Here is a 61,503-nt window from a genome sequence, read left to right as displayed (position 1 = left end):
TGCTACTTAAAATGAAGAAATGCTATTTACTTAATTCACTTGACATTTTGTGCAACGTGTTTGGTGTCAGTAATGCTTGATCATACCTGTTTTCGGCTGGTGTTGAAAGCCAAAATCCCCACAAAGAAGCAAGAATTAAAGATTGCAGAAGGTCCAGTTTTTACTTGTTTGTTTGTTTATTTATTGAAGACAAAGAAGCCAGAATATCATTATCAGATCATCATCATAGCATTTTTGCTGATGCCTGTGGCCTCTAGAGGTTGCAGAGGATCGGTTTGAACTATTAAATATGAAGATTTAGGTTTTTCCCATTACATCTGTCACAAATATGTATGTGCAATGTGTATAAACCAGTTGCAATTACTACATTTACAGATTCATCCAAGCCAGATGTAAACACCCTTACAATAAAGATGAGTCAACTTCATAGTTATTGCTTTATTTCAAATCCAACATTCTATATAAGGTGACACATACAAACCACACGACTACTTAAACTTACATGTAAAACATGCCATATTTGTTTTTATGCAGCATTTTAAAAACAAAATTGCAAACTTTTACCCTGACAGACACAATCAGCCTGAAAACCTTTGTTTTGGGAGACAGATGGTGATGCTTCATTTAAAAGGACTCTTCGGCCTTTACAGCTGATGACACCAATATTTTCATGCATCCCTATTGATTACAGCTGCTGTTAAAATGAAGCAGTGATATTTTTGATAATAATCATAATTGCTGTCAACACAGCTATTCATTTACAGACTGAAAGGCAAAAGAAAGATGCCTACGGCCTCTAGAGATGTCAAGGGATTTGTTAAAAAAATGGTGCATAGGATGATTGAGTGTTTTCTGATGACAGCTGATACAACGATGCATAAGACCAGTTACAACTGCTAAATTTACAGAATTCATTTGACACAGGCAGGCAGTAAACACCCTTCAGCCAAAGGTGAGAGTCCACCCTTTGACTTTATTGTTATTGCTTTATTTCAGAGACGATGAACTTGAGTACAGAGTCAACACAACACCACATGGTTATTCCAGATTTGTCTATTACATAACAATGATGAGACAACACTGAATTGTAACTGTGTGCAGGGTTTGAAAATATGTTACTTTGACGCCACCCAGTGTTTTAGCACGCAGCATGCATGTCTGGTCATCCTGTTGGCAGGATTTGTCTTCCCTTGGGCTTCTACAGGTTCTTGAATCACTTTCAGTGCTTACAAGTCTTTAAAAGAAGATTGTGCAGGAACAGATTCACAAGTGCACAACATGTGAATGTGATAAATGTCTGGTAGTAGCTACAAGACTGCATTCGAAATGAGTTCTATCCCTGACTAGCTGTGAATGATTTCAACTTTAACTACGTTACACTACCATAAAAGAACAACAAAAATAGATTTCACAAGATTAAGTCAAGCCTAATTCCACTCATTTAAAACAAAAGAAGCAAAACAAAGTGTGCACATATCTGTACTATTGAATGCTGCAAAATAGAGCTAACCATATTGTTCATTATCTTGTACCTTGTGGTCAGAAGTGTGAACGTACACAGAGAGGCCTGCAAAATGTTCTCACCAAAATCACCAAATAACAAAAAGATTTGCTGTGACAGCACAATAGACGTAATCTTTAACTTTAATTCATTTGCCAAAGATAAGGCCTTTATTCACCTTTATTACTGGTAAATAAATCAATTTACTGTAGTGTACTGTAATATTAACCAAATAATTAATAGGGTATCACTAAAAGTAAAAAAAAACACAGCAATGAAAATCATTTATAATATCTACTGTGTGAATACATTTTGTAACTTCAGTGATATCGTGATGCATTTCTGGCATTTCAGATTGCTGTTATAATAAATAAACAGCAACATTTCCAAAACTATTTATTAATGTTGTGAGCAAAGTGATGCATTTGCACATTATAAAATGCAGCAATAACATTTTGACTCTGCCTCTTTTCAAATCCAGACTCAAAACTCATCTGTTTAAGACTATTTATTCTGTCTAATTGCCTCTTTCTTTATGTATGTTTTTTTTTTTTTTTGTATGTTTTTATCTGTTCAGTTGTATTTGTTTTTCCTGTAAAGTGACCTTGGGTGTCAAAAAAGGTCCTTACAAATAAAATATATTATGTTAATTATTTTTTAAAATACAGTTTCTCCTGCTTTTGTAAACATCGACTGAAAATGTCCATATACAAAACAAAATAGTATACACTTAACATACCTCCACTATATTTATATATTATGCTGTGTATAAATACAGCTCCTCTCCCATAGTCAACTCTTCAGAAACACAGTTAGTGATGTAAAAAATCCAGTACCACTATGACAGGCTCATTGCTCTGCTTTATAAGTTACTTATTTAGGATTTACAACAGATGATGCCACGACTGTGAATCATTTTGTGACATTACAAACAGATTCATGTGTGGTGTTTTTTTTTTTTTTTTTTTTTTTTTTTGCTTTGACATAAATTTCATCACATTGAAAACTCCTGGCATGTAAATGCAGGAAACACTGCTGCAATAAAGCCATTTAAAAGTTGCACAAAAAGTCGATTGCACTGTTTCTGTCGGTGTATTTGCAGAGGAAAAGTCCATCCCGACGACTGGTCTATTAGTGGCGCAGTGAGTGGAAGTGAGGGCAGAGCGTTGGATTGTGGGTATCTGGTGTTTCCTGATAGATTCTGACAGTTAGTCAGTTGTTGTGGTAAAGTTTTGACAAAGTGTGAGACGCTTTCTGCCGAGTGTTTTTTTTTTTTTTTTTTTTACACCTTCTCTGACATATTCCGAAACTGGAGCTAAACTGCCTGCGTTTCGTCTGTCACCGAGCCGCAGCCAGTAAAACTGTAATTAACTGAAGTTCTTGATAACGGAGGGAGAAGTTTCGGAATGAGTCTGAACGAGCATTCCCTGCAGGCTCTGTCCTGGAGAAAACTCTACTTGAGTCGAGCCAAACTCAAAGCCACCAGCCGCACTTCTGCTCTGCTGTCCGGCTTCGCTATGGTGAGTTAGTTTTGGCTTCAGTCACACGGTGTGAATGGAGGCGAACTTAGGCCGTGAACCGCAGTATGTGACGCAGATTATCGTGTCCACAGGCCGAGTCCAAACTGTCACCGCACGGTCCCAGGGACGGCAGTTGAGCGCTAATATTTACCGTTAAGAGACATTTTCTGTCCGTAAACACGGTTTAATTAACCAAATACACAAAAAACAGAAAGGTCATAATACGAGAAACAAACTTTCCTTAACTCTTCTTAGGTTATGTGTGACTTTGGACAACATTTCCAGTTAGTCTGTCGGAGCTGCAGAGTGTTTGTAACGTCCAAAGTGAAAAGAAACAACCTTTAGACGGATTGGCCTGCTCACCCCCATATCCAGGGTTATCCTCCGCCATAAAAAGTAGACCGCAGGCCAGCCAGTACCAATATCTTCCAAATCTGTAATAAATTATAACAGATAGTGGATCCAAATGTTTGATCTCTTTCTGAAATGTAAATATCTCCTTTAATTGCTTGCATGATATTGCATTTTTGCTATATTCGATATGCTTATTTTGGTCAATTGCAGACACTGATATGTGGACATACTTGTGGACCTAATTGCACAAAAACAGACTCACGCACACTGTCTAACTTGCAATGACAAATGTATTAGAGCTGTTAGTCCAACGTTTTGATTGTGATCACAGTAGAACCAATGTTATTGTAAAATGTCTATGCACCTTAGGTAGTTTAATACAACTGTTTTCCTACAACCTGTCAAATTCACTTTAAATCATGGTGCCTTGAAATGTGTAAATGTTGCATATTGAATTTTAATTACATTTAGTATTTCTATAGAATTTAGAAGTGTTTTTTGTAGTATTGTACAGCAAATTTTTCAGAGTATATATGAACCTTTTAGTACTAACCTGCCTGTGCTGTCTTTTTGTTATTCATGTTGTTGTATGTAAGCTGCTGAACACTTGAATTTCCCCCAGGATTAATAAAGTATCTATCTATCTATCTATCTATCTATCTATCTATCTATCTATCTATCTATCTATCTATCTATCTATCTAGACCTTTATCAAGCAAATAATCATTATTTGGACTATTTGTTATAAATAGTCAGTTTTTGGACTAATGGTTATAAATAGTACTGTTTGGACTATTTGTTATAAATAGTCGGTATTTGGACTAATTGTTGTAAATAGTCCGTCTTTGGATGAAGGTCTAGCACCAAAACGTTGCACTAATAGCACTAACAAATTTATCATTTCAAGTGAGACAGTGTACAGGAGTCTGTTTTTGTGCCTGTTGGATATGCTCGTCCCTGCCTCATGTAATAGATGTGCGAAGAGTTCCTTTGGGTTGCACCTAATTGCAGACAGCATCAAGTGTCTCCTGTACTGAAATTATATTATCTTGCCTACTCTTATCATGATCACCCACTGGCCATTGCAGATATAAAATATGATGTGTTTATGTACGATAACTCTCTGAAACATCGGACACTAAACAATGATATTATCAGTGTCATTTTCAGTGTTAATTCCTCCATTATATGTTCACTATCAGTTTTAGCGCTGTGTAATGTTTCAATTTCATATTGTTTATAACTTTTCTGTTCCAGTTTTATTTTTAGTTGACTTATTATATTCACCACCCGTGAAATAAAGTAAACAAGCTTACGTTCCAGACCTCCCGCGATAGATGAAAATCCGCAAAGTAGCGACCATATTTATGTTATTATTTATATATTTTAAGGCTTTATAAACCCTCCCCACACACTGCACAACACTGCAGAGCAACACTGTGCGCGGCAATCAGACTATGTGAAATGGACAAGAGGAGATGCTGAATGCTGCTACACACTGAGACAGAGGAGACTGATGCGCTATACGCTACACATTTTATTTCGATTAAATATTCTTAATTATTGTTTTATATATATTTTTATATTGTTTTCAGTTTTTTAGGCCAGAATATGCTTATTTTTACCGCAAAAATAATTACAATAATGTAGCGATCTCAGAGCTGGTTGCTATGACTGAACTGTTGTGCTGCAATGCACCATGGGAGTTCAGGGTGTTGGGGGTTTAAATGTCATTATTGGGGTTTATGTTAGTGTTCCAGTGTTATTAGTGTTTGTGTTTCTGTAGTTTTGTCAGCCTATTTAGTTTGGTTAAGTGTTGTGTTGTCAGGACCGTGAGTGTGAAGTGTAGTGTGTTTGATGACTTCCTGCCACAGTTTCAGGTCTGCTGCTTTCTGTGTGTCAAAATAAAAGCATCTGCCAGTTGCATAGTACATGAAAGGTAGATATCCTTTATCCAGTGTTGTTTTTCAACAGCTTGCTACAATAAGAAGTATTTAAAAATACCTATATACAACAAAATTCGCGATACAGTGGAAAATTTGCGATACCAAGTGGAATTTAAGAATCCGTGATACAGTGAGACATTGAAAAGTGAGCCCTGATATGGCGAGGGACCACTGTAGTTGCAATTATTTGTAGGACAGTTTATCTCAGACTAACATGTCCTGATTGTGACAGCCATACTAAGTACCATTTTTAATTCCAGAACCTCTGAAACACAATGAAACGTATGACTTTGTCTCATGATTTACATTCTAGTACTTCAGTTCAGTACCAGTCATATGCCACTGCTCTGTTTTTCACTTAAACTCACTGTGAGGAACTCATTGAGGAGCTGTAGCAGATTCTGCTTACTGCACTTGGATGCTGCTGCTAAAAACTGATTTGGCAGACGAGCAACAGAACATGCATAATAACACAGATGAAAAAACTTGCAGCTGCCCACTTCTCTTTCAGCGCTGATACTGATGCATCATGTCAGATTGGTGCATCCAGTAATAACAGCTTATACATACAGATAAACAGTGTTGCAAATATTAATTGTTTTCCTGTCTGATTTCCCAGGTTGCCATGGTGGAGGTGCAGCTGGAGCCAGATCATAAGTATCCTCCGGGGCTGCTGATTGCCTTCAGTGCTTGTACCACAGTCCTGGTTGCAGTGCACCTCTTTGCTCTCATGATCAGCACATGTATCCTCCCTAATCTAGAGGCCGTCAGCAACGTTCACAACCTCAACTCTGTCAACGAGTCTCCCCATGAGCGCATGCACCGCCACATAGAGCTGGCCTGGGCTTTCTCCACCGTCATCGGCACCCTCCTCTTCCTGACTGAGGTGATGCTCTTGTGTTGGGTGAAGTTCTTACCCCTCAAAAGCACCACGGGAGACGGCAGCATAAGTCCTGGCGAGGCTGCAGCCATAGCATCCACGTGCATTATGGTGCCATTTGGAATAGTTTTTATCGTGTTTGCCGTCCACTTTTACCGCACGCTCGTCAGTCATAAAACGGACCGGCAGATCAGAGAGCTGGAGCAGGTCATTCGGCTCCAGAACCAGCTTGACCATCGGGCAGAGAATGACGACCTGAAGGCCGCCGTCCACTTTCCCTGATTATATCCAGTAGCAGAGACATTCAGCACTGCTTCCATTGGGAAATCTTATATAAAACCTTTATTTTTTATGTCTATGAAATGTGCTCAGATGCGTTACCTTTGAAGTTGCAAGCTTTGTGTGTTGAGTGTTGCATGATACCGAGTCCACTTTTAGATTATACACGTTGTCAAACTTCTACAAGTTATGCATTAGTTTTCCTGTCAGGCAAAAAGATTTGCTCTCGGCTGCACTTTTTTGTGACTTGGATAAGAACATATCTTCGTCATAACATAATGTATTCTAGGGTTGAAATTTCAAGGTGACTTCACATGGGCTCTTACGGATACTTTGACTATCCATTTTTTAAGGCAAATACTGGTTTTAGAGACAAATCTACCACATAGGAGAGGATAATAAGCTGCTGTTTAGGTGTAAATGACAGTAAAAAATAATATCAAACATGTCTTGTAAAATTGTCCATAAGAGGAGGATAGACATCAGATCAATCCAATGGAAATGTTTGAATGTGGACAGAACTTCATTTTTTCTGTGGTAAAGCTTATCACTTGTTCCGTCCTCTGCGGTGTTCCATGTAAACTGTTTACACTTTCTTCTGTGCTGCTGACGGAGGTATATTTTATAATATGCCCCTACAGTAGCATCCACCTTGGCTTTATTATGTTTTATTTGAATTTTTCTCATTTGCCTGGTGCTAAATTAGGCTTGGTTTATGTGTACTTTTTGTTTAAACATAGTTACCAATTGGTTTAAGTTCAGCCAAATATGCCAAAGATCTTTTGAATACTAATAATAAGTATGCACAGGAAACATTAGTTTTTTTTAGCTAAAACATTTAAAAATCTTAAATCAGTATTTGTGCGCAATCTGAGGCAACAGAGCACTTTAAAGTAAATGCTGGACAGGAGTGCTTTAAATCAAAATGTGTTAATGTAGTACACATGTTTCTATAGGGAGGGTTTGCTGGGAATCCAAATGCAAGTAATTAAGGCAGCATGTTGAGTCTGTGTCTGTTTTCAAGACTCATTTTTCCTCCTTAAAAGGAGTCTTAAATGAATCCCACGTAGATAATTTCAAAATGTTTTCAATTTCACCTCACGTTTGAAGTTAAGAAATACTGTATACCCTGTAAAATGGTTACTGATTTACAAAAGAAGTGCCGACTGTATTGCTACAAAGCATGAACACGTTGGAAATGTTTGTAAGTTTGTATGTTTTGTACTTTTCATAGTTTACAAGCTCGAGCATGTTCACACATTAGGTTACAGCTTTTTTAAAGTGTGGATATGGGTTGTGTTTTCATTGTCCTGTGGCACATTGCTTAATAATTTTACTTGGGATTTGTCATTTTCTTTATTGACTATACTGTAACATTGGTACATAATAGTGTTATTACAACATTATGCATTATATCCCTGAATTTGGTCAACTTTTGGTCAATATTTGGCATTTTTATAAAGTGACTTTGAATTAACTGAATGCTTATTTCAAGGTATTACTGTGTCATTATTGCAGCGTCAATTAAATGAAAGTAGGTTAATTCATGTAAACTATGTACTCGCTGAGACAACTCTGATGGGAAGTACCACATGTGCCTTTTTTAAAAACACAACAGAGCAAGTGAAGGCATGTTGCTTTGGTTAATTGTTGTGGTTTATTTATTTAACCAAGTATATGTTACTGTATATAGAGAGGTTGCAATGCTTTTATCTATGCAGAGCTTTAAAGTGAATTTTCAGTAAATACTGTACTGTAAGTTTTGCTTATGTGTTGTTAGTGACTCACGAAAAGAGTCAGTATTTTTTTGTTGCGAGTTTGAGAATAAAAAAAAAAAAATTCATGATTTGTGAGATGTGTTGTCAGCTTTTATTAGTGTAAAATGCCAGGAAATACAGACAGTAGTACACACTATAATCTTACATGAAGTGCATCTCAAATTAGGACAATGAAAGGAAAACTCCACAGGAAACACATGGACATGGAGTTTGAGTGCAGCTCACACTACCAGTCAGTCAAAGTCATGAGCTGCATCACAATAAGGCACATGGACTCCCACTCTTTGTGACTCTGGCCTTCACTCTCTTCACCATTAGCGCTTGTTTTGTTGCTTCTCTGAATACATCATCCACATTTTCATTGCATTTGGCAGAGCACTCTAAGTACGCCACTGCACTGATTTTTCTTCTGGCCTCTTCACCCTGTCAGAATAGAGTTTTATTCCCAAAAATGAAATGTTAAATACAGAAAGGTGTCACTTTTTGTTTGGTTTTGGTTACACATCACCAGCCAGTTAAAAGAGATGATTTTACTGAATACCTGAGTATACATGATGGCGTTCTGGCCCAATGACCAGAGTTTCTCTTCCAGGAATTTGTCTGAGCGAAGGTCTGTTTTGCACCCAACAAGAATAATGGGCACCCCAGCACAGAAGTGCTGCACCTCAGGGTACCACTGAAAGACATGCAAATATTGTGGTATTTTTGAGTAGCACTAACTGCAAAATGATTGTAATGTACAGGTGGTGATGCATAGTCACATTTTGAGAAACTTAAACAACAAACATTGAGACAATATATAAATACCTTCTGGAAGACATTATTAAAGCTTGAAGGACTCATGACATCGTAGCAGATCAGCACCACGTCAGCAGTAGGGTAGCACAAGGTCCGCAAGCGATCATACTCCTCATCAGCTGATATTGACATAACCAACATAAGCAGTTGAAATTAAACACTGCAATATTTTCCCGTTTTGTGCTTTGTAATAAATTATAATGAAACTAAACCAACAAAATCAAAAACAATTTGTTGACATGAAAACAAGAAAAACTATCTCAGGTCATTTTAACCATCACAGTGTTAGGATCATTCTGGCTATTCAAGAGGAATGAAGACAAGAAGCCACGTGATTGGGTTTCTCTCATGCTGTCAGGACTGACAGGACACACCCTCCACATTCTTGACCTACCTGCTCAACAGGTGACTTTCAAAATGTATATAAAGAATGAGACCTTACCTGCACAGTCCCAAATGTTTAGTTGAAACTGTTGTCCTTCAAACACTGTATTGGCAACAGCAGACTCAATTACAGTAGGCGTCCAAGACTGAAAATATATGATTTTTGTTGTGATAATTATTTACTTCTAATGTTCATTTGAATAATAGTATTTTATTTTATTTAGTTTTTGCATTAATTGAATTTTAAACAGTATTCATCTATTTAAGATGAAATAACATAAAATACTGCAGCAACAATAGTCATGTGTAACTGACTCACAAAGTGTCTTACTTACCTCTGGAAAGACTCCTGTGGTGTAAGTTGTGATCAGTGAGCTTCTCCCACAGAGCCCGTCTCCAACAGCAACAACGCTGAATTCTTTTTGCTCACTTGTGCTTCCTCTGCTGGCTCCTAATCCTTTCTGGGCCATGTTTTCTGAAAAGACAAATAGGGAAGAATGCTTCCAGTGACAGCTGGTTGTGGCAGTGTACATACACTGCAGAGAGATAAACAGAAACTGTGACTGTAGAAAAAGAAACCCCACATACCCACATATGATGATTTAGTGTTTTCCGATAACAGCTGGTACAACTATGTATGTACAATGTATAAGATCAGTTACAATTGCTAAATTTTCATTTGACACAGGCAGGCAGTAAAAACCCTTCAGCCAAAGGTGAGAGTCCACCCTCTGACTTTATTGTTATTGCTTTGCTTCAGAGACGATGAACTTGAGTACAGAGTCAACACAACACTACATGGTTATTCCAGATTTGTCTATTACATAACTATGATGAGACAACACTGAATTGTAACTGTGTGCAGGGTTTGAAAATATGTTACTTTGACGCCACCCAGTGTTTTAGCACGCAGCATGCATGTTTGATCATCCTGTTGGCTGGATTTGTCTTCCCTTGGGCTTCTACAGGTTCTTGAATCATTTTCAGTGCTTACAAGTCTTTAAAAGAAGATTGTGCAGGAACAGATTCACAAGTGCACAACATGTGAATGTGATAAATGTCTGGGAGCACCATAATGAATGGAGCAGTAGCAACAAGATAAATGAAATCTATAAAATAAATTAAATAAAGCAAATTCTATCCCTGACTAGCTGTGAATGACTTAAACTTTAACTATGTTACACTACCATAAAAGAACAACAAAAATAGATTTCACAAGAATAAGTCAAGCCTAATTCCACTCATTTAAAACAAAAGAAGCAAAACAAAGTGTGCACGTATCTGTACTATCGAGTGCTGCAAGATATAGCTAACCATATTGTTTACGTGCTGTGGCAGCACAATAGACATAATCTTCAACTTCAATTCAATTGCCAAAGATTAGGCCTTTGTTCACCTTGATTGTTGGTAAATAAATCAATTTACTGTAGTGTATTGTATTCACCAAATAATCAATAGGATATCATTAAAAAATAAAAATAATACAGCAATGAAAATCATTTATGATTTCTACTGTGTGAGTACATTTTGTAACTTCGATGATATCATGATGTATTTCTGAAATTTAAGATTGCTGTTATAATAAATAAACTGTGACATTTCCAAAGCTATTTATTAATATTGTGAGCAAAGTGATGGATTTACACATTATAAAATGCAGCAATAACAATCTAATACATTTCCTCCTGCTTTTGTAACCCTCGTCTGAAAATCTCCATATACAAAACGCAGTAGTATACATTTAACATACCTCCATTATACTTGTAAGGGATGTAAAAAATACATTACCACTATGACAGGCTCATTGCTCTGCTTTATAAGTCACTTATTTAGGATTTACAAGAGATGATGCCACTACTGTGAATCATTTCGTGACATTACAAACAGATTCATGTGTATTTTTTGCTTTGACAGAAATTGCATCATATTGAAAACTCCTGGCATGTAAATGCAGGAAACACTGCTGCAATGAAGCCACATAAAAGTTGCACAAAAAAATCGGTTGCACTGTCTGTTTGCGTGCTGAGCAGATTCTACGGTGATGTCCGTGTGTAAAACTGTATTTGTGTAAAATGTCAGGAAATACAGACAGTAGTACACACTATAATCTTACATGAAGTGCATCTCAAATTAGGACAATGAAAGGAAAACCCCACAGGAAACACATGGACATGGAGTTTGAGTGCAGCTCACACTACCAGTCAGTCAAAGTCATGAGCTGCATCACGATGAGGCACATGGACTCCCACTCTTTGTGACTCTGGCCTTCACTCTCTTCACCATTAGCGCTTGTTTTGTTGCTTCTCTGAATACATCATCCACTTTTTCATGGCATTTGGCAGAGCACTCTAAGTACGCCACTGCACTGATTTTTCTTCTGGCCTCTTCACCCTGTCAGAATAGAGTTTTATTCCCAAAAATGAAATGTTAAATACAGAAAGGTGTCACTTTTTGTTTGGTTTCGGTTACACATCACCAGCCAGTTAAAGAGATGACTTTATTGAATACCTGAGTATACATGATGGCGTTCTGGCCCAATGACCAGAGTTTCTCTTCCAGGAATTTGTCTGAGCGAAGGTCTGTTTTGCACCCAACAAGAATAATGGGCACCCGAGCACAGAAGTGCTGCACCTCAGGGTACCACTGAAAGACATGCAAATATTGTGGTATTTTTGAGTAGCACTAACTGCAAAATGATTGTAATGTACAGCTGATAATGCATAATCCCATTTTGAGAAATTTAAACAACAAGCATTGAAGAGACAACATATACATACCCTATGGAAGACATTTTCAAAAGTGGCAGGACTCATGACATCGTAGCAGATCAGCACCACGTCAACATTACGGTAGCTCATGGGCCGCAAGCGATCAAAGTCCTCAGTGCCTGATATTGACATAATCAAAATAAGCAGTTGAAATTACACACTGCAATATTTTACAATTTTGTGCTTTGTAATAAATCAAAATGAACTAAACCAACAAAACCAAAAACAATTTGTTGAAATAAAAACAAGAAAAAATATTTCAGGTCATTTTAAACATTAGGATGTTAGGATTAAGACAAGAAGCCACGTGATTGGGTTTCTCTCATGCTGTCAGGACTGACAGGACACACCCTCCACATTCTTGACCTACCTGCTCAACGAGGTGACTTTCAAAATGTATGTAAAGAATGAGATCTTACCTGAACAGTCCGAAATGTTTAGTTGAAACTGTTGTCCATCAAACACTGTATTGGCAACAGTAGACTCTAATACAGTTGGCAGACAATACTGAAAATATATGATTTTTATTGTCTTAATTATCATTTGAATAATATTTTTATTTTCTTCAGTTTTTGCATTAATTGAATTTTAAACAGTATTCATCTATTTAAGACGAAATAACATAAAATACTACAGCAACAATAGTCATGTGTAACTGAGTCACAAAGTGTCTTACTTACCTCTGGAAAGACTCCTGTGGTGTAAGTTGTGATCAGCGCAGTTTTCCCACAGGCAGCATCTCCAACAGCAACAATGTTGAATTCTTTTTGCTCACTTGTGCATCCTCTGCTGGCTCCTAATCCTTTCTGGGCCATGTTTTCTGAAAAGACAAATAGGGAAGAATGCTTCCAGTGACAGCTGGTTGTGGCAGTGTACATACACTGTAGAGAGATAACCCAGACATAAACAGAAACTGTGATTGTAGAAAAAGAAACTCAAGGAAGGCTGGATTACTTCTAAGTCATGTGTACAGCATAATTGAGGCAGCAATATAAATAGATTGAGGAGGAAATGATTCCTGAGACAGTCATACCTTAAAACATACCGAGAAACAGTCACACCTTCTCTTAAAGAACTGCTCCACCTTCAGTCTGAAGTGTTTAAATGTGTTCAAAAAAATTGAATTGGCTGCAACGTTCTCTTACATATGTAAATATTACAGCTATATTAAACCCTAATGTGTATCAAATTTGATAAATTACACATTATTATTATCATTATTTAAATTATCGATAATATTAGATAGAGATGATCTTAGATAATACATTCATATCTTTAGCTTTGAGTATGGCTGTTGCATCATTTCGATAAGTGGAGGCCAATCCATGTGTGAAAATGACGTCTCATGCTCCCTGATCCACTCATTCACAATGTGAGCCCCATGAATATTGGTATTGTCATCTTGGAACATGCCCATGCCATCAGGGAAGAAAAACTCCATTGATGGAAAGACCTAGTCATTCAGTACATTCAGGTAGTCAGCTGACCTCATTCTTTGGGAACATAACGTTGCTGAACCTGACCAACCCCAGATCATAAACCTAACCCCCACAGGCTGGTAGGCACTAGCCATGATGAGTGAATCACTTCATCTGCCTCTCTTCTTACCCTGATGTCCCTGTCACTTTGGAACAGGGTAAATCTGGACTCATCAGACCACATGACCGACCACATTTGTTCCTTGAAGATGATGTTTTAATAATGTGTTGGACATTTCTTAACACGATTTTAGTAATTTCAGAAATCTCCTTAGTTGTTTTCTTTGCTTGATGCAGGCCAATAATTTGACCTTTCTGAAACAGATTAACATCCTTTCGATGACCACAGGACATGTCTTCTGACATGGTTGTTTAAGAAATGAGAAGCTCCTCACTGCATCAGCTAGGATTAAATAAGTTGTTACCAGCTATATATATATATATATATATATATATATATATATATATATATATATATATATATATATATATATATATATATATGTATGTATATATATACACACACACATATATATAATTCATTTGTAATTAATGAATTATTTTAATATAACTGCATATAAAGCTATACTTATAAATGTAGAAATATAATTTTACATTAAATACATATAAACTTTATATATATATAGTTGCACATTTATTATAAAGATTGTATAATGATAGCAAATTAAACATTTTCAAGTTGAACTGCATTATTTACCTATTATTGTTTATATGCATTGATTTATATACTGAAGTCCTAAAGCCATAAAACCTATTGTGTTGTAGAAATAAACTTAATATTTTGAATATTTTTTTCATTCAATCAAATCATTTATTTATTTATATACATTACTGTAGTACAAAAACTCTTGAGAGGCGCACTAATTTCTCACCTGTCTCACCTGTTAACCAGTGTTTAGTGTTCTTCCGCCTTTCCGAGGGATCTATATTCTGCCTGCTGGCGGATGGATCCATTATTGAACCTGGGCGACGAGCTGCCGGAGTGTCACAACGGCTTTTTAACAATGTTGCTCTATCAAAGAATAAACCCCCGGTGCAGGTAAACGAGATAGAAATGTTTTCACTAAATTATCCTGTAATATCTGGATATATCTGTGTGTTTGTAAAACGTGTTATTTTTATGTGAGGATGACGCGACAGGTGATGCTCTCCATCACCTGTCGGGGTGTGTTAACCTCTGGTGGAGGACCAACGTCAGCTAGCTAACAGCGATATTTAGCCTCGCTTAAAATGACAACAAACAGCGACTGTTTTGTCATTTTTCCAGGTTTTGACGAATGTAATGGAAAGCGAAAAACAAACTACTGAGAGAGAGACACCGCCTCAGCACTGGACAAGTTACAAGTTGATTATTGACCCTGCTTTAACAAAAGGACTCTACAAAGTGTGTCGCTACGATGGGCAGTGTTTCAACATACCTGTGAGCATCTTTAAAATACATGTTTATTCTCTGCTTTTTATATTTTAACACTGTAAAGTAGCGCCTGGCACGCATCCACTGCATATTTATCTTTATAATGAGGGGTTGTCTTTGTCAGGTTGAGGATTTAGGTTTGTTTCCAGTAGAAACAGTCAGAGATCCAAGAGTCTGCCGTCTGTGGAGCAAGTCTATCAAAACAGACCTTCTGGTTCCTAAATTTAAGGTAATTGTTATCATAAGTGTAATAACAATAATAACTCTGGTGATGAAAAGTAATAATTGTTGCTTATGGATGTCCTTCCAGGTTGATGAATGGTATGTTGGTCCTGTTCCTCCCAAAGAAGTGACATTTTCTAGGTTGAATGACAATGTGAGGGAGACGTTCTTGACTAATATGTGCAAAAAATATGGAAACATTGAAGAAGTGGAAATATTCTGCAATCCTAAGAACAAGAAGCATTTAGGGATTGCAAAGGTCCTCTTTGACACAGTGAGGGCTGCAAAACACGCTGTCCAGAACCTCCATCAGACATCAGTGATGGGAAATGTTATTCATGTGGAAATTGATCCCAAAGGTAACCCTCCAGTTTTTATTGATTGATGTTTAAGTGTTGATGTTGTGGAATAGGGTAGTTAACTGCACCATCCTACTCCTCAGGTGAAAACAGGGCCCGATATATCCAGCTGCTGCTAAGTGGCCTATATACTCCACGGACGCTTCCAGTGGGCAGCAGTGAGCGAGCTCTTCAAAGTTTGATTGACAGTTTACTGGTAAGCATTTAAAGCTCAGGGTTTTTCCCACATAGAGGGAATTTTGGCTCCCTCCAAAGAGGTTTTTGCTAGTGCTAAAAGAAAATTACAATGCCAAAATGATTAGAAATGACAGTTAAAAAACAAAACTGTTTTGTAAACTGGTGTTTCATTTCCTCAAGTTCATCTATCCATCTATCCATTATCTATACATCGCTTAATCCTCATTAGGGTCGCAGGGGGGCTGGAGTCTACCCCAGATGACTTAGGGTGAAGGCAGGGGACACCCTGGACAGGTCAGCAGTCTATCACAGGGCTACACATAGAGACTAACAGTCACACTCACATTCACACCTACGGAAAATTTAGAGTTACCAATTAACCTGAACACGTTTTTGGACTGTGGGAGGAAGCCGGAGTACCTGGAGAAAACCCACGCATCCACAGGGAGAACATGCAGACCCCGTGCAGAAAGATATCAGGAAGGCTGGGACTTGAACCGGGGATCTTCTAACTGCGAGGCGAAAGTGCTAACCACCACAGCCCATTTCCTCAAGTCTTATGAATATTTTAATTTATCATGAAAAATCCTTAAAAGTCTATCAGTTAAGGTAACACAGTTATATAAAGGTAACAAAGGCCCAATTTGAGGCAGGAAAAACACTAAAGCTGCTTAGAATTCTTTGAATATTGAAGCATTTATGTATTAATATTTATAAACCAGCTGTTATATGTCTTTTCTTGGGAACAATAGCTCAAAATAGTTTTCTTCTTTTCTTCCTATGATCCCTCTCTTGCAGGACAGTGCGGCCCCACAGCCACAGGGGAGTATTTCCAGCCCCACCAGCATAGCTACACCCCTCTCTCTGGACACAGCCTACTCCAGTATTTGGCAGGATACACCGTGCAGCTTCAGACTGACACCACTCTCTCAGGGAACCCCCCGCACTCCTTGCTTCTCTGCGACTCCTCTCTCCCAGGACTCTTGCTACTCCAGTCTTCAGGCAACTCCAATCCTCCAGGGGGAGCCCTCTAACTATAGTGTTCACAAACCTTTAAGACAAGAGCTCTGCCTCCGTAAACCTTTGAGGTATCGCAGGGGATCAGGCCGAGCCTCAAAGGTTAACTTCGTTTTGAAGCATTGCCAGTCACAGCCAGCGCACCTCTTCTCAAACCAAAGACAGACGAGCGGCCAGCAGCTTGCACTGTGGGGTCACAATGCACACTCCTCTATTCAGAATGATAAGGAATCTTCCTTTAACCTTGCCTCACCCTTTCAGGAGTCCGGAGATGTGGTCAGCACTCGTTCTACGGCTTTGCCTCTGAACTGCAACTCTTTCAGCATCCCGAGCATCAATTTCACAGCTGACCCGCAAACAATAGCATCCTCTCCACCTGATGACCAGCAGCCAGAGGTAGAGAGTTTGGACTCCCGCATTGAAAGTTTGCTGATAAACAACCAGATTTCTGACCCGTCATACTTAGATAGAGAGACTTTAGAGGCAGACGGAGACTCTCAGGACAGCCCAGCTTCACCTTGCTCGCCTCTTAATGCCCCCTTCTTAGATGACTCACTTGGTTGCACTCCAGCAGCTTGTGGATCCTTTACAAGCAGCCACCAGCATGCCTATCATAATGTTCTACATCCCAGTCCAGCAATTCTCGTCGAAAACGAAGAGGATGAAACTACTCAAGCTGTTTCGTTTCTCACAAGAAACTCCCAGTCACCCATTTCATCCGATTACACATATTTTGAAAGGAGGTCTCACATAGGCAATGACAGTGATTCAGAGCGGTTTCAGTCATTATTTTGCCAAAAGGTAATTCCTCTACATCTCTATATAGATCATGATGACAATAAAAGTTGTAGTTGTCATGTAGTTACCTGTGTAAAAGTATTTCTGTGATGGTGTAAAATCAGATTTGTTTTTTCTGTCCTACTCAGGAGCATCGTGCAGCACATGAAGATAAGGAGCACTCCAATAACAGAGAGTCTGGAGCTCTGGCACCAACAGACTTCTCTCTCCCTGAGCATCCATCCATTTCTTCTCTTAGTAGCACCATTCAACACCACACCCTCAAAACTCCTCCTGCTGTTACGACTGGATGTTCTCATCCACCAGTAGCCCCTTTCCCATTCCCCATTCCTCCCTTTCCTGCATCTATTCCACCGGTCCCTCCTCGCCTGCCGAATGGTGTTATCCCAATCCCACCTCCAGGCTGGATCCCACCTCTGGGCCATCACACTGGCATCCCCATTCCCCCGCCCCCCATTCCACCTCCTCCTCCTCCTCCTTCTATGCCTCCCCCACCAACCTTTCTCAGATGTCCTCCACCTGTGATGATGCCGCCTCCTGTTCCACCTCCTGTGCACTTGCATAGTAGTGCACCTTTATCATTCCTTCGGCCGGCCTGGTCCGCTCCGCCTTTTCCCACATTTAACCCCTTTGTACCGCCACCTGACTACCAGCCTGTACAGGAAAAACCCCACAAGATCACAGCAGAAAAAGTTTTAGAAGTCCTCATGGATGAGCTGAAGTCGATCATTAAGAAGGACCTTACACGTAGAATGATTGAAGGAGTCGCTTTCAAAGCATTTGAGGACTGGTGGAATTGTCAGGAGAATAAAGCAAAGGTAAGTTCTCTGCAGCCTCTAATACCTCATAGACTGGTCAGTGACATCACATGAATCAGGATGTGTTTTTCAGTGTCATTGAAGTGCAGGGCACATTCAGTTTTATTGCTGCTTTATTCTTCAGATTCAGGTTTCTCCATTGAAAAGTGGAGCCACAAGTGTACAAGACAGGAAGAAACTCATAAGTTCCCTCAGTCACATCAGTGGGCAGGGCAAAAAACCTCCATTGCCATCCTTCAAGGTAAATTGCTGGGCTGAATGTCAGATAAAACAAACCAGCATTTCGCTGATGAGTGATGCTGAATTTCATGTTAATGTAAAATATCTTTTTGATATGCAGGTAAAAAGGAAACGATCAGAAGAGATAGAAAACGAGCCGTGTTCTACTCATGAAAGTTCTGGTCAGTGCTTTTGAAGCAAATATCCCAAATTTACAATATGTTTTTTTACCTGTATATTTCAGACTGTAGTCTAACCAGCTGTATTGCTCTCTTTCCATTAGATGTGAAACACAGGGAGGATATAGGGAAACCTGCATCTGAGAGAGCCAAACGCAGACATGCAAGACCACTAGAGCTCGACAGTGATGATGATGATGATGATGATGATGATGATGATGATGATGATATGGTGAAAGAGGAAGATAGCACACTTAAAGATGAAGGAATGAGTTTGGAAAAAGTGGAGGCTGTTGTGCCGGTTGGACTTCAAATCATGGTAAATGGGTACTCTATTAAAAAGTAACTATGACATTACAAAGAATGCCTGTGGGTCAGCGTGTCAGTATGGTATCACTACTTTTGTTTTCCGTTTTTAGTTTTAAAATGATAAACTGGTAAGTTTCAACTTCATGAGACTGCATAAATTGCACTGTTTTCTAATTAGTCTGACAGAGATGATCATGATGATGGTGACGACAGTAATAATCCAGAGGAAGAAAACAAGTTGGGAGAAGAACAGAGGGAAGATGAAGCTGCTGTTGTCTTTCAAACTACTGATGGAGTGCAACGCGCAGATAGCGGTACATTAAAAGACTCTGTAAATGTAACACTCGACACTAATGAATGATAAACGCATGAATAAATAACTTTTTCTTTTTCATTAAAGATTTTTCAGAGAGCAGCTCCTCAGAGGAGTCCTCCTCAGACTTCGACTCCTCTGAATCGTTCTACTCAGAGAGCTTTGAGGACTCGTCCTCTGACTTCAGTACTGAAGATAAAGACATGGATGATGACGAGGACGACGACAGGAGTGATGAGTGTATAGTGATATCATCAGATGAAGATTCAGCAGAGCTTGAGCCCCCTCCTACTCCTTCAGCACCATTTACTCCTGGTGCTCAGCTGGATCTAGACCTGCAGGACTGGTCAGATCTGTTTCATAGGGAGAAAACAGTGGAGAACCAGTATACATCCTATCAACAAGATGCCTGCAACTTGGATGCCATGATGGAGCTCCACACCACTGAATATCAGGAACTACTGCCCCCATCACCCATAGGACTTGCAGGTTATTTGTCCAACATGTTTTTCTTTTTTACCAATTAATCAGATTAGTTTGCCTCACCAGGGCAGTTCAATATTTGTTTGTCAAAGATTATTTAATTGGCATACAAAAAAAATTCCTGTGGTTTTCCCAAGTTTCAGAATTTTTGTGTATTGTTTGATGAAGCTCTAATATGTGAATTTGCAGCGTACTACAAATTACTCTTGCAGTTATTTCAGAGGGCTGTGAATTATATAGCTGGCATAAAAAAAATTGAAATAATAATGTAAATACGATTCTTTAACAATTTCTTGTTGATCTGTGTAGCGGAGGAGCCAGGCCTTGATCTGGCGATGGAGAGCTCTGAATGGATAGTAGAGCCTGCAGACAACATAGAAAACCTCAGGCCTCTCACTCCCACTGGCTGCTTGGTGGACAGTGATCCTGACATTCTGATTAAAAGCAAACCAAAATCTCCAGCTGTGGAGGAGGTGGAACGACCACGAACGCCAGGCAAGGGGATAGTGACTGAACTGGAAAATGAACACTCAAATGAAGCAGAGGAAGTCGTCTCCCTCTCCCCAGCAAACAGCGAGTTCATCCTAGCTTCCTCTGATCTCTTGTCAGCCTCATATCCATTGTACCAGGAGATGCCTAAAACCCCTGGTAGAGAAGAAAGGAGTGTATGGACTCAGTGCAGCTCTGAAAGAGTTCCAGCAACACCTGGCAGAGAGATGACTGAAGGTAGCACAGTGTGCCCATCTCTAAATAGCCCACCGCCTGTTCTACACTCGTCCAGAAATCCATATATCACAGCCCCAAAAACTCCTGGAAGAGACATTATCCTACCCCGAAGAGCCATAGTCCACAAGAGGAAAACACAGAGGGTGACCACCTCAATGCCTCTGTTGTCTAACGGTTTTCTCAGAGGTTCTCCCGTCACGGTGTCCTCTCCATGCAGCCTCTCTGAATCTGGATCTGACACTTCTGATGGGAGTGATGGACAGACCAGTTCAGGTGTGAGAGTGAAGCCCCTGCAGGGGTTAGAGAATATGCCTGGCCTTTTGGATGAAGAGAAATCCTTAATGAGACAGAAACTGTGGCGGAGGCTGAAGAGGAGAAGAAGAGCCCGTCATCAAAGAAGATCACGGAAAAGAATCACTGGTTCGCTCTCCTCTGCTAGTCGTCCTCTCTGTGAGGAGAGGAGGATCCTTCACAACGTTTGGAAGGAGGGCCTGGATGAAGAAGATGCAAGGCTGCTGCAGAGCATTTATGAAAGGCTGCAGGAGCAGAATAATGGCTTTGGGTGGCTCAGTGACACCCTCTGGATACCTCACCCTCATATCCTTTCAACAGAGTGTCATGTTAAGTTGAAATTACATAGTGAGTTTACAGTAAATTAAGTGTGAACAGGTGCGGTTATCTCATAATGCTTTATCATGCAAACATTACTGAGATTAAGTATAGAATTCTATATGTGTCTTAAATACGTTAAAGCCAAATATTTAAAAAAAAAAAAAAGTCAAAACCCCAAGAAATGCTGTCAATTGTGGGAATTGCCTCAACAATGTAAACATCTGTTTTCACATTAATAAAGAAGTAACCTTATGTTATTGATGCAGTACTGTACTGTGTGTCATATTCTGTCCTTCCTATCCTTAACTGCTGCTCACTGACGAAGGTCCCCACAGAGAAGCCTGAGGAACACAAACCCTGGCAGCCAAACCACAGGACCGGCTCTGCTCGCAGTGAAGGTTTCTACAGAATCAGCAGGAAGGATAAAATGAAATACCTCAACAACTCAAAGCTGGCAACTGAGCTTCCCTCCACAAGTGCTCAGGTATTGAAGAGGAGGAGTTGTTATGATTTATTTGTGTACTATTTTTTATTTATTGGTTTATTTGACAGTGACAGTGCACATTAATAAACATTGCTGTAAATATGCCAGAGTTAGGCAAGACACTGGTTTTCATCTGTAGTCCCTGGACAGATGTTACAAACTCACCATTAAATAAGAAGTTATGTCAGTGTGCAGTTTAATCCACTCAGTGCCAACATATTTTTCAGCAGGGAATTTGCATCCCAGCCCAACAGCCTACATCACTGCGTGCCGGATCTGACTTCAGGTCTGAACAGCGGCGCCTGCTGTCCTCTTTCAGCTGTGACAGTGACTTGGTCAAGTTCAACCAGCTGAAGGTAAGCCAGGTATTAGTAAAAATGCGTAAACTAAACTGTAAAAACTCAGAATTTAACTTGAACATAGCAAGTAGTAAACTTCTAGATCCCAAGATAACAGAAATCAGTTGAACAATACAGTCTTTACCAGTGTTCTGCTTGGTTCATTTATCATTTGCTTCTATATTTGCCTGTAGCTTGGTTTTAATAACTGAAACAATACATGAATATATATCTATATATTTATAGACAGAGTAGTGATTTACGTAATCTTTTTTCCTCAAAAACCTTTGAATAATTTCCTTACGACCACAGTTATGTCATTGTGAGAGTTGAACTATGTGTTAACAAATGGAAAATGTTTTGTCGTAAATCATTTCATATCATCTTGTATCAGTTCCGAAAGAAAAGGATTTGCTTCAGCCGGAGTCACATCCATGAATGGGGCCTGTTTGCAATGGAGCCTATAGCAGCAGATGAGATGGTGATTGAGTACGTGGGTCAAATCATCAGACAGGTAATATAAACACAAGCTTATGACAAGGATCAGACACAAATTCATAATGCAAGCAGCTCCTCCAGTGTCACCATAGAGCACTTTCCCCCTGATTGTTTCTCTAACCTGCTCCTCTGCTCCACTGGGGCCTTTTGGCAGTTCTGGGTAGTTTCCAGGAGCGCAGTGGTTGAGATAAGCAACATTCATGAATGTGTTTTGATTCTCATCAGGTCATCGCTGACATGAGGGAGCAGAGATATGAGGAGGAGGGCATCGGGAGCAGCTATTTGTTCCGGGTTGATCAGGACACCATCATTGATGCCACTAAATGTGGGAACTTAGCCAGGTTTATCAACCACAGCTGCAACGTGAGTAAGAACTGGTAGTGTTGTGGTTTGAGACTAAAATAATTGAATGAATTGATAAATAATTGAATAATTGAGTAAATTATGTTGTTTTTTATTATTCTTGATACTTGATTACAGTTTCATTAAAGGTTCGGTTTTATTTTGTCTTATAGCCTAACTGCTATGCAAAGATCATCACTGTGGGGTCTCAGAAGAAGATAGTGATTTACTCCCGGCAGCCAATAAACATCCATGAAGAGATTACATACGACTACAAGTTTCCCATTGAGGACACAAAGATTCCTTGTCTGTGTGGAGCAGATAGCTGCAGAGGCTCCTTGAACTAATCTCTTATTAAGTGACCTGATTATGTCAAGAGCCAAAGTGGCCTGAGGTACTGTACAATCTAAACACAGACTCTGAAGATGTGTCAAAACTGTGACTTTTTAAAATACTATTCAGAATTGTACAGTCTGTAACTGTCTGGACGCTATAGAGGAACTAATGAAAGAACTGCAGACACATGGTGGTGCTGCTTAGTGAATCATGATTTAATAAACTGGAATAAACAGCACTTCATTCAGGAATAGGACCAAGAATTTTGTACTATATCAGTGCAGGTCTGTTACAGAATGATTCTTTTTTTGGGAGAACATTACAAAACTACATTTTCTGATACATCACACTTCATAGCCAACAATCAGTTCACACATTGCAAGCGTTATCTTTCAACAAGAGGGGAAAATGTTTATTCCAGATGCCATGTTATATCCAGATTCTCAGTTATAGTAAACAGTCTGTTGACCTGACTATCCAAATAACAGAGTTGTATAGTTAAATGTTTTCATTAATGAGAGCTTCAATGATGTTTCGCTTGAGTCAAGCTCATTTCAATAATGATGGTTTTGATGTTAATGTTTTATAAAGCAAAAGCACTGTATTATGAATTTTAAGTTATGTACTCATGATGATTATTTCAGACTCAGAAGATCTTTCATAAACACCAGGATAAACTAACACACAATATGCATGATTAATTGTAATAAAACATGCAAAACACACAAATATAAAATAACATCATTACACAAACTTGGTATATTTTCATTATGTATTTCATAACATCAGAGCGTTGTTGTAGAATATTATGAGTATAAAACAAAAATAAACAGGACCCTGAAAAGACAGTGTACTTGTCGTAATTAAGTGATGGTTACTGAGAGTTATCAGAGCTGTAAAGTGAATTAACACTGGCTTCACATGTTTTTTGAAATGCCATTTGGTGTCAGGACAGTCAGATTTCCTCTGGCATTCTGGTCGGCTTCAATAGCTTCAAAAAGAGACTTGAAGTTCCCTGCACCAAAACCCTGTGGGGAGAAAAACATGAATTTGCAGCAAATGAAAGCATTATTCTAGAAGAGATGTCGTTATATTATGATATTGATTGTAGTGAAAAGTGTGTCTTCAGTGTTTGTCTGTCCAGTAGCGCCCTCACCTGGTGATTGTGTCTCTGAATGACTTCCAAGAACACGGTGGGACGATCCTGAACCGGCTTGGTGAAGATTTGAAGCAAATAACCATTGTCATCATAGTCCACCAAGATCTTTAGTTCCTGGATATGAGTAAGATGTGCATATGCAAGGTGAGACATTACAAGTGAATAAGGAAAAACATTTTAACACATGTATTGCTGTGAATTGTCGCTGGTTGATTGCTTATAGTAAGACAATTATTTGTTCCATTCCAAGTTATTAGAAATTGATCTTTAACTATTCAAAAGAGGCTTTATCTAATTAAAAGTCACTAATATGCATTATTTCCAGAACAGAAAACTGAACATTGAAGTCTGGTTTAAAATTTTTATTCCACTTTGTGAACAAATTAGTGGGATTTTGGATATCTCTTTCAATCACTCCATAACATAAATCATACAGTACTGTTAAAACCAGAAAAAAATGCTTTTAGGAGCCAAATGTTCTATAAATGGAATTATGAATAATATATGAATAAACTGTTCTGTCAAAATCTAGATAGGACTAAATGAAAGATCTAGTGTATGTAAGTGCTACTGAAGTTGAGACTTTTAGCTCAGTGTACTGGAGAAATAAAACTCTTTTCGAGACATCAGCCTTTGAAGATATGTTTTTTAGCTGAAATCTAAAAATGCAAATAGATAAAATGCTGTTAAAGACTAAAATGATTGTTTTGCACTTCATGCTTGTCTGAAAGAAGGTATGTTATAGAAACAAAATAGCTCAAAATCTTCAAACTGACATGCATGTGTAAAAACAGTGTTTTTGCCAGTGTTGTCTTGCCTGTGCTCACTGTGACTGGAGAATGAATTAACACATGCAAAAGTAATGCTCTTCCAAAAACTTGCGCTACAAGACATGGTTACTACCTGGACATTTAGATTATTCTTGCTTTCTAAAACATAAACATCACACAGCATCCGTTTACCAGCTTTGTTAAAATGCCGTCAAGTTCTGACCTGCAGGACATCCACATCCTCTAAGACTTTAACCTTTGAGTTTTTCAAATTCTCCCTCAGCTGGTTGTAGTAGGTGTCAGGCACCGACATAAACTCCATCCCACGCTCCTTTAGGTTACGGATCTGCAGACATTCATCAGAACAGTTTTGTTGCATTTAGAATTCATCACAAACACAAAGATTACTACAGTGTGGTATTAGCCTTACTGCAGTGATGATATCTGATGTATTCATGGCGATATGCTGCACTCCTGGACCTCCGTAGTACTCCACATACTCCTGTAGGTCAACAAAATTGCTTTTAGTTCATGTATCACATGCTTTCACTCTGGCTTCAATTTGATTGCATCTACGTATTTCACATGAGCAGACTCTGAAGATCATGCCTGGATCTGAGACTTTCTGTTGCCCATGGCAGGCTCGTTGATGGGCATCTTCACCGTCTCCTCATAGTTAGCCACTACGATGGAGCGCAGGGCACTAAATTCTGTCTGAAGCTGCTTGTCATCCACTGACCAGAAGCGGTGAAAGAGAAGGTTCTTCTGATACCTGTTCAATCCAAAACCAGAGATTAAGAAACACTTGTGAAATTTCAAACATCGTGTTGTGCATCAAACACTCCTAAAGTGCTTTATGAAGTGCTAGTGAAAAAGCATTTTATGTCATTTAACATATATATGGGATATTGATGTTTGGCTTTTATACTGGAGAATCACTTTATCTGAATTTGTAAATTCAGGAAATGAGGCCTGAAAAACATGAATGACTCAGTTTTTATTACCTAGTCCAAAGTGATTCTTCACATTTAAAAACTTCAGCCTGTGTTACACCCCTCTGTCTGGGACTAACCAATGAACTCGCTCGTTCAGAGAACTGCCTTACATCACCCTTTCACGGGGTAAAAACAAGATCCAGATGTGGAAACCCACATAAGAAAATGCAAAGTCATGCTGATCCCAGACTCGTGCCATAAGAGCAGAGTTGTGTAAGAACCCAACACCCTTTAACTCCTCCTCTCATCCACCCCCTGACTTCTGCAGATTACATCCCAACACAGAGGCACAAACAGCAGGTTTGCTATCATACATGCAAGTTTATAAACCTCTATGAAAACTAGTTATGAGCCCATTACCAGTCAACCACTGGAACCATCTCATCATCTGGTTGGTTTCCCACAACGTGATCAATAAAGTTCAGTTTTCCACTTGGCCTGCAATGTAGGATGGAAGCCAAAACACAGAAACATATTATTCATCAGTTGTGATTCACGCAGAAACATGCACATTATGATTTCCTGAGTATACCAACACTAGAATAACTTACAGTTTGGCTAGTAGAGGGTCCTTGAACAGAGGGGGATGGAAACCAGGAAGGAACGATCCACTGTATCCTGCCCTCTCCACAAACGTGTGTGTGGTGTCACCATACTGCAGCAATCAAAAGCAAATCCACAATTCTGGCTTTTCTAAATCTCTAAATCCAAATAATGATTAAAAAGTTCAGTGTAAATTCACAGTATTCTTACTCAGTCGTTTCTCTTACCGTTTGAAGCACAGCCAGCCTGACTTTACCATACTTGTCCTCCAGAGTGTGGGGCTCCTTCACAATAACTGCACCTCGCTCACGGGCTTTCTGTTAGTGCAAAATGTTCATGTGTTATGAAATGTAACTTCACAAGAAAATTGTGTGTTAAGAAATAGCTGTAAAGTAAAACCTGTTGCACTACCTCAACCAGAAAGTCACAGTCCTCTACTGTAAATGCTATATCCTTCACTCCGTCCCCGTGTTTCACCAGATGTTCTCCCATCTCTAAAGAAAAAAAAATGAGAGAAGACATTTTCTTTCAGAACACAGACTCATGTTAATAATGTGAAAAAGATATGATTGAAATGTTTTATTCCTTAGCTTTTTCCTAATCTTTGTGTGATGTACTTTGCAGGTCATGTGGATACTGTGAAAGGGCTTGTTTGGGGTTGGAGTTTTGACTAAAGACTATCAGGACAGTGTATTTTCAATCATACCTACTTTCCTCACTTGTTTTTAAGGATTGTAAGGGCACAACTAGGTTTTTCTTTGGACAATATGTTACCTTACATCTCAAGAGAGGTAAGTCATTTTAGAATAACAGGAAAAATACTGATGTGAATATATTACATATGAGTAAAATTGATGAAAATTTAGTTTTTTTTTAAACCAATCTATTGTTACGATGAGGTGTGACATCTTAAATGGATTTCCTGCTAAATGCCCAATGAATTGTTATTTTTTTCTATCATCATTCCTTGTTTCATTATTTGAGAAGGACTATAACTACATTTGCTGTGACTATACAGAGAACCCAGCTCTGGATCAGTGCTGTACCTTTGTTTCCAGGATTGAGGGCAGATGAGAACACATAAATAATCTGTTAAACACAAAATGAAAACATTTTAGCTTTGTTGCACTTAAAACATCTGAAATCTTTGCTGATTTCTTCCTGTTCTAGTCTCCAGGATGAAGATGTGTTGCACTTCCAGGCTGCAGGCTCTGATCATTCTTTACCTTTCCTTGTTTGACTGCATGGGACACCACTTCACGACTGCCTGTCTCCAAACCTCGGTAAGCCAGCGGCTCAAATCCCAGTTTATTACAGTAATAAGATGCAGCCTGTTAAAGACAATGATTTTTTTTAGCTTTTAGTGAAATGAAATTAAGCTTTAACCTGTGTGGTAGTGCCATCTCCTGGTGATGAGTGTGGCTGCAGTTGAGGTGCAAACATTATGTGGTCTGGTATTTTACATGCTGTGTCCCCCTCCACCCCTCAGCAGAACCAATAGTATTCCCAAGTATAATGGCTTTCTCCAGCTACAAAAAACAAAAATCTATATGACCAGAAAACTGTTATCTTACCTGCTTTGCATTTCCAACCCAGAACGTTAAGTGATCAAAGCAGAGAAACCTGCCCTGCTCGTGCTGAAGACAAAAAGAAATGTGAATCAGTGCAGGAGGCTGTTTTGTAAGCTTTAAATGCACAAAGTGAAAACAGTCTGTAGCTTTTTTAACACTTAGAAAGCCTGGATTATTAAAACTATTGTGAAAACCTTGCTGATTGCTGCAACATTACTCAGAAACCTCTCTTCACTACAACACATGATTCAGTTATTTACCTTTTCACCTTTGTCCGTGTATGTTGTCTATAATGAAACAAGCACATCAATAGAATATTATTTCTATGAAAACACAAGGTCTCAGTGCAACAATGTAATATAAGAGAAAAAAACCTGAATAGAAACTTACCATCTTGCTCTGAATGACCTGATCCGACTGTCAGAATGAAATTTTCAGTGAATGCCTGAATTTTAAAGCAGAGCAGGAAGTTTCTGAATCCACTCCCACCAATAAGGAGGAGGTGTCAGAGGAGGAGAGAGAGCATAGATGCTTGCTGCACATTCGTTGTTATACAAGGATTACTTGGGAAAACATGTCAACACATAACAGATCTGATTAAACCTCATTTTTCCTTCATTCACTGCCAGTGAGATTGATGCTGAACTCTGTGATGTTTAGACTAATTGTCATATTACAAAATATGTCCAGCTAGATACTTGGGAGTATACACTTGATAATTACAAAAGATATATAATCATTTTGGGATTTTTTTTTTAATGAATAAATCCACATTTTATTCTGCAAAGAGATGCAGAAAAAATATTTGCCCACACAGGTTTTGAGTTACAGCGGCATTTTCCTCAAAGAAGAGGAAACCCATGTGTTAATGTTTAGTGGCAAGAGGAGGCTCACTCATGCAGGACTCTCATTGGCTCTTTGGAGTTACACTCAGCAAATGCTTGTGTGCCTGGAATTGCCCCCATCTCAACAATCCTATTCCACATCCCATATGCGAGTAACTGTGAAGCCTTTCCATAATCCTCAAAAATGAAAATTATCAGACTTCACTGGTTACACGCAAAGTGCAAGTAGTCTTAAAGATAGCAGTGTCTGTGTATGAGACCCGTCTTGTAACACGGACCAAGGAGTCTAACGGTCTTACAAGACCTCAAGAGAAAAAAAAAGACTAAACATATGATAACATTAATTACAATAACAGATTGCACTATACATATTATACAGTTTATGACAAAAGAAAGCAGAAGTTCATGAAAAAATGCAGAGAATTTTACAAATCGACAGCCATCACTAGATGTTGAATATAAAAGCTCCATATTTGAGTGTTACATTCAGCAGATCTCAGTGCAGACAGCAGGCATTAAACTACTTGCATAGAGTCACTGCAGCACCAACCACGACATGTGTTTTCAGTCTCCACACCAGACAACAAAACCTTATGTCTTCTTTGCTTTCTAAATATCCTGAAACAATTCCGAAGAATTTGATCACATCCCAGAAAATTCCTCGCTGGTGAAAAAAATTGCAAAGTCATTGCTGGTATGGCAGAACCTTGCAGAAGATCCCAAAGCACAAGGCATGCTAGAAATCAGTCACCAGTTATGCACTAAACATTTACTTAGTGATCCAAGGAAGCACTCAAAACAACAAAACAAAACAAAGCTGTCTGATATAAAACTACAGTAACATACAAGGAATATAAAAAATATTTACTTCTTTTGGAGGTTTTCTCCCTCTATTGATTTTCAGTATTGAATATGGGTCAGTTTAATTTAGATTTTTTTGACAAGAATTTACAAAAAAAGACTCTTTCATGTCAAAGTGAAAACACATGTCTACAAAGTAATGTAAATTACATTATCTATACACCGCTTACTCCTCATTAGGGTCATAGGGGGCCTATCCCAGCGGACTTAGGGTGAAGGAAGAGTTCACCCTGGCCAGGTCACCAGTCTATCACAGGGCTACATATAGAGATAAACAATCACACTCACGTTCACAGAGTTACCAATTAACCTCAGCATGCTTTTGGACTGTGGGAGGAACCTGGAGTACCCTGAGAGCCCAAACATGCACAGGGAGAACATGCAAACTCTATGCAGAAAGATCCCAGATCCAGGCCGGGACACAAATGTAAATTACAATAAAATGTAAAATAAGTGAATGCATAATGATCCCCCTTTTAAAGTGATTCACCGAATTCACTGTAATAAAATGCAGATCATCTGAGTGCAGTAAATGTGTCTCAAGTGATTATAAAGACACCTGTATCTGGAAGCTCCAGTCACTGGCAAAGTTCAGTATTCCTGAACTGTGAGGACAAAAAACACTCCAAGCAACTCTGTGAAACGGGTTTTGAAATGAGAAAGTCAGGCGATATATACAAGAACATTTCCAAGTCCCTGAATACACCTCAGAGTGCAGCTAAATCCAAGATTAGCAAATGAAAGGAATATGGCACATGAGTAAAGACTGTGAGTCCTGTGAGTTACAAGCTGGTACCTCTAAGTTCAAGGTGGGCATGTTGTGATGATGTGAAATGTTTGATGTTCACCAAGCATCAGAAGTTTCTTTCAGCTGACTTTAGAGTCTATTATATGCTGTCTGGTGAACTCTAGTGAAAGTTTGATAGGAGCTCTTTCCAATACTGGCTTTCTCTCCCATAAAGATTTGACTGGTGAAGGACAGGCAGCAGTTGTTTTATACACAGCCTCTTCCCACTTTAGTCGCTGAAGCTTGTTACTCCTTCAGAGGAGTCATAGGTGTCTTAGTGGCCTCCCTTACTAGGGTCGTATTTGAGAACAGCACAGTACCAACCAGCTGCAAATGTGTTGAATTTAGAACTTAGAGTCACTTTAAAGGGGTTGAATACTTATGCACTTATATATTTTACACTGTTAATTTTTTGACATTACTTTGCATTTTTATTTTTTCATTTCAGACAGTTTTTTTAAATAACTTATTGTCAAAAAAGGCAAATAAAATTTGCTATAATTCATGCAGTAAAAGGAGAAATGTCGTAAGGCGGTGAATACTTTTTATAGGCACTACAGTAAAAGAGCCAATCTTTACTATTTCCAACCTAAAGTCATTATAAATTAAATCATATGATAATGTTTGTCTCCCTAATGTGTATAACAGATTATGAATATTTAATTGTTTAATATCTATCATAATAATCTATCAGTAATATAAACAGTGCAGAAGTGAATTAATATTACAAACAATGGAATAAACTCACCAGCTTCGGCATATTAAGAAACTTAATACAGTGGTGCCACATTGAGCAAGTTATGCTAATTATCTAATGATTTTAACAAAAATATTCAATACTGTTGTTACTGACCAGAGACCAAACATTTGAGCATATGGAATATTAGAGTACTAATTTTCCTGATTCATGGTACAGCTTCACTGATTTTGTTGCTGCTTTGTTGTTATAGATTAGTGCATCAGTTTACATGGTATCTTTTCCCCTTGTTGCATTGTTCTAATCGATGTTATTTCCCCCCAACAAATTGTACCATTGAGCTAAATCTGCCCATTGCAATAATTTCAATTTGAAATTTCCTTTTATTTTCATTGTTCTAATCAGCAGCTGTAGATCTCATAAGCTCAGGGCTCAAATTATATCATTACCTCAGTCAAAGAAAAAAACCTGGTCTGTTAATTGCGTGTTACATTCCAGGAACAGCTCACTAATCACTGATGAGAGTTTAAAGCCCACCTCTCAATGCTCCCACTGCAACTGTCCCTGAAGATCTTTGTTTTTCATACTGTTGCCAGGAGGCTCTTTGTTGTCATGGGATGCAGCTACACACATACAGACACAGGAACACAACACCGAAGAAATACATGAATATTACATAGTTTAGTAGTGTGCTTTGGGAGGTTTAGATGAAGTGCTGTTTACCAGAGATGCACCAACAGTATGACTAATACCTTACTGGAAGAGAGGAAATTGTTTTTTGTTTTTTTTATGCTTCAGTCAACATCCAGTGTTTTTCTTAGCTTTATTTTTTTTTTTTAATTTGTTGTATTTAAAGCTCTTACTGGCTTAATTTGTGCAGCTGCTTCACTGTATTGTTTTCAAATGGTATCTCATATACTATGCTGCATTACACTCAACTATAGGTTCAAGGTCCCTGGTGCTCAGCCTCTCTAAGGAAAAACACCTCAGTCAATTAGGTCCTTCCCACGCCAGCTCTGCTCACAGGATTGTAGTAGCTCAGTTCAAAGGAACAGCTGTTGAGACGAACAATAAAAATGACTGAATCTAATCCAGAAATCCTAGTGAATGGTGAACAACAGGAGAAACAACAGAACATCACTGCTACAGCACAAGAGATCCTCCCTTCTCTCAGTCAGGATGATGAAAGTTTGGAAGACAGCGGCGCTGCAGAAAAGGACACGCAAGCAAAGATGCAGTCTGTTTTCCATCAGGTACGTAACCAGATCAGATCACAAGTGAGTGTGAAAGTCTCAAAGAACAGCATACTGGAGCTGGTGCAAAAAGTCAGAGACAGAGAAGCAGAGATTATACGGGTCAGCAGTGAACCTCAGAGCAAGGACGTGAATGGTGACGAGGAAAAACAAGCGCTGACAGATAATTGCAAAGATCAGATGGATCTGAAGGAGGAGCGGTTGCATGCAATTTTTGAGGAAAAGCTTGAGGCGAACCAAAAAGCCTTAAAGGATGAGTTTCAGGCTCAGATTTCTCAGGTGCGTAAAGAAATGCAGGCCTACACTGACCAGGCTCTGAAAGATTTGGAGTGTAAGATGCAGACCTGGCAGTCCCACAATGTACAACACACCCATCCAGAAGAACAACAGGGAGGCAAAGCACGAGACAAGAAACAGAAGCCTTCAGCAGCTCCTTCTCTGGCGTTCAAAAGAGGACGAGTTCTGACCCGGACCATGACCACCATCATCCCCAAGACCTGTGCTCCTGTCATCATCGGCCCGCGTGCCAAATCAGAAACCCTGAGCTCCTCGAAGGGTGAAAGCTCTCGATGTCTACTCAAAGATCCTGTTTTCTCCTCATCAGGAAACAAGCCTTACCAGAGCCGCAAACCTCTCCCCCCAGCTCGCCCCCGGCCGCAGCAGCGTAAGAAGCCGATTCAGGCAAAAGCTACAACGGGAAACTGAGCCAGTCTGGATGGAAGACAGAGGAAATACTGATCATTTACGTAGATGACCTGATAAGAACCCAGATTGTAAGCATTCTGTTACTGGTTGTCCTCTGTTTACCTGCTGCTCTACTGTACTGCTACTTCTTGTACAAATCTAAAGTATGCTTGAAAACTGTAGTTGGGATTTTAAAATGAATAAAGCACAGCATAAGAGCTTGAAAAGAGAGTTCACATTTACTTCAATACAACTGTCAGTATTTGGCAGGCTTTAACCCTTTAAGACCCACCATTGTGCAAGGACATATTTTTACATTTTTACATACTGTAGTGCCATTTTTGGAGTATTTTTATTTGCTTTACATCAAAATAACCCTGATATCCCGAATTTTAATAATATGTATTGACTTATGTCTTAACTACTACAAAAAATTGCTTAAAAGTGCAATAAACCTTTAAAAAATGAAAATCGTTTTTGTTTTTTTCACATATATTTCAAAATACAGAAATTGCATAGCTGTATCCCTCAGATTTGTAAATGTAAAAAAGTTGCACAATATCCTTTGGAACCACAGGAAATTTATTTGGAGTCTGTACATAATTTGCTTTTTGAGATATGGTCAATTTTGTAACCTGTAAAAAAAACGAAAATAAACAAAAAACTGCAAAATTTGCAAAGAGACAACGTCAACATCAAAACAAATTATTTACAATAGTGCAATCAAATTTCTAAGTGTGCCAGATACTTATGAACACACATATTTTATGTACAAAACCATGGTCAGACCATAAAAAGTGCATTTGAAAATAAAAGAAACTCGTTTTTACTGAGTTGAATCAGAAACAGTATTTTGATGGTCTCCTGGTCCAAGTACTTGGACAGGTCTGATGGAGAAGGGCTGTCCACATATTCTGACAGAGGCGGCTGGACACCTGGCCTCCTTTTCGGCAGGAAATGTGGCAGAGAAGGTAAGCTGTCAGGTTCCTTCTCAGTTTTCCAGCCAGCTGTAGGGAGCGCCTCTGGCCCGGAGCGCTCGCTGGTGGAGCGGCTGCTGCAGCGTCTCCTGGCTGGAGGCCGGTCTGTCCCTCTACCTCTCGCTGGGGTACCAGGACAGCAGGAGACCTCCATTCTCTCCTCTTCCTCCTCCCCCTCCTCCTCCTCCTCCTTCCCAACATTGTAAATGCTGCACACAGAAAAAGTTACGTGGTACGTTAGCTGTGCGCAGCACATGACTTGTAAAAATGATGCGTATTTTGCGCGGAATGCTTTCGGCGGCGTTCCATGTATATTATACTTTCTTTACTTTTCTCCAACTCAAAACAAACAACTTCTCATGAATACAGACTTACATGTCACTGGAATGATCAATTCCTGCCATAAGATCGGCTTCATCCGAGCTGGTGGCAGAATCCGGGCCAGACGAGTGGCTGGACTCTTCATCCGACGCTGTAGTTTGCTGGAGAGCTTCACCAGATGTAAAATAGTTTGGTGCGACCAGGTTTTCGCGGCTCCTCAACTAATGTGTGGAAGTGAGTCAAAGGTGTGTGTGGTGGGTCCGTGTACGGATCTGGTAATTGGATTTTCCGTTCTGAAACGGGTATGAAAAACAAAAAACGAGTGGTTATTTGATTTTCGTTTTAAAATACAAAAAATAAAATTGAAATACAAGGCGTTTTTCCTTTTCATGATCAAAAAGGGACATACGATTTTTTTTTTTTAAATGCTTTGATTTTCGTTTTATATTTAGAATAACAAGAAAGTAAAATCAGTAAGGGACAGAAACGAAAAAAGGTCCGTTTTTTCATTTTCTGAGACCGGAAGTGGTCATCAGCAAGTGTGGAGCCAAACGACAACAAGATTCTCAGAGGGCGGAGCCAGAGAGCAGCGATTGGTCAGACCAAAGATAGAAGACAGCGCGCGAGCGTATCTAGTCTTCTATGATCTGCACGTCTGGTAGCATCTCTGGCTGCTGTTGATCTTGTTTTTGGAGTAAAACACGGTAAGAAGATAAATACTTCTAAGCAGTAGCGTTATTTTGTTGTACGTTAAGTCAGCGACTTGTGAAGAGTTGTGTTTTGTCGTGTTTGAGCAGTTGGTCCGGACGCGTTAGCTAGCTAAGCGGCTAAGTTAGCTAGCTAGCGGGCTAATTAACACAGGTGGCTAACTTACCGCTGAACACCTGTGTTAGGCCTTGTCCACACGTAGCAGGGTTTTTGTAAAACCGAATATCCTGCCCCCTCCGTCTAGAAAAAAACTTACGTACACACCACCTCGTTTTTAGAAAAAAACTTCATCCACACCTAACCGCATAAGTGCGTTTTTCAGCACATTCATAAGCATGCCGCGGACCTTTAGGTGGCAGTAGTTCCCCAAATCCTAGCAAGGTGGTGGAGAATAACCGTCCTTAACGTCGTCCTTCGCCTGTGTTGTTGAATGTGGAGCAGTATCTGGGCTTATAAAAACAAGCAAGTAAAAAGCGCCTGTACAAGAAACAGCGCCCAAAACCTTGTGAGAGCATCCATACTATTACCGAATGTAAACACAGGTCGCATATGTGACGTAGGAACATATTTTGTCGCAGGCGGTGACGTTTCGAAACGCAAAACCCCGGTTACTGATGTCCACATGCAGACGCATAAAACGGAGAATTCGCAAATCTTCACTTTGGTCGGAGTTTTTAAAAAGAATCGTTTTTGATGACGTAAATCTGCGTTTTCGTGTGGATGATAGGCCGAATCGTAGAAAAATATCTTCGTTTTGTGAGATACCCGGCTACGTGTGGACAAGGGCGGAGTTGCTGCCGCAGCTGTCCTCATTGTTAGAATGACCTTCTCAGCCTGTATTTCTCTGCTGTGTATTTTAGCTTTTAAAAAAGTTATTTTACTTTAAGGTTAACTCAAACCCGTTGAGCTGCACTGAAGTTTAACATTCAGCTGGTTTGAATTAAACCGCACTTAACATTGCGCAACATTACCTCTCTGAATCTCCATAATTTCATTAAATTCCTTCTCTCTTCCACTGCTCAAGTTCAATCCAGTATATAAAATGACATTAATAGTGAATAAACTAACAACCAGCCATTGGATTTATTTATTACTGTACGTGTTTGTAGTAAAACATGAGTTGAAACATCCTACTTTTGGATCTAGAACTGCACAAGCCGTTCATTTTCAGTCACCTGACGAGTTAAACTCCCCTTTTTATGTGAGGTTGAAGCAGAAAGTCTGAGTTAACAAAGAAAGTTCTTTATAATTTGCGATACCTGTTATCTCTGACTGAGGCTTTAGTTTTTGTTGAGCTGATTTACACGTAGAAACTTTGTTCAGGAAAATTTCTCAGTAGCTCAGAGGACAGGCTGCTTTTTACACAACCTTGTAAGAGAATGTCTGTCAATGCTTTCAGCAGAATTTAGAAACACAACACTTCCTAAACAGATATTTTGAGGCTGTGAGGTTGAACGTTTGAGAGTATATCAGTGTGTTTGTTTGTGGTCTTTCTGTTTCTAGGTGGAAGCTGAATTAGTGAGGATGACTCCTGCTCCTGTCATCTCTAAGGTCCTCACACATCTTTACCTGCACATGAGGAAAATTACTCCTGTAGAATGCAGGTATGTTTGTCATTATTATAAACAGGTGTTGCCTGGTGACCTGTCAGAAACCTACTATACAGAGTCAGCCAAAATAATGTTTACACACATCAGGAAAAGAAAAACTTGCATAAATATTTCAATATCAAATTTATTCAGACATCACGAGATTAATAAAAGTTATCTTTGGCCTCTACAATTACAAGAGGTGCTCAAAGTGGTGGCCACTGGCTTCCAGACATTTCTGTTGTGTTGTAGACGTCACTTGTTGATGCTCCATTCATGAGGGTAATTCCATCTGTTGGGAAAACATCGTACAACAGGACACAGAGTTATTGTGATTTGATCAAACTTAGAAAGAGGTATCTATATGTGTAGAAGTACTTATACAAATGAAATATTTATAAAAGTTTTTCTTTTCCTGATGTGTGTACATTATTTTGGCTGACTCTGAACTTAATGAGAACAAAACTGTCATTTAATTGTTGCTCTGAAAGCTTCTTTAGTGAAAACCAGCTGGTGTTCTGCTCTGAAACAAACTGCTGTTGAGGTCTGTGTTTTTAGGTTTAACCCCACAGTTTCTGAATGAACTCATAGTTTGTTTTTTTTCCTGATCAATGTGGATGTTATAATTGATGGTAACATTTACTGATCATATAATCAGTATGACAATATAACAGTATAACATTCTGACCACCTGACTAATACTGTGTTGGTCCCTTTATGCTGCTAAAACTCCTCTGACCCAGTGGTTCATCAGAACCTCTGGGGATGTCCTGTGGATTCTGTGGATCCTGTGGGTTGCAGGGTGGGTCCTACCTAGACCAGGCTGATCCTGGACCATCCCACAGATGCTCAATCAGATCTGGATGTGGGGAGTGTGGAACCCAGGTGAACAGCTTAGCTCTGTCGTGTTCCTCGGACCACTCCTGAGCAGTTTTAATTTGTCCTGCTGAGGGTGGCAGCTGGCATCAAGGACTGCTGTTGCCATGGAGACTAGGGGGTTGTTTGTCCTGCAGTGTTTAGGTGGTGGTACATGTCAAACATCCACATGAATGTCAAGGTGTTAGAAGAAAATTGAGTGTTCACATGATCATATATCTCTGTACTAAGTTTCAGTAGTTTTCTACTTGCCTGTACACTCGCAAGAATGTATGTTGTAACCACATTGCCACACATGCAGCTTACAGTCACAACACACATACACCTCACCTGCTAAACATTCTCATTCTCACGAGAAAAATTCTTCTTCTCACACCACATATATGTTTTGTCTCAGAGCGTGGGACTGCCCCACCCCCTGCTGTTTTGTAACCCAAGCTTGCTATAAATAAAGGGACAAGGAACTATTCAGCGCGTCTCTGCCTCAGAACGTGAGCTGAGCAGGGTGCCCTTGTACAAGAAATCTCTTTGTCTGTGTTTGATCTGTTTCTCTCCTCTCAGTTCTGTGATCCAGGTTGGAGTCAGCCCGCTGGAGGCGGTAATCCTCTGACATAATTCTTGGTCCTTCGAGCCGGATGGGAAGCCTGAGATCCCGCTGAGTGGTTAACCTGAAGTCTGTCGACAGCCAGTCACCCAGGGTGTCTGAAAAGACCCAGGACGTGAATTCGGACCTGGGCCAGGGTTAGAACCAACCCTCACGGTGATTCTCTGGTTTTTCCATCCGAACTACAGATCACTAGAACGAGAGTGAGTATCCACACGCAAAGAGAGTGAATGGGTTTATGAATTTTAGCCGTAAATAAAATTCTGGGTTTTCGAGTTTTAGCCATAACAGAAACCTCGGCTCCAAGAGGGAGCGCTCAAGATGAGCATAGAAGTCCTAATATACTTGGACAAAGCGCTTGGATGAGAACAAAAGTCCCTTGTGGATGAGTTCAAAAGTCCCATAAAATCGATTTTGGATGAGCACAAAAGTTCCTAGTGAATGAGTGCAAAAGTCCCAGAAAAGACTAGTCTGGATGAGGACAAAAGTCCATAATGGATGAGTCCAAAAGTCCCTTGGATGAGCACAAAAGTTCTTAGTGAATGAGTGCAAAAGTCCCAGATAAGTAGCTACAGAACAGTCAGTCAGTACTGTTACAAAATACCCAGTCAGCGGTAAATAGGAGTGAATGAGTCTGTTTGTGTTCTGTGTTTTGAGAAACGCTCATTAAAAAACTCTAGTGAGTTTGCGATCTCAATTTTTTATTTTATCCAATAAGGATCACGTACAAACGGTGTTTTGAGTAAGCTCTACCCGCAGTAAATTAGTTACTGTAGAAGCTTGGTGGAGGAACTTCACTCAATTTCACCTCATGTTTGTGACATCCTTAGAGGAACCCTCATAGTGTAAAATTAAAAGAGTTTGGTAATTATCCATTTTGTATCTAAAGACGGAGAAATAAAAACTAAATATTTCTGGACTCCTCCGTCAATAAACTCTCTACTAGTAGATTTACAAGTTGAAACATTTTATGAGAGCGGTGGAATAACAGTAAATAACAGAGAAATTAACCTAGAAACAGCAGAAGAAATAGTATTTAAATTGGAGTGTTCTGACATAGACAGAGAAGATGGGGAGTAAATCATCGCAACCTTTATCCAAGGACGGTCTGTTCATGGAGAAAAAGCCTCCCTGGAGCAGGCCAGATAAGCATAAGATGGATAAGAAAACATAATTGCACTGGAAAACTGGACACTAAAGATGTCCTGCGTCTCCAAGTCGATCTAAAAACAGAAATATCTCAAATAAAGAAAACAAGGAAAAGGCAATAAAAATCGCAGCAGCTCTAGTGAAAACAGATGAAGAAACAGCCGTGAATAGGCAGAGAGCACAAACCAGAGTAGAAGAAAATGAAGCTGCAGATAAACAGGAGCCAAGGTCAAGTCCAAGCAGAGGAGTAAAACAAGACGAGACAGAGAAAAAACAGAGGGAGCTGACGGAGCCAGCTAGAACTCGTGCACAGGAGCGAGAGAGAAAAGGAAAAAGAAAAATAAAGAAACTCAAAGAACCTAACCTATATCCACACAATGACTTAGAACAAACGGTACGCCGTTTCAGACCAGGACATGACATTGACAAGGATATAGAGGACTGCGACGACTGCGGACCGACTCCCACTAAATCGACACTATGTCCACTCATAGAAGTTGCAAACCCGAGGTTTGGCCAACCTACGGGCGAGCAAGACGACCGTGGTGGACCCATTGTAGACGTACAACCAACAATGCTGGTTTACAGACCGTGGAGTAATCATGACAGAAAGAAAGCCACATCGGGTATCCCACACCCAAAAGATGGTCTGAACGAATTTATCAATGGCATGCAAGGACTTAGAGTGAGCTACAGATTAAATGGTACAGAACTACAACAGTGTTTACAGGACGTTCTGACCTCAGACTGGGGGAGAGTACGGGGAGACTATATAGGACTGGACACTAGAGGAAGCCCTCTAACATATGACAGCCCAGATATGCTCAGACAAATAGCTGACCTTTTAGACAGGGTTCGCCTCGAGTGGCCAGTGAGGGTGGATTATGCGGCCATAGGAGAAACCAAGCAAAAAGAAGGAGAATTGGCAGCAGAATATAGACACAGGTTGGAAAGAGTGTTTAGAGCCAATTCAGGCATCCAGCAGGATGAAGCTGAGGAATCTCCTTATCAACAGCAATTAAAAATGCATTTCTTAAAGGAATTACTCCCACCATTAAGACACCATGTGGAAAAACACTGGGTAGACCAAAACACAGGCTCAGTAACACAGGCTGTTAACCAAGCTACTCATGCTGAAGGGGTACAGAAAAGAAAACAAACCCAAAGCTCAGTTTATGTAACTGAAAACCTTGAAGCCTACAGCCACAGACAGAACTATCTGAGAGGTAGAGGCCGTGGTAAAGGCCATTTGCGTGGACATTATCAGACACGCACAGAAGACTCAGATCAACAACAGAAAGATCGTGAGCAAAAAATTGTGCTATATCTGTCACAAGCCAGGACACATCGCGAGAGAGTGCAGACACAAACCCACACAAGTATGACTAGTTGCTGATGATGACAGAAAACAGGTAGTAACACCTGTTTCAGATAGGGAACAAGAAGTGCAGCTTGTGCAAAATGCAGCTACAATTGAAAATAAGGAAACACAGCCCAGCTCAGCTGCACAAACAAGCTCACACACACAAGGTCACATACAGAAAGAGCGAGAACAGAGTGATACTGACACCCAGCTTGATATTTTCAGTATGGTTAAAGCAGCGCATGATAAGGACTCACCCACTAAACCAATTTTGATAAATGGCAAAGTTTTTAACTGCTTATGTGACACAGGAGCATGTACTACAGTTCTTAGAGAGACTTTTCCTGGGATGAGACTCTCCAACAATGTAGTTTGAGTAAAATCTGCATCAGGACATGTGACTCCTCTTAGAACCACACATCCTGCCACCATTCTAGATCCAGACTCCAATAACAGCGCCAAAATGTCAGTATTAGTGGATTCATCTTGTCCAGTAAACCTATTAGGACGAGATGCCATGGTTAAACTGAATATTGGAGTTATCCCCGACAAAGATGGTAAAATGACTGCAGTTACACTACAAACTGCATGTCTGGTGGAAGGAGCAGGTGTTCCACATTTCTTTTGGAGTTTAGACCTGGTGGATGAGCCTACATCTCGTCACCTACTAACTATGGCAAAAGACAAGTTGAAAGAAACTCCCCGGAGTCCAGATGTGATTGATTCCATGGCACCCTCCGACCTGCATTGCACATTGCGATATAAAAAGGATCCTGGACCAGATGAACAATATGATAAGAGAGTGCATGCAGTAAAATGCCGCACTATCTGTCTCCTATGTATGTTCTGCCATCAGGCGATTCCTGTTGCTCAGTAATAATGGGACAGGAACTAAAATCAATAAGCAAAATCACACCTGCACATGTCTCGTTGACAAAAACTAAGAGTCACCAGTGGTGAAACATGCCTTTTATGTTGGAGAAAGCTAAAAGAGATGACTATTCAAAACCTGATGATGATGGTTGGAGTACAGGCAAAAACACACAAATTAGGAAAAAGGTTTTGAGACTGTATGTAGGAGTCACGCCACAGACACACCTAGATGAAAAGAACTGACTATTAGAAAAACCACAGTTTGCACTGTCATTAGAACATATGCAATTATTAGGTACGTTACCATCTGCATTATGGTCTACAAGCCCGACAGATGTTGGATTAATAAAAGATCAGGATCCTATAAAAGTGAAATTAGTCAAATCAGACAGACCAAAATTAAAACAATATCCACTGACTCAGGAAACACAGGAGGGCATAGGACCAGTCATAAAGGACATGTTGAAGGCAGGAATACTACGAAAAACTGACACACCTATTTGCAAAACTCCTATTTTTCCTGTAAAAAAGGCAAATGGAAAATGGAGAATGGTTCAAGATCTACGAGCAGTAAATGCTATAGTAGAACCCGAACCTGTGGAAGTAGCCAATCCACATACTCTTTTGAACAGTATAGGCTCTCGAGACAAATGGTTTAGTGTTGTAGATTTATCCAATGCATTATTCTCTGTTCCATTGGACAGAGAATCCCAAGATTTATTCGCATTCCAATACAATGGTCAAATGTATACCTATACCAGACTTCCACAAGGTTTCACAAATAGCCCAACTTTGTATTCCCAAGCTCTGCGTGCCTCTATGACTAGGTGTTCCCCCCTGATAAACGGTCAGTACTTATTATATGTCGATGACATATTAATAACTGGACATACCAAACAAGACTGTGAAAGAAACACGTTGACAGTGTTACAACACCTGTATGCTGAAGGTCATAAGGTCTCTAAAACGAGAATTCAACTCTGCCAACCTGAGGTTGTATATCTAGGTCATATTCTCTCACAGAATGGCCATTTTGAATACTCCTCAACCTGAAACCAAACAACAAATGATGTCATTCCTCGGTTTGTGTAACTACTGCAGAACGTGGATTCCTGACTATACTAAAAGTGCTCAGCCACTACAGAATTTAATACATGGGAAACAGATGACCATGATAGACAAAATACAGTGGACACCTGAAACTATGGACTGTTTCACAAAGTTGAAAGTGTATTTGCAATCAGATACAGTGCTAGCTTTCCCAAATTACTCTCTACCATTCACTTTATTTGTCTCATCGCATCAGGGATTCATGTCCGCTGTATTTACCCAACCTTTTGGTGCGAGACACCGACCTTTAGCTTTTTATTCTAAGAAACTAGATGTGGTGGCTTCTGGCTTACCTACCTGCGTGCAAGCATGCACAGCTATAGCTGAAGCTATAGAAGCTAGTTCTGATATTGTTTTGACACATTAGACATCAAAGTTGAACACAATGTTCCTTTAGTCTTATTACAGACACCATTACCATTTATTAAAAACACAAGACTGCTAAGCCTCATTTCCATTCTGTTATCTAATCCTCAAATCTCCTACACTCAGTGCAAAAAGGTTAATGTTGCGAGCATGCTTGCTACTCCATTAGATGGAACACATCATTACTGTAAAACTGAGGTGGAGCATGAAACTGTGCCCTGAGATGACATTTTTAAGATACCACAGCCTCAACAACAGCACCTGTTTGTTGATGGCTCTGCACAAAAAGATGAAAAAGGAAGGAACCGTGTGGGCTACGCAGTAACTACAGAAACCACACTTATTGAGTCTGGTTCACTTCCTCCTTCTTTCTCAGCTCAAACAGCTGAATTACATGCTGTCACTCGAGCGTGTCAACTCTCCGAAGGGAAAGACATCTGCATATGGACTGATAGCCAATATGTTTTTGATTCAGTGCACCATTTTTCACGTGTTTGGGCACATCGTGGCTTAACCACAGCAACTGGGAAGCCACTCACTCACAGTAGAATGATGTTAACACTCTTAGAGACAGTTTCACTACCCACCTCACTTTCTTTGTGTAAATATGCTGCTCATCAAAATGATGATTCCTCCATTACTAGAGGAAATAACAAAGCTGATCTAGCTGCAAAAGCTGCCGCTTTTATGACATAGCTCTTTTCCCATCTCTGAATTGTGAACTGTTGAAAGATGCTCAACTATCTGCTCCCATTTCTGAACAAAAAACCTGGCACAAAAGAGGGGAGACCACAAAAGATGACATTTTGCATATTGACAGTAAACCTATCCTTCCTAAATCATTGCATGCCACAGCAGCTTTGGTGAGCCATGGTGTTACCATGTCTCAACAGGAGGGATGGTAACACAAAATTTTAAAAAATTTTGAAATTTCTGCTAAACAACATGTTGCAAAGTGCATGATTTGTCAAAAACACAATTCACAGGGAAATCAGAGACCGAAAAGAGGACAATTTCCTACACCTCCACATCCATTTCACACCATACATATGGATTTTATAGAATTAAGCGACTCCAGACACGGAAAATACGCATTAGTCATTGTATGTGCTTTGTACAAATGGGTTGAAATTTACCCATTAAAGAAAAATGATGCTCTAAGCATGGCTAAATGTCTAGCAGGACATTACATTCCAACATACAGCATACCACGAGTAATTAGATCAGATAATGGCACATACTTTGTGAATGAAACAGTGCAGCACCTAGCAGAAGCATTAGGAATGTCTCTAAAAAACCACTGTGCATATCACCCACAAAGTGCAGGACTGGTGGAAAGAACAAATGGCACCATAAAACAAAGGCTAAGAAAAGCAGTAGAAGAAACAAAGAGACCATGGACAGATTGTTTATCCTTAGTAAAAATGTGGATGAGAATAACTAAAACAGAAAAAGGTTTAACCCCTTTTGAAATAGTGTATGGACGACCTTTTCCCATGCCAGTTTTTAACTCTGATTTAGTGAAATCAGAAAGAGAAAATAATCTAGCAGACTGGATAAGAGACTTGTTGAACACACCCAGGTGGGAGGGACCCTACCAAGTACTATTAACAACACCAACCGCAATCAAAATAGCAGAGAGACCATCCTGGATACATCTATCACATTGTAAACTAATAACAGAGGCAGTCAAAGAGATACATAGTGACCAAGACTAGAGTTTCCTATAGGGCAGTCTACTGGACAGTATGCAGGACTAGCCTGATGCGTCTGGGGACACAGACTGACAAGTCTGGCACTATAGGCTAGTGAAGAAACCAACGCGGATGCCTCCTCAGGCCAAAACCGCCCTATGTATTCTCTGCAGGTGACTGACCCATTAACTCTGAATGGTACCCAAGTGTACGGTCCATCTGATGATGGAGGCCTATGGCAGGCCTTGCCACCACACTGGAGTGGAATCTGCACTCTTGTGTATCTCACACCTACAATTCAGGTATATAATGAATTAAAGTATAGCACTCATCACTATCCTCATTATAGACCAAAGCGTGATGTTGGTTTAACCTCAGAAGGAACTAAATTCTTAGGAGGATCGTTGCCATGGTGGGGAACCATTAATAATGCTTATAACATTGACAAATTACATGTACAATTGGAAAATCTAACTTCTGTTGTGTCAGACGGTTTTGCTGCACTCACTCCATGGGTTGCAGCTGTACGTGCCACTCTAATACAACACCGCATGGCACTGGACATCCTCTTAGCCTCACAGGGAGGCCTCTGCCACGTTATAGGTGATCAGTGCTGCACATACATACCTGACATTGCTGGTAACATTTCCAACACAGTAAATCATCTTAATGACCTATTGGCAGAAATGAAAAAGGATGACGTTGACCTCGCAGGAGGATGGAGTTTTTGGGATTGGTTATCATGGGGAGACTGGAGAGGGAAAATTCTTTCTTTAGCAATGCCTTTAATTGTAATTCTAGTTTTACTCTGCATTTTTACTACTTGTGTAATCCCATGCATCAAATCTTGTATTACTCGCCTTGTAGCTGTACAAATGCATATTCTGTTTTCTCAATATCAACATCTGCCTCAGGATGACACCAATAACGCACCTGGAGGTGCAGACTCGTCAACGGATTCTGGTACCGAGGCAGAAGATTCTGTGTAAATACTCTAGTGACTAGGCCAATGACAATGTAGCAGAAAACTATTTTAGAGTTGTTACATTTTGATAACTTCCTATGTCATTACTTCTCTCTGTCTACCTTATCATGTTCTTTAATATTGAATTAATGCATATAATCATGATGACCAACAGGAGGGAATGTTAGAAGAAAATTGAGTGTTCACATGATCATATATCTCTGTACTAAGTTTCAGTAGTTTTCTACTTGCCTGTACACTCGCAAGAATGTATGTTGTAACCACATTGCCACACATGCAGCTTACAGTCACAACACACATACACCTCACCTGCTAAACATTCTCATTCTCACGAGAAAAATTCTTCTTCTCACACCACATATATGTTTTTTCTCAGAGCGTGGGACTGCCCCACCCCCTGCTGTTTTGTAACCCAAGCTTGCTATAAATAAAGGGACAAGGAACTATTCAGCGCGTCTCTGCCTCAGAACGTGAGCTGAGCAGGGTGCCCTTGTACAAGAAATCTCTTTGTCTGTGTTTGATCTGTTTCTCTCCTCTCAGTTCTGTGATCCAGGTTGGAGTCAGCCCGCTGGAGGCGGTAATCCTCTGACACAAGGTTTCCCAGCAGAACGTTGCATTAGAACAAGATGATGGATGTTGTTCTCTTCAGCTGTCAGTGGTCAGAATGTTGTGGCTGATCGGTGGATCTGTCTGCCTTTACTCTGACATCCAGAGTTATACAAAAGTGGAGTATGTGTGCAGTGCAGAAGAGATTTACTTTATTGTAGGCATTTTTTTTGTTTTTTTTTTAAGGGAGAGCATTTTTTTTATCCACCTGAAGAAGACCTAGTCTTTCCCTGCAAAGGATAGTTAATTGTTACTACGGCTTCCATAGTGGTCCCATCAGAGAAAATCATATCCATATACAGATTTTTATTAATTCAAGGGCTGGTTCAGTAAAGATTATAATAATAACTACATCAGATAATTCTTGGTCGCAGTTGGAATTTTGCAGCCTGAGAGATGGTTGAGAAGGTTTGCAGTTCTTGTTTTAGCAAAATATGTTATAATAGAAGATCTTTATTGTCATTGTACATGAAATTATCTGCAAAACAGCAAAGTGCATCAGTCTGAGGTATCTAAAAATAAATAAATAAAAATGCTTCTAAAGCCAATAATAAACAGAATATTTTGAGGGAATATTCTAAAAAGGAAAGAAAAGCTCCATTCTCACTCCTCTCAGGATAAACTGTCATTAAAATTGACTTTAAATTCAGCTTCAACATGAGATAAACATGAGATAAAAACATTTACTTTCATTACTGATATTGTCAAGTTTTAAGAAAGTTCATGCTACTTTTATAAAATGATGAAAGTGAATAAATTGTATTTCTGTGACCTGTGTTTGATTTCTGTCTTTTCTCCTGTCATCCAGATGTTCAGAGGGAGATGATGCCACATCTGGTCCAGCTGATGGAAGGTCTTGAAGTTCTCTGACTGGCCTCGACTGAAGATGGTCGTCTCACTGGATTTAAGGTTCAGATGCTCAGTAACAAACTCCACCAATGAGCCAACAGGGAAGCTTTAGGTTTATTAAATGCTGCTATGAAGGTTTCGCTGTTTTTCTTTGTGAATGCAATGTGCTCCAACTGAAAGTTGAATTAGAACTTAGAAGTAAATCCTTCCATCTGAAAGGATTTAGTTGCATTAATAACCTCATAACATTCTAATTTTTATTCCAGTCTTAGTTGGAAATAGAATCTCTGTATTGTTTCAGGTAAAAACTGAACTTCACAGCATGTTGAAGCAAAACAACCAGATGAAAACTGTGATGGTGTTGGATTGTCAGACCGTAATGTTGCAGCTCAAAGCAGCTTTTCTATCTCAGTTCATTCTGACATTCAGCTATGAATCAACACAGCAGATGGTGATCCATGCTGTGGAAGTCTCACATCTCCTGATTTAATGGAGCTGCTTTGTACTTTTTACACAGTTTATTCACCAACACTTTATTTAATAAAAGTCCCATCTAGTTTTTATGAGGAATGTGATGTTTTAATTTCTCTGTGAATAACTGCAGTCTAATGCAACAGCTGGAGTTGTAACATCTGTCCTGATATTGATCATGAAGTATTGATCAGAATACTTATGGTCAGCAGTCATCCCTGAAGTTTTACATTAAAATCTTTACTTGTGTTGTGAACTTTGGTAAGAAGCAGAAACGTTAGCGTTGCCATGGATATATGAGTGTTAAATTCTGTCCATGTTTCATTTTGGGAAATGCAGTCCAGTTCCAGAATGTAGAGGAATTTAGTCTCACAATCACAGACAACAAATATTATCTGAAAGTCGGGTTATTGTTGTTTATCAGCACAATACAAAAAGATTAATGTTAGAAATATTCCAGTTAAGACTCTAGAATATCATGATTTATGTAAATTTACCTCAATAATATGAATGTTCAGGTTAAGATTGTGCAGTGATATTTATTATGCAAGTTTAGCTGATTAAAGTTTATGACTGCACTAAAATATTATTTAAATTGACATCATTATTATAATATTTAGGGTCAGACCCTACAGTATTGAGGTTAAAAAATCAAATATTCTATAAAATGTAAATACACTGAACTCATTTGGATATATTTAAGTGAGACTCTACAGCATTATTTGACACAAATCTATCTAAATCAAAATTTTAATAATTTTCACGCCAAACATTTACTGGACTGATTTAAATATTAAAATCACTCCTTTCTAATCCTCTGCTGTACGTTCAAACCTGAGGCCTGAAATAGAAACACACAAGTATCTGATTGAAGGAACTTCTGCAGAGTCCTGGTTCCAGAACATGATGATAGAATTATAGACAAACTTTAACAAAAGCTGCCTCAGAGTTTACAGGTTTTTATGTTGGATTTCTTCAGTAATTTAATGAGCGTAATCAGCAATAATCAAGTGTTCATTTGATGAACTTCATTTCCTAAAACATCCAGAATAGGAGCTCATATCTTTGGCAGCTGTAAAGTTTCTGCTCCTTCAAAGTTCACAACACAATGAATGAATTCCTAAAACACTCTCAACGCTGGAGAGCGTTTGTGATGCTGAAGCAGTGACCAGTTTTTCTGTTTCTTCTCTGGAGATGCACAATGAGGGACGTCTGCAGAGACTGAGAAAGAGTCTCACCACATCCTGACATGAGGAAAAAGACTTTATTGAAGACTACAATGAGAAAAACTATCAGACAGCAGACGGCTGCATTCAAGGTGAGCTCTGAACATTTGATCTGGAACAGGAATTCAATAACGGCAGCATGAGCTTCATTTCAGTCTGTAGCTGCTGAATTCATGGATGAATCATCTTGCACTAGAGAGGAAGACCATCAAACATCCACGTCAGCTGATGGAGGTCCAAGAGTCTCACCTAACAACCAACCTACAGAGTGAAGACCTCAAATCTGATTGGACCGCCTCCTATTCAGCCACATGTGTGAACAAATGCCTCTAAGTTGATTTGTTTTCTAAAATAAATCTAGTTTGAGTCCTAATCTATGCCTGTGTTTGCTTCTGTACACTGCTGTTAACAATTTAGGCTGTTAGATTGTTCCAGATAAGACAAGTACAAGATTCTTCAGAGCTGTTCTACCACGAGCCTAACAGGAAGAACTCCAACAGCTACTGAATGTTCCTGTGGTCCCCTCAAGGCTACAGGAGGAGCCCTACGAGGATGAGCCGGTCCACCTGATGGCGGCCAGTCGCTGCGGTTCAAAGCCAACACCGACTACATGGACTTCTACTGGACCACACGGAGGCCTTCAAACCGGACCAACAAGTTCAGCGACTCCCCGACTCGTGGGTCTGAGGACGCTGCCGAGCCTCGGCTCAGCCGGCCGCCTGTCTGTGGGTGTTTGAGTGCTGAGAGGTTTGTGGATGGATGTGAACATGTCTGTGTTGAAACAGCAGCTTTTGATTCACTAACGCCGGGAAAAACCTAGAGCTCCTTTATTTGTGACCTCCACTAAAAAACTGATGAAAATAAGTTTGCCAGGGTTCTGACTGATAACAGATTATTAAATAATGAAAATAATCATTTAAATATTCCTTTAAACAATCCTTTTAGGTCTACATTTCCTTTACACTGACTTCTTGGTATATGTACAAGTATTTTGGGTGGAATATACCATTAAGCCCGATTTTCAAGGGTTCTTCTGGGACTATACCATTAAACCAACCTTTTAGGTAAATGTTCCAGGATGTTGAGTAGAATATACCACCAGATAAACCTTTTAGGTCTACATTGGAAGATTTTAGAGTAGAATATTACTCCAAACCATCCTTTAGGTCTACATTTAAGGTGGAATACTCCTTTACACCAAGATTTTTTGGTCTACATTGAAGGATTTTAGGTGGAATATTCCTCTGAACGAACTTCTTAAGTTTATGTTAAAGGATGTTGGGTGGACTATACCATCAGACCAACCTCCAAGGCCTACAGTAGTTAATTTTAGGTGGAATATACCATTAAACTCACCTTTTAGGTCTACATTGGAGGATTTTAGGTGGAATTTTCTTCCAAACCGTCTTTTAGTCTACATTTAAGGATGTTTAGGATGGTATATTCTTCCGAACCAACTTCTCAGGTCTACATTTCAGGCGGAATATTCCTCCATACTAACTTTTCTGGTCTACATTGAAGGATTTTTTCTAAACCACCCTTTCGGGTCTATATTTGTGGTTTTAAGTGGAATATTCCTTTTAACCAGCCCCTCAGGTCTCTTTGAGGATTCTGGATGGAATACTCAGTTAAACCAACATTTTAAGTGCATGTCCAAGGATTTTTGGTGGAATGTTCCTTTAAGGTGGATGTTTGAGGACCTTGTAGGTGGAATACTTCCTGAAACCAACCTTTTAGGTCAACATTCAAAGATTTAAGGTGGAATATTCCTTTAAACCAACCTAAATTTCATGTTTTGATCATTATCAAGTGAGAAACCTCAATCCAGACTCCTCATAATGACGTTTGAGATTTATGCTGCTGTTATTTGTTTAGTCCAGACTAAATGACAGAAATCCACAACTGTAACTTTATTTCAGGACTCGGTTATTAAATGTCAAAACAATCCATGTGACTTTAAAAACTCAACAGCTGTACAAACTCTAAGATTAAACTCTCCACAAGGATCCAAAATAAGTTGGACTTCTACATGAGAGCTTTAATTATTCTTCATCTACTTCCTGAAAAGTTTGGTCAATAAAAAAGACAAAAACTAATATTTTCAGCTGAACTAAAGACAGACTTTGTGATTTTTCTGCTCACGTTGTGTTGTTGTAAACTCACTCTTTCAAATAAATAGCCACCTAACCCCCTGGAAACCAGCGTTTGTCCTGTTTTTGTGTTACTCCTCGGCAACCCTAGACAGCCGGGTCGTAATGTTTTTTGAGCAACACACCATACTATGACATTTTTACAATGATGGTTCTACTATGAAACCAGTTTGACATGTTCAGGTGTTCTTTGTGTGAAAACTCAGAGATTGCAGGTATCAGAAGGTGGTTTTCAACTTTCTTTGTTAACTTTCTGCCTCAACTTCAAACTAAATTTCCTTCACTCGCCCAGCCCTCTGGACTTCCAGTAAGCTGTGTTCCTATTGGCTGTCCAGGTGGCTGCTTGGTGTTATCAGGAACACCTGAGCAGCTCACTATCTTCCTGCTTTATTTGGCTGCAAACATTTCCTCTGCCTATCTTCCCCACTGAACCGGGTTTGGCTCCGTTGCTTTAGTTTGTTTTTTAGGCATTGGCTTGCAGCTTCCAGCAGTAAAATCGTCTTCAATGTGTTTCTTGGTGTGTTTTAGGGCTTTGTACTGGACAGTTGTCTTGGTAAATGAGGTTCTTTAGCCACAGTTAGCACATGGTGCTAATGTGTGCAGTGATTAGTGGATTTGGTGCACCTGACTTGTGTCTTTATCTTGGCTGTAGTGAGTCTTTAGAGGTTTTTGGTCAGACACATTCTGTATTGTTGTTTGAGAACCAACATTGGTTGTCCAGAAGGTAAGAGTTCCTGTCCTGATTCTCTGTTCTCAGAGGTTCTCTGGTAGGCTGCAGGAGACTTTAGCGTTTGGGTTGTGCTAGTTTGGTTTTTGTATGGTTTCATTTGGACGACTATCTTGAGGCCCCTCCATGTGGTTTAGTGAGGTTTTCTGGAACAGTTCTACAAAGCAGCCTGCAGCAGAAGAGACTTTGAGAGTTTTTAGGAAGTTCTGGAGAGCAGACTTTAGAGCAGCAGAAACATTTGTCAGCAGTTTGAGCAGGAGAAGGTGTGCTTCAGAGTAGAAATGAGATGGAAACCTTCTTGACCCGTGTGCTGAGGTCCTGTACCAAGAGTTTGAGCAGGTTGTGAAGAGTCTGTAGTTCTTTGGGCTGAAAGCACAAGAAGAGTCGACTCATTAAAGGAGAAAACAGGAGATATTGTTGGTTCTTCTGTCATTCTGCAGTTTCCAGTTTCCTTAGACTAAATATCAACTTTATATTTTAAATGATTTGCCATGTGAGCCCAAGAAGACTTCAATAAACTCCCTCCATCCCCTGGACACAACATATTTTATTACCATGTTAAATCTTTTTTTTTTTTTTTTTTTTTTTTTTAAATGTTTTTGAGATTTAATCATAGTTTTAGCATAGTTTTTTTTTCTCTTTGCTTGTTTAGTTTTGTCATCTGTGTAAAAGGTGCTAAACAAATAAAGTTGAATTGATAAATTGAATAATTGACTAACTCATGATTGTGACAACAGAAGTATTTTAATTGTGAGTTAAGGTTTTATTTCATTTTTAAGGTTGGGGTTAAAATCTTGACAGAAAAAGAAGATTAAAGAAATAAACTACATAACAAAAAGCAATTAAATCAAAGGGAAAAAAATTTAATACAATAAAACTTTTAAAAAGTTTTATTATTAAAAAGTATTTTTAAATGTTTAATATTCTTGTTTAATTGTATTTTTTAAATGTTTAATTATCGAAAATATTTTATCTGTAATTTCTAGTATTTGTATTTTAAAAATTTTGTTTAATTTCATAATGACATGTATCTTGTTGAATTATCTAATTCAATATTTTGTCTGTTATATGTTAATATAATTTAATTGTATTTAATTTTAATTTAATTATTTAATTATATTAAACAGACAAAATATTGAATTAGATAATTCAACAAGATACAATACATGTCATTATGAAATTAAACAAAATTTTTAAAATACAAATATTAGAAATTACAGATAAAATATTTTCGATAATTAAACATTTAAAAAATACAATTAAACAAGAAGAATATTAAACATTTAAAAATACAATTAAACAAGAATATTTAACATTTAAAAAATACTATTAAACAAGAATATTAAGCATTTAAAAAAAATACAAAACATTTAATTAGATTATTAAACCTTTAAAAAGACAAAACATTCAATTAAAAAATTAAATGTTTAATTAGAAAATTACATCTTAAAGACAATAAAACTTCAAATAGGAATTAAACAGAAAATACAATGAAGCATTTAAAAAAAATTTAAACATTAAAAGGTGGTAAAACATTTAAAAAGAAAAACCTTAAAGATTTAATCGAAAAATTAAATATTGGGAAAGAAAAAAAAATTCAAACAAGCCGATAAAACATTTGAAAAAACATTAAATTAAATTAAATTAAATTAAACTTTACAAAGACAAAACATTTGGAAATCAAATCAGACGTGAGAAAAGAATAAAAGGTGAGAAAAGAGCAAAACTAAACATTTAAGAAGAATCAAACTAAAGATGAAACATTTCAAAAGACACCAGTTAAACTTTAGAAGATCAAATTAAACAGAAGAGACAATAAAATGATCAAAAAGAGCAAAAACAGATAAAGGTCTTTAAGTCTTTTGTAGTCTGAAATGAGAACATCGTTGTTTCTTCAAACGTTTCCTCTTTCTATGTTCTTGGTTTGATTGTGGACAGATTTACTAAGAACTCATTTCAGAAAACTGCTTTCCAGATAAAGTCTACTAGTAGTTGAAGGCATTGATCAAACTAATGTTACCTTCTGATCTCCACAAACTTTACTGTTCAGTGAAGCGAATCAAAGTTTGTTCAGCTTTTTAAAAAACCCACAGGTGAAGGTCTGAGAAGAACTCAGATGGATGGTCTAAATGTGAAATCAAGACTCATGGTCACAAGTTTTAAGGCTTCTGTTAACCAGAAAGTTCAAACTAACAGAGAAGTACTGAGAAACTTTTAAAATTTCAGTCCTCAGACTGTCGAAAGGTTCAAACTAACAGAGAACTACTCAAGAACTTCTCGGTTTTCAGCACTCAGGCTGTCTAAAAGCTCAAACTCACAGAGAACTACTCAAGAACTTTTAAGATTTCAGTCCTCGGACTGTGGAAAGGTTCAAACTAACAGAGAACTACTCAGGAACTTCGAAGATATCAGTCCTTGGACTGTCTGAAAGTTAAATCTAACAGAGAACTACTGTGGGACTTAGAAAATTTCAGCCCTCAGACTGTGTGAAAGCTCAGGTCCTGAGGACTCGGGAGGACTGGAGGCTTTGGAAAGTCTTGGAACTGAGGGTTCCACCCTCCAGAACAAAGGCTGAAGTCCAACCTCCTGAGAAAAACGGTCGAAGACGAGACTCAAGTGAAAGAAACACTCGAAAACGACAAAAAATAGATGATAAATGCGCAAAAAAAAGGAGATTTAGTATCTGAGCGAATAGCTCAGGGGGTAAGAACACAGACTACCAAGTGGAAGGTCGCAGGTTCAAGACCCACCGCTGGCATTTTCTTTCTCTCTCTTTGTCAGGATTTTGATAAAAATTTAAGAAGGATCTGGTCTTGAACCAGCGACCTGCAGCTCCAAAGGCAAGTCCTTAACTCACTGAGCTACAGATCAGATGAAAAGAAATAAATTCGTCGTCCCTTTGGCATCGTAGTTCCTGAAGTGACCACATGGGTGGAGCCAAGGCGGAGTCTGGGTGGAGTCAGGGCGGAGAGTAGGCGGGGAGGTGGGTGGTGGCCTCCCCCCTCTACTCCCCCACCTCCCCCCACCACCCACCACACCTTCCCCCGCCCGGCGAGTTCCTCGAGTCTCCACGAGTTCTTCGAGTCTCCACAGGTTTTCCCCAGTTTCTGGAGTTTCCACCAGGTCAGAGGCAGAACAAGTTGTCATGAAGAGATGTTGAAGTCGGCCAGGATGGAGTGACTTTTTACAGCGACTAGAAGGAAGACGACTAGAAGAGCAGGTCTTTAACCACCATCCATAAAATCCATGGAGTCGGTTCCAGAGAAATGAAGGAAGGTAGACTTTTATCAACCTCCATCCATATGTTCACCTTGATATCTTTACTTTGACATTTTTAGCACCACAAACCTTTAGTATCACACTTTATTATCATTTATTAGGACTTTAATGGAATCCACCAGCAGATTTAGTTTTTGTTGACAAACTTTATTCTTGTCATCGTGGGACTACAGTATTTAAAACTCTTCCTTCTATTTGACCTCATGTTTATTAGTTTTAGTGGAGAAAGTTATTTTAGTTGTCGATTAGTCTCTTAAAAACCAAATAATAAATTGAATTAGTCAAGAGGTTTAAATTTCTTACTTTGTCATATTTTAAATATGACAAAAAATATAAAAATAAAGTGTCTTGAGACAATTTGACCTGTAATTGGCGTGATATAAATAAAATTGAATTAAAATTGTATGTATCTTGTAATGTTGGAGTAATTCAGCCATATATGTTGGAAAACACATTTTCTTTGTCCATTAATCTGTTGATTGTTTTCTCCAGTAATTCATTTCTTGTTTTGGTTTATAAAATGTCAAACCCAAATATATTCAGTTTATTGTCATAAAAACCAAAAAGATTTACATTCATGATGCAGGAATCAGGCAGTTTTTCACTTTTTATCTTAGTTTAGTCAGAAAGATAGTTGATAATGTGTGAATTGTTGCAGCTTGTGAGCCGGAAAAGGTTTTAATCTTTGGGGCCGAGTGTCAAAAAACATTTAGAAACCAACATCAACAAAGCACTCAACAAAGATTTGAACATCATTAAAGGGAAATCCAACTTTTGCATGACAATGTCTAATTAAAGGACATTTATTTCCAACGTAAATGTTTGATATTCATCCTCTGAAGCTTTCTCTTCACATCGTCTTCCACCTGGACTGGTTTGGTCGGGAGCATGTGCAACAAACATTTGAAAAACTGCACTTTAACATCAATGAATGACACTGAAGTTTAATCTCTACATAATGAGACTGAGTCTGGATGTGCTGCTCTGTCATTAACTCCTAAGTTTAGGGAAAGTTCAAACAAAAGTGGACAGTTCATATAAGACTTGAGAATGAGCTTATTTTGAACAAACATCTCAGACTTTCTGAGCTTCAGCACCTCTAGCAAGATATTTTAACAACAAGCAACTCAAGAGATCCAGAAGTTGGAGAGAGTTAGCTTTAGCTGAGCCAAAGAACACGTGGGACGCTAACCTAGCAAACATTTCAGACTTTTCTCTGTGAATTCTGAGAAATAATTTACTATTTAATGACAGAGCTACACATCTTAACTCAGTCTCATGAAAACAGACTCTAATTCAGTGTCATCCATCCATATTAAAGTGCAGTTACCCAAAATGTTTGTTGCATGAGCTCCAACAAAACCTGTCCAGGTAGAAGGCCACTTTGACAAACAGGAAGTGGACGATTCCAAGCAGATTTATAGAAGGGGGAACCAGACTGTACTAAGTGTGGTCGAGTATAGAGGGGTGTTTTGTAGGTTTTTAAGGCTGATAATGATTATTAGTGAGACATTTGGAGTAGATATTCATTTGCAGTAAATGAAAGTATTTAAAATCTTGGAGTTAAACTTAGAAGAACACAAACTCTAACAGGAAACTTTGTTGATACGTTTTTGTTTTGTTTAGAGATGTTAAGTTAAAGGAGTTTTATTCATGACGTATAACCAATCAAATCACTCCAGAAGACAGAGCGACCACAGGTAGATAAAGGTTCAGAGCCAAAGTAGCGCCATTTTTAAATGGATTTATTACGTAAATCAGTAAAAAATAAAATACTGATAATCAGTAAATCAGTCAGCCCACAATTACTACAATTCTACAATGTATGTCTCTTTCCTTTGACTTGTTGTTTGTACAATATACGATGTATATGATGGCGTTTTTTCATACCAAAGGCTATACTATGATGTTTTCTAAGAGACATACGATGCTACTCTGGTTGTTCTGGCTGCTGCACTCCTCCTCTGTTGTTTTCTGGATTGTACTCAGCTGCATGCCTTCGTCCACCCGGCCTCCGTTGACTCGTCCCGCCTGCCGTCTCTGGAGCTGAAGCTGGATTGGAACAGACCAAAGTACAGTCCAATCACGATGACAGCTGCCTCTCAAAAGGCTCCTTCATCTGGCAGGTGGCAGAACTTCTTCTGAGGGGAAGCTGAGCTGGCCCAGCAGAACTTTGGAAATGTGTTCCAGTGGTTGGTGGATGTGTAGGGAAATAGAGAGGGACCTTTGACTTGTTCAGAAAGGAAAACAGGAAACCCACTGGTAGTTTTAGTTTAGGGTGCTACTGCGGTGTGTTTTTGCGCTTGAAGAGGTGAACAAGAAGAGGTTTTTTTTCGTATTGATTATCTTTTACTTTGTTCCTGGTTGGAATGCCCATCAATGTCAACATGAAGTTCACTTTTAGTCCTGTTTATTTATTTTTATTTTACTAACACCCATTTGCTTTTAACCCCCTCACATGTTGTGTTGTTGTAAACTTACTCTTTCAAATAAATACTCGTCTAACCCTCTGGAAACCAGCGTTTGGACTGTTTTGGTGTTGCTCCTCACCTACTTCAGACAGCTGGGACAAAACAACGTTTTGTGAACTAAAGGCTATACTATGATGTTTTTAGAGTGACATGCTATACTATGACGTTTTTTGGACGATATGCTAAACTATGACGTTTTTTGGACCAAAGGCTATACTATGACATTTTCAGAGCGACATGCTATACTATGACGTTTTTTGGATGACATGCTATACAATGATGTTTTTAGAGCAACATGCTATACTGTGACATTTTTAGAGCGACATGCTATACTATGACGTTTCAAGAGCGACATGCTATACGATGACGTTTTTTGGACAACATGCTGTACTATGACGTTTTTAGAGTGATATGCTATACTATGACGTTTTTAAGCAACATGCTATACTATGACGTTTTTAGATCGACCAGCTATACATTGACGTTTTTTGGACGACATGCTATACTATGACATTTTTAGAGCGACATGCTACACTGTGACGTTTCTTGAGCCACATGGTATACTATGACGTTTTTAGAGCGACATGCTAAACTATGATGTTTGTTGGACCAAAGGCTATACTATGACGTTGTTTGAGCGACATGGTATACTATGACGTTTTTAGAGCGACATGCTATACTATGACGTTTTTCGGACAACATGCTATACTGTGACGTTTTTTGGGTGACATGCTATACTATGAGATTTTTTGGGCGACATGCTATACTATGATGTTTTAAGAGCGACATGCTATACTATGATGTTCTTTGGACGACATGCTATACTATGACGTTTTTTGAGCGACATGCTATACTATGATGTTTCAAGAGCGACATGCTATATTAAGAAGATTTTAGAGCAACATGCTATACTATGACGTTTTTAGAGCGACATACTACACTATGACGTTTTTAGAGCGACATGCTATACTATGATGTTCTTTGGACGACATGCTATACTATGACGTTTTTTGAGCGCCATGCTATACTATGACGTTTCAAGAGCGACATGCTATACGATGACGTTTCAAGAGCGACATGCTATACGATGACGTTTTTTGGACAACATGCTGTACTATGACGTTTTTAGAGTGATATGCTATATTATGAAGTTTTTAGAGTGACATGCTATACTATGACGTTTTTAAGCAACATGCTATACTATGACGTTTTTAGATCGACCGGCTATACATTGACGTTTTTTGGACGACATGCTATACTATGACATTTTTAGAGCGACATGCTACACTGTGACGTTTCTTGAGCCACATGGTATACTATGACGTTTTTAGAGCGACATGCTAAACTATGATGTTTGTTGGACCAAAGGCTATACTATGACGTTGTTTGAGCGACATGGTATACTATGACGTTTTTAGAGCGACATGCTATACTATGACGTTTTTCGGACAACATGCTATACTCTGACGTTTTTTGGGTGACATGCTATACTATGACGTTTTTTGAGCGACATGCTATACTATGACGTTTCAAGAGCGACATGCTATATTAAGAAGTTTTTAGAGCAACATGCTATACTATGACGTTTTTAGAGCGACATACTACACTATGACGTTTTTAGAGCGACATGCTAAACTATGACGTTTTTAGAGCAACATGCTATACTATGACGTTTTTAGAGCGACATGCTAAACTATGACGTTTTTAGAGCGACATGCTAAACTATGACGTTTTTAGAACGACATGCTAAACTATGACGTTTTTAGAGCGACATGCTATACTATGACATTTTTTGGGCGACACGCTATACTATGACGTATTTAGAGCAACATGCTATACTGTGACGTTTTTAGAGCGACATGCTATACTATGACGTTTTTTGAGCCACATGGGATACGATGACGTTTTTAGAGCGACATGCTATACTCTGACATTTTTAGAGCGACATGCTATATTATCACATTTCAAGAGCGACATGCTATACTGTGACGTTTCAAGAGTGACATGCTATACGATGACGTTTTTTGAGCGACATGCTGTACTATGACGTTTTTAGAGCGACATGCTATACTATGACATGTTTTGGGCGACACGCTATACTATGACGTATTTAGAGCAACATGCTATACTGTGACGTTTTTAGAGCAACATGCTATACTGTGACATTTTTAGAGCGACATGCTATACTATGACGTTTTTTGAGCCACATGGGATACGATGACGTTTTTAGAGCGACATGCTATACTCTGACATTTTTAGAGCGACATGCTATATTATGACATTTCAAGAGCGACATGCTATACTGTGACGTTTCAAGAGTGACATGCTATACGATGACGTTTTTAGAGCGACATGCTATACTATGACGTTTTTTGGACGATATGCTAAACTATGACGTTTTTTGGACCAAAGGCTATACTATGACATTTCAAGAGCGACATGCTATACTGTGACGTTTCAAGAGTGACATGCTATACAATGACGTTTTTTGAGCCACATGGAATACGATGACGTTTTTAGAGCGACATGCTATACTCTGACATTTTTAGAGCAACATGCTATATTATGACATTTCAAGAGCGACATGCTATACTGTGACGTTTCAAGAGTGACATGCTATACGATGACGTTTTTTGAGCGACATGCTGTACTATGACGTTTTTAGAGCGACATGCTATACTATGATGTTTTAAGAGAGACATGCTATACTACGATGTTCTTTGGACGACATGCTAAACTATGATGTTTTTTGACCCAAATGGTATACCATGACGCTTTTTGGGCAACATGCTATATTATGAAGTTTTTAGAGCGACATGCTAAACTATGACATTTTTAGAGCGACATGCTATACTATGATGTTTTTAGAGTGACATGCTATAGTCTGACGTTTTTAGAGCAACATGCTATACTATGACGTTTTTAGAGCAACATGATATACTATGACGTTTTTAGAGCGACATGCTACACTATGACGTTTTTTCAGCCACATGCTATACTATGACGTTTTTTGGGCGACATGCTATACTATGACGTTTGTTGGACCAAAGACTATACAATGACGTTTTTTGAGCAACATGGTATACTATGACGTTTTTAGAGCGACATGCTACACTATGACGTTTTTAGACCAAAGGCTATACTATGACGTTTGTTGGACCAAAGACTATACAATGACGTTTTTTGAGCAACATGGTATACTATGACGTTTTTAGAGCGACATGCTACACTATGACGTTTTTAGACCAAAGGCTATACTATGACGTTTTTAGACCAAAGGCTATACTCTGACGTTTTTTTGGACGACATGCTGTACTGTGTCAATTTTAAGAGCAACATGCTATAATATGATGTTCTTTGGACGGCATGCTAAACTATGACGTTTTTTGAGCCACATGCTATACCATGACGTTTTTACAGCGACATGCTATACTATGACGTTTTTAGAGGGACATGCTATACAATGACGTTTCAAGAGCGACATGCTATACGATGACGTTTTTTGGACGACATGCTATACAATGACGTTTTTTGAGCCACATGCTATACTATAACGTTTTTTGGACCAAAGTCTATACTATGACTTTTTTGGA

At 39.0% G+C, this 61,503-nt stretch overlaps 4 protein-coding genes and 1 long non-coding RNA gene across 9 annotated transcripts; 3 read left to right on the top strand and 2 right to left on the bottom strand.

Moving 5' to 3' along the window:
• Nucleotides 1-2,672: 2,672 nt before the first annotated feature.
• On the top strand, nt 2,673-8,323 carry LOC111581374 (calcium release-activated calcium channel protein 1-like). The gene is made up of 2 exons (XM_023289510.3): nt 2,673-3,021; nt 5,941-8,323. The coding sequence occupies exons 1-2, from the start codon at nt 2,908-2,910 to the stop codon at nt 6,481-6,483; spliced, it is 657 nt and encodes a 218-aa protein (XP_023145278.1). The 5' UTR covers nt 2,673-2,907; the 3' UTR covers nt 6,484-8,323.
• A 3-nt stretch (nt 8,324-8,326) lies between these two features.
• On the bottom strand, nt 8,327-13,214 carry LOC111581376 (uncharacterized). Of its 5 annotated transcripts, none has more exons than XM_055011702.1 (6): nt 13,163-13,214; nt 12,889-13,028; nt 9,499-9,586; nt 9,066-9,175; nt 8,800-8,934; nt 8,327-8,681 (listed from the first exon to the last, which is right to left on the bottom strand). In XM_055011702.1, the coding sequence occupies exons 2-6, from the start codon at nt 13,021-13,023 to the stop codon at nt 8,514-8,516; spliced, it is 636 nt and encodes a 211-aa protein (XP_054867677.1). In that variant the 5' UTR covers nt 13,024-13,028; nt 13,163-13,214; the 3' UTR covers nt 8,327-8,513. The 5 variants fall into 5 exon arrangements, with proteins under 5 accessions (XP_054867677.1, XP_035812852.2, XP_035812849.2 ...); XM_035956959.2 differs by lacking the exons at nt 12,889-13,028; nt 13,163-13,214 and adding exons at nt 9,776-9,915; nt 10,029-11,655; XM_035956956.2 differs by lacking the exons at nt 9,066-9,175; nt 9,499-9,586; nt 13,163-13,214 and adding exons at nt 12,218-12,327; nt 12,628-12,715 and having other exon boundaries at nt 12,889-13,156.
• A 1,466-nt stretch (nt 13,215-14,680) lies between these two features.
• On the top strand, nt 14,681-24,074 carry LOC111581377 (histone-lysine N-methyltransferase SETD1B-A-like). The gene is made up of 18 exons (XM_035956947.2): nt 14,681-14,746; nt 14,975-15,127; nt 15,246-15,350; nt 15,432-15,702; nt 15,786-15,898; nt 16,678-17,697; nt 17,823-18,512; nt 18,637-18,753; nt 18,853-18,913; nt 19,015-19,229; nt 19,398-19,533; nt 19,620-20,021; nt 20,325-21,338; nt 21,671-21,837; nt 22,065-22,193; nt 22,570-22,689; nt 22,899-23,036; nt 23,189-24,074. Exons 2-18 carry the CDS (start codon nt 14,990-14,992, stop codon nt 23,360-23,362), a joined length of 5,010 nt encoding a protein of 1,669 aa, XP_035812840.2. The 5' UTR covers nt 14,681-14,746; nt 14,975-14,989; the 3' UTR covers nt 23,363-24,074.
• On the bottom strand, nt 23,737-28,843 carry hpdb (4-hydroxyphenylpyruvate dioxygenase b). Its single transcript, XM_023289519.3, has 14 exons — nt 28,780-28,843; nt 28,650-28,676; nt 28,393-28,455; nt 28,045-28,149; nt 27,865-27,907; nt 27,230-27,312; nt 27,046-27,135; nt 26,827-26,930; nt 26,636-26,713; nt 25,890-26,052; nt 25,711-25,782; nt 25,504-25,626; nt 24,508-24,624; nt 23,737-24,379 (listed from the first exon to the last, which is right to left on the bottom strand). The coding sequence occupies exons 1-14, from the start codon at nt 28,780-28,782 to the stop codon at nt 24,269-24,271; spliced, it is 1,182 nt and encodes a 393-aa protein (XP_023145287.1). The 5' UTR covers nt 28,783-28,843; the 3' UTR covers nt 23,737-24,268.
• A 6,760-nt stretch (nt 28,844-35,603) lies between these two features.
• Nucleotides 35,604-49,650, top strand: LOC129349119 (uncharacterized). Its single transcript, XR_008601979.1, has 3 exons — nt 35,604-37,126; nt 47,546-49,375; nt 49,480-49,650. It is a non-coding gene; the product is annotated as an uncharacterized LOC129349119 (long non-coding RNA).
• Nucleotides 49,651-61,503: the final 11,853 nt, after the last annotated feature.

Source organism: Amphiprion ocellaris, chromosome 6, assembly GCF_022539595.1.
Source record: "Amphiprion ocellaris isolate individual 3 ecotype Okinawa chromosome 6, ASM2253959v1, whole genome shotgun sequence".
In the NCBI taxonomy this organism is placed as follows: domain Eukaryota; kingdom Metazoa; phylum Chordata; class Actinopteri; family Pomacentridae; genus Amphiprion; species Amphiprion ocellaris.
This window is presented reverse-complemented; position numbering and strand designations above follow the sequence as displayed.

Bases quoted from the DNA above. Each gene is read 5' to 3' on its own strand.
- LOC111581374 (XM_023289510.3), top strand. From the start codon at position 2,908: ATGAGTCTGAACGAGCATTCCCTGCAGGCTCTGTCCTGGAGAAAACTC. The intron at 3,022-5,940 runs GTGAGTTAGTTT...CTGATTTCCCAG, and splicing joins TGCTGTCCGGCTTCGCTATG to GTTGCCATGGTGGAGGTGCA.
- LOC111581376 (XM_035956956.2), bottom strand. From the start codon at position 13,086: ATGTACACTGCCACAACCAGCTGTCACTGGAAGCATTCTTCCCTATTT. The intron at 12,716-12,888 runs GTAAGTAAGACA...ATATATTTTCAG, and splicing joins CCACAGGAGTCTTTCCAGAG to TATTGTCTGCCAACTGTATT. The intron at 8,935-12,217 runs GTATGTATATGT...CATGTCTTTCAG, and splicing joins TTGAAAATGTCTTCCATAGG to TGGTACCCTGAGGTGCAGCA.
- LOC111581377 (XM_035956947.2), top strand. From the start codon at position 14,990: ATGGAAAGCGAAAAACAAACTACTGAGAGAGAGACACCGCCTCAGCAC. The intron at 18,754-18,852 runs GTAAATTGCTGG...TTTGATATGCAG, and splicing joins CTCCATTGCCATCCTTCAAG to GTAAAAAGGAAACGATCAGA. The intron at 21,339-21,670 runs ATATCCTTTCAA...ACTGCTGCTCAC, and splicing joins CCTCTGGATACCTCACCCTC to TGACGAAGGTCCCCACAGAG.
- hpdb (XM_023289519.3), bottom strand. The intron at 26,931-27,045 runs GTAAGAGAAACG...TGATTGCTGCAG, and splicing joins GGCTGGCTGTGCTTCAAACG to TATGGTGACACCACACACAC. The intron at 25,627-25,710 runs GTAAGGCTAATA...GAATGTCTGCAG, and splicing joins CATCAGATATCATCACTGCA to ATCCGTAACCTAAAGGAGCG.